Source organism: Parambassis ranga, chromosome 14, assembly GCF_900634625.1.
Source record: "Parambassis ranga chromosome 14, fParRan2.1, whole genome shotgun sequence".
NCBI lineage: Eukaryota > Metazoa > Chordata > Actinopteri > Ambassidae > Parambassis > Parambassis ranga.
In genome coordinates, this window is record NC_041034.1 from 15,432,012 (window position 1) to 15,488,150 (window position 56,139).

The 56,139-nt window shown below is 39.6% G+C and overlaps 1 protein-coding gene across 1 annotated transcript; it reads left to right on the forward strand.

Annotated features, from left to right (window-relative positions):
- Window positions 1-11,450: 11,450 nt before the first annotated feature.
- On the forward strand, window positions 11,451-42,662 carry gabra3 (gamma-aminobutyric acid type A receptor subunit alpha3). The gene is made up of 10 exons (XM_028422209.1): window positions 11,451-11,464; window positions 12,025-12,146; window positions 15,346-15,413; window positions 25,680-25,900; window positions 30,064-30,146; window positions 31,034-31,177; window positions 33,333-33,485; window positions 36,112-36,317; window positions 41,837-41,875; window positions 42,018-42,662. Exons 1-10 carry the CDS (start codon window positions 11,451-11,453, stop codon window positions 42,336-42,338), a joined length of 1,371 nt encoding a protein of 456 aa, XP_028278010.1. The 3' UTR covers window positions 42,339-42,662.
- Window positions 42,663-56,139: the final 13,477 nt, after the last annotated feature.

Here is a 56,139-nt window from a genome sequence, read left to right on the forward strand (position 1 = left end):
GTTGAGGGTCAAATATTCCCTGTTGTTCTTACAGGTTAACTAACTGCAGGAATCAACTCCCCTGTTAACACAGCAGTGGCTGTTAAATGAACTGCAGCTTTGTAATTGATTTTTTTCAATATTTTCTCAAATGCATTGATCATAAACAAAATTAGCATATTTTAGAGTGGGTCTAATGCAAAATGATACTTTGCTTCATTCCCTATTTATCCACTGTTATGGTGCATACAAATCTATACTGATGTCAGTACTGCAGATGTGTGACTGTGTGTAGGTCATCTGAATGTCTTTAATGTCGCAGTGTGGTTGGCTGTGTTGGCTGCCGTGACTGACACAGGTCACCACGGGTAGGCTTTTACTGCAGAGGCTACTCTAACAGCCCCTATGAAAGATTTAATGTAAACTACCTGATGTTAACCCTGCACGTTTACCCTCATGTTTACACACCTGCATAGATTTACTCCAATACATGATGACACTACACCCGAGTGAGTAATATGCACTATTTCAATGGTCTGAATAGCATTTACATCTATTTATTTGGAAATAGAGTGATTTCTGCTGGAGACAGCCAAAAGAAAGAGAGAGAAATCAAGCTGGAATGAAAGGAGAGGGATCATGTGTTGAGAGAGAGTGAGATAGAAAGCAATGAAAAGATAACACTGCTGATAAGGATGCAGGGAGGAGGAGCTCCAGTGTTTTTTTGTTTTTTTTCAACCTCTTGTTTCACAGAGGACCAAACACTATGACATACACTGCATGGCCAGATGGAGCCGCATATGTCGGTCGTAAAAAGCTGCAAGATGTCGTCGTGTGCCCCACTTACCTGTAGCTTTGAGATCACTAAATCAAGGCAGTTTAAGCAACATAAAAAGAAACATACACCCTTTTTCAGGTGGAAATTGCATGAAGAGTGGTATGTCATCTGTGCTGGTAGGGTTTATGTGCAGCTTAGCTACAATAAACTCAGCACAGTCCTCATCCTATGTATGGGATTCTGTTTGTCGCCCTTCCTCCAACAGTAATAACACTGTACTTGAAAAACTGTAATGAGATCTAGAATTAGAAAAACATGTGAGATCCACTAAGACCATCAGCATTTGAGTGTAAGTTTTTAATCTAGCTTTCCTGGGGCTTTACAGAAAATTATTAACCCTATAGTAGTCATGTTATCCATGGAAAATATATTTTAAAGATTCGGGTTGAGCACTCTTGTAGCACTATGGAGCATGCTTACAGTTATAAATCATATCTTTATTGCTGCTGATGGTGCTTCTGTAATCCCTGGAGATATCAGCGCCGCATGTGACACCATAGGCCATGGCTTTCTTCTAAATACGCCCCAGAAAGTAGGTTGGTGTCACAAACGCTGATATCACACACTTCAGATCATATCTTTATGTTAGATAATTTCTTCCTGCTGCAGGGAGGGTGTTGTCCTTTCCACTATATTTCTTTTATAGAAGTGTGCTTCCATACACAACATACTGTTCATTATCATCATGTCATGATGTGTCTAAATACCCCTTTTTCTACTTTACATAAAACATTCAACTAATTTACTGCAGCAGCACCTTGCTGTGGATCCCCAATGGGTCTGCATTTCCACATCAGAATACACCGAAATAACTGTTGTGACAGTAACACTGAACTACACCGACCTATCTCTCATTATGTTTGAAATACCATGTCTTGAGTTTTTCTATTTGTGTGGGACTTAAGCCCTTCTGCTGGCAGGTCAGCTCTCTGTTTGCAGCCTGAACAGATACCAGAAAGACATTTTCCTGCCCTCGGTCTGACCTTGGTTGTCATGGCAGTGAATTAAAGCTAGTTAAAGATCAAGGACAACAAGAGAGGCAAAAACTGTTAAATTCGAAGATCAAGCAAGTCAGAGGCTTTTACAGCGAGTGGAATTGACACTGTGTGGGATAAGCACAAAGGACGTGCATGTGTGTGTTGAATGAGGAAAGAGGAGCACAGTGAAAGGATGGACAGTTGCCGTTTAACGACTCAAATAGTCACCAAATAATGTACATTTTAAAATAATTTAACATGTCAGTAGAATTATCTTCCATTATAGTATAATGCTTGTGTGATTCCCCCTGGTGGATGACAGAAGTGTCATATACACAGACCTTTTTCTAACTGCACAGAGCAAAATTTATATGCAGAGCTGAGACTGCAAAGTGCTGCAAGCAATTATTGAGCCAGCCTCCACAAACAGTCACAGATAGGATATATTTTTCTCAGCTCCATCAAGCACAGGGTACATAACAGCAGCGTTAGGATATCTGTTGATAGAAGCAGCTGGAAATTAACATTTTCCTATTGATTTTATTTTCCTCCTCTTGTGCCACTGTCTGAACAGATTGTGCCTCAGTCACCAACTTTTAACTTCTAATGGTGATCAATGGGCCAAAGAGTAGCCAAATTGTCCTCCACATCTTACATTATGTGGAAGTGTTGAACAGATGCTGGGGAAGAAGTGCTGGCCATGGCTGTCATTATCGGTGAACAACTATTCAAAACCCTTTTCCCAGGTTGAAATAGTTTTAGCAGTCTTCTGCTTTGAACAAGAAACCTAATGCAAGGCTCTTTCGGCACTGTCAGGAATCTTTAACAGTTTGTTCTCTCAAGTCAGTACACTGGTATAAAGCTCTGAGGAGCTCTGTTCCCAGTGGACACAAACCTAACCTGGCATCTACTGCAAACACACATCACAATGTGTGTCCAGTGGAAGTAGTTTGGGCATTTGCTAAAAACATCCCCCAGGTGCCTGCCTCAGAAACAGTGCCAGGGATGGCAAACTGGGAAAAAAGCCTGAGGGGGGCACCCTAAAACATGCTGGAGGGACTCAGGCCCAGCTGGCAGGGGAGTGCCTGGGGATCTCACAGGAAGAGCTCTGAGGGAAGTTACGGGTGAAAGAAAAATCAATGAGTGGGTGGATGTATGGGTGAGTAGACACGGTAAGGTGTAGCACAGGTGATGCTTTGAAAGTAACGTACCTGTATTAGATCCAGTATAAACCCTTATTACAGAACTTATATGGCACCAGCCCTGTGTTTCAGAGAGTCCAGTCTCTGAGCCTGTAGTCTTACCCTAACAAGTTGTTCAAAGAACTGCTCAAGCTGGGGGCAAGGAGACTTGCCTGGGTTCTAACTGCCAACATGCCAACAGTCTACCCTGCTTCCTCTAACAACAGAGCCCCAACCAGGGGGTCTCCTTGGTCAGACACAGCCCTCAGTCACATAAGTTAACGACAGTTGTCTTCTAATTGAATCTGAGCTCTTACATGCCAAGTAAAGTTTTAAAGGCTAAGCAAAATGTGGAAAAGACTAGAACAATTTAGCGCCATAGATATGAGACACAAGTCAACCTAACTTTTTTTATGACCATGAGCACTGTAGACTACAGAGAAACTGAGTCCTTTCGATGAAGTAATCCTTTTGGAAGGGTGGCTAGCCTGGCTGGGGTGGCACACCCCACTACTCCTGTCAGGGAGAAAGAAGTCCCTTTAGTACTTCCTGTCAAATACTTCCTGCCTGTGATCAGATTCCACATGGTGCAGAGGTCTTTTGCTGCCTGATGTGTGCAATATTTATGGCATTCTCCCCAGTTTGGTCCTCCAAACACAGTCTTTATTTGACCATAGCCAGACCAACCCTCCAGTGACTTCTCCACCCAGCTGCCCACAGTCTCATCATTAAAAGTGCAAAATCATTTGGCAATTTCTGCTTCTATCTTTGTCACTGGCAACCTACATGTTCCTGTGACACATTCTCTGAGGATGGATGTGTCTGGACATGTCCTTTAACAAACACTTCTCTAGTTAATACAATACTGATTCTTGACAAATGCAATACAGTATTTCACAAATCACATGACCTATGTCACAAAACTTGGGAACTGGGATCTTATCCACCTCCTTTGACACCTGTTTTATCATATTTGCCGTCCTGGGATCCCAAACATTATTAGGATTCCTCTTTAAGGTACATTGTGCACAAAAATCCAAAAAACTACAAAAACATAGATCTGTCTGTCTGGATTAGGGGTGCAATGCTAGCATGGCTAAAATTGGCTTCCATAAAGAAATCACAGTTTTTTGCTTTCACATTTGGTTACAGTTGCAGTTTCTAAAACAATATTTAAACCAATGTGGATGAAAGAAATTTTGTCCTCGAGCAAGAACTGCAGATGAGGCGGTTGCCCCTGGAGTCAGGCATAGCAACTGTATGTTAACAGCTATCACCCTAGCCGCATCACCCCCACCCTCCCCCTCCATCTTCTCTCCGGTGCATATTATCAGCTCAAAACAGGCAAGTGGAGAACAGAATAAAGAAGCAAACAAAGAAAAATCAGTCACATTGTAAAGGCTGTGAATTATACACGGCATCCATTAGTAAGAAACAATGTGCTGCATAATGTACTGCTGCATAACATTATCAGTATATTGTTGGTATGATGTGAGTGGGAGGATCTGGTGAGGAAGATTAGTTGTGTTGTAAAGGTTACCTCATGCATAAATTCAAGCTTTACTATTTATTAATCAACAACGTGCTAATTAGACATCCCCTCCCTCATGTCATCTTCCCCTTTTTTAGATGACAGGAATATGAAACTAAGCATTTGATATTTTTATAAATAAAGTAGTACCCCCTAAACTGCAGTCAAGAAAAATCTCCAGCCTTTAATATATATCTTTTCCACAAAGCTCCAAGCAGTCTCACTAATCCCCTTCATTCAAATTCTGTCACCCCTGACTCTCAGCTGAAAGACAGCTCAGTGAGTGCCTCATCGGGGCACTACAGCGGCGGATGGATGGCAGGATTCTTATCAGTCATCCAGTGTCTCAGGTGATGCACACTTAAAACAAAAAATTAAACAAGGCAGCTAGCTTGTAGCTGGGATTTATTCTGATAGACTGTTGGTTTCCCTGAACTATTACAGCAGTTTTTTTAAAGAAAGCTTAAAAATTGATGACCAGAGATATTGCTGTGTGTGCAATCACAGGCTATTTACAATATGTAATATGACCTCCATACTGCCCCTTTTCCAGATTAAAACAACCCAGCTGCTGCAGTGATAGGGAACTGAATTATAGAATTTTAAGAAGTCCATTCTATGTAACAGCTCCATCCTCCATCACAAAAAAGTAACCTTCTGGGAATCTGTGATAGCAAATGTGCAGCATCATGCCTGATGCCTCCTCATGTTCCTCAAGTGTTTGAATCATATTTTAGTTCTTGTAATTTCCTTTAATTTTGTTTAAAATGTGTTACTTACTGTGTAAAAGTACATTAGCATCTACTCAAATGTCCCTCCATCATACAATCCTGCACTAAAACTGTAAATATGTGTGTTAGTTGGTTTAACACAACCTAGACACATAAATTCAGACATTGACTTTTTTACTTACTTCTATTTTACTTCCTTTGGATTTTACCAACCAGAGCAGTTTTGTGGAGGATTCCCCCTCACTCCCTACAGAAAACATGTTAATATGTGGGCAAACATGAAGCACTCCTCTTGATGCGTTAATGAGAAGCCACTTTCCTTTTCTTTCTGCATCGCCTCTTTCAGATGACTGAAAGGGCTGCACTTTTTCAATTTGTTTAGCTGTGTTTAGGTTAAAGTTAATCAGCCCCCTGTGGAAAACTGTGCATTTCCAGTGATGACTCATGCTGCACCAGTGCATGTAACGCAAACGTCCATCAAATTAGGTCTGCAGCAACCTCATGCATGATGTGGGGAGCACTACAATCACCAACTTAATGACACATTTTTCACAACGATCTTAATTGGTCACCTTTTCTTCTGGCCTCTGCTGATGCATCTTTAGCTCTTTACCTGATAATGAAATGAGGGCCCTGCAGTGTATGCCAAGAGGATTACTGTCAGGGTTTGTGAGTGAGAGCAGACACAGATGCAGGATGCAGAGCAGTTCTAAGTTCCAAAGACAGTGTTTTATTTAAAGGGCAGGAGGGCAAAACAATACAAAACTAAAAATCACACTAGCGTGGTCAAAAAGGAGAGTCCAAAGTAACTAACCAAAAATCACACTTAGCGTGGCAAAACTCACAAAAGCAAAAACTAGGATTCTTAGCAAGGATTCAAGGCAGGGTTCAAAAACATGACATAAACAAAGAAACTACCTGGAGCGAAGCATGGCATGGCATGGCATGGCAAGGACGAGACATGAAACGACACAAAGCCCACACAGACGAGACGAACTAGCAAGGACAAAGGGGAAGACACAGACTATATACAAGGGGACCAGGGAAGACAACGAGGCACAGGTGACACACATGAGGGCAGGGCTGGTAATCAACCAGGAGGGAAAACACAGGAAGCAAAACTCAAGACAATACACAGGGAGGACAGGACTACCAAAGTAAAACAGGAAACACAAAACAAGACTAGACAACTAGACAACTAGAAACACAAAACAAGACTAGACAACTAGAAACACAAAACAAGACTAGACAACTAGAAACACAAAACAAGACTAGACAACTAGAAACACAAAACAAGACTAGACAACTAGACAACTAGAAACACAAAACAAGACTAGACAACTAGAAACACAAAACAAGACTAGACAACTAGAAACACGAAACACAAAACAAGACAACTAGAAACACAAAACACAAACCCAAGGAAACAAAACACCAGAACTACAGGAAAACAACAACAACTAAACACAGATTAAACTAAAAACCCAAAACAAGGAAAACAAAACCATAAATAAACACCAGGTCATGACAATTACTCCAAACCACTTAAAAAATGTAACATCCAGAAGTTGCAGGATAAAGTAACTGTTCTCATGAAACAGCCACTGAATGAAACCCCCATTTATACACAACAGCACACTTTAGCTTGCACAATTACTGCTTCTCACTCAGGTTCATTTGCCGTCACTCTGTCACCTCATGAAGCACCTTCATCTCCCACTGCCACCCGCACAGCTCTCATTACTGCTCAGTTCCCTCCAGCTTCTCCGCTCACTCCCCCCCAGCTTCTCCGCTCACTCCACTCCTCCTGGCTGCCAGCAGGCACTGTACGCCTTGAGAGACCACCACTACATCTCTTCCCTGGCCAAGCCTGCAATCCTTCACCTGTCAGACTGGTTCAGTACTAACCTTGGATCGGTGCCAGTCCACTCGCTCAGTATATGCCTGTTCCACTCAGTCAGCCTGCTGGGCCCACACACATTTTCTCCCACCAGTCTGTAACCCCTCATTCTCATTTTCAAGTTGCTAGTCAACATGGTGGAAAATGACCACTTTATGGTGCACAAAATCCACACACAATGATGGTTACAGCAGCTGCATGAAAGCATGGGAGCAGAGGTGTGTATCAAAGGCCTTTGATGGCAGTGCCTCCAAAAAAAAAACTTTTCAAAGACTCCCTTATGTTTTAGCTGAAGAACTGTGAATCTGGTGCCTTTCAGAAATGGTACTGCACAATAATTAATGAGATGACTTATACAGAACCTGGCTAATTAAAAACGTTTTCTCTAAAGTCTTTAAAGTCTTCAGAGGGAACAAACTTCATCAAAAGTTTGTGCATACAGTTGACTTAAACTTAAGTTTATCCCATTAAATGGTGGCATTAGTAAATCCAGATACTTTTGCATCATCTATATTATACACATAAGTAATTTTTGCAATGTTTGGATCCTAAATTACAAATATTTATGTAAAGAATTCATTGGAAAAACTGAATAATAACATTTTTTCGTTTTTAAAACACCAGTTAGTATGAATGTTCAGTTTTAATAAAAAAAAATCTATTTTTGATTGTCAGGCTCAGTGCAGCCTTGCCTCAGGATAACACTGTGCTCCATAAAGTCCGAGGTGCTGTTGGATGTGACAGTCATTTTCTTGTCATGAATTGTCAGTTTTGGCACTTTCAAATGTCAGACTTTGGTTAGGGTATGCAACACTAGCTACTTGCAGCAGATAAACAAAAAAAAAGATGGAAGGGAGGGGGGGGTGTTGGAAAAGTCTGTACAAGTTGACTTCCTTCCTGTGGTGACTTTAACAGCCCTGTGTCACACAGCCAATCATCAGTTAGTACAGCAGAAGGTGTGGTTGTGTTGTTGTGCAGCAAGGTTTCAGTAATGATTACAGTACTGTAAAACACCCCGAATAATGAAGCTACTGATGAAACTTGCAGCTAATTTAACAGAGGCACAGCAGTCAATTGCCTACCTTCATTGTTCACAGTGTGTTTAATGGGAAAAGTAACAACCTTATATAACCTTATCAGAGGGAAAGTGCAGCGCGAGCATATACAGGTGGCTTTTTAGAAGAGAAACAATGGCTGAATTCCAATTAGCTGCTTGAGTTTTCAGGTGTCTTCTGTCACACTGTTTTTAGGAGCACAATATAAAACAGGCCCATTGTTACGGTTATTAAGGTCCTGCACACACTCACACAGCAGTTCACACTCAGGGTGAAGTTGCTGGTGGATTGTTGCTTCTTTTTTCCAATCTATAAATTCACAGTTTATATAATTTGCTCAAAATTTACTGTAACTCTGAAACTAAATGCCTGCTCCTTAAATTCGTATGTGAAAATATAATTTCTTACAAATGTGGGACGAACAAACAAAAAAGAAAACTTTTTCTTATGTGATGATGAAATGGGGCTTTTTAGTCACAGTTTCCCAGGCTGATTTCATGCCGTCCTCATCTCATGATCAAATACTCACAATTCACTTTAAACCATCAAACCTCAACTTCAGAGCAGCTACACAAGAATAATGCAATCCAACAGCCTGGCACTTATTAACAATGAACATTATTTATATGCTAAGCCCATGACCAATATAAATCTTTCATGGATTTAGCTTCACACTGTACTGAAATCACAATGGTATACTTTGGGATGTCTTTGCATAACATTTGCACCAACAGTGCATCCTTTCTCTTCGTGCAACCCTCACTTTCAGATTCAGACATTTAAACAAAGTCTACATTTTACTGAGGCTTTGTTCTCTTTAAACATTTTCCTTTCTGTGTGAAAAGTTCAAGAATTACCATTCCATCTCTTTTTCATTTCTTTCTATGGAGACAATGTAAATAATAAAGTGGGCTGAGGAAATAAAACTAGCAGCTGGCATGATTATAAAAACTGTGTGTTTAAACAAAAATGATGGTAAATTCAGAGAGAGAATGTCCCACTTCTTTATCCTCATCTGTGAATTTAAACAGCTGGCTCCTACTGGAAGAGGCTAGGGTGTGTGTGTGTGATTGCGCTCTCTGTTCAGTAAAACACGCAGATGTTACACACCACACAAGTGCTTTGTTTTTCCTGAAGTGGATGTTTTAGTGTGGAGCAGACGTTGCTAGAATGGCTTCTCAGAGACTAAAGGTTTCTTATTAATTTTTGAATTTCCACCAGTGCTGTCTGAGAGGCCACAGAGGCTTTTTGTTTGATATATGATTCATGTTAAGTAAGATATTACCTAGTGCTGTTAAACCTGTCACAGTCGTTCCTAAAGCCTTTTTGTGTTTGGTGCTTTTTAGCTGTGTCTGAGCTGCTTCAAACACACATGCTTGTCAATTTTTGATAAGGTGTCTGGGAAAAAAATCCTGATACATCCAGTGTATTTCTTTCAAATATTTATGAGTATACTGTTACACTGTCATATATTAACATATTTTGCCAGAGCTTAATTATACAGTTAGGCACCCATTTGACAACCTGAATATATCAAACTGTGCCCTGCGCAATAAGGAGGGAGTCGTGAGCTCAGTGTTAAAAGGCTCACTCTCAGTGGGGTGCACTTTGGAGTTCCTGAGCCTCAGATATGTGAGATCGTGGAGCTAATCGCTCATATTTACTTCTTAATGTTTGAGGTTTAAGTTAGATTTGCTAAGATTTGAGCCCTGGATGTTTGTCAACATCTTTGTCTGAGATCCAACTTAAGAGCAACTGGCAGCTGTGTGTGTGTGTGTGTGTGTGTGTGTGCAATCAGTATACAGTACAGGCGTGCTGTCTGTTGCCAGCATATGTTCATCTAACAGCTCACTCAACTAAAGTTCTATTACACCCGTCAAAATTAAAGTTGTGGTTTCTTACACATCTATCCAAGAATTTGTCCTCACAATACGGTTAGAAAAGGTGTGCACGTTCAAAAAGTACTTGGCAGACGATCGCCTACCACAGGCAAACCAATCAGATTGCATTTTGTTGGCATCTCTGTGCATAGCTGGCATTATTTCCTTACAGGATGGTGAATGGTTTGAAGCTTGGCACATTCACTTACGCAAGCATGAACTGATTGGATTTTAAGATTAAAGTCCAAAGACACTGTAAGGTTGCATCATGTAAGAAAAAGACAACTTTAATTTTCATTATAATGATCTTTTAATAAAAAAAAAATCTGTTTTCAATTGGGATTCAGAAGGGACATAAAAATAAAACAAATTTTTTTATCTTTAATTTTTAGGCTACATAAAAATATATCGTAGGATACTGTACACCACAGGAGCCATTACTGTAAAATGGAAGAAATATGAGGAAGCCCTGATGCCTAATTGATATTTTTTTAATGCCAGCATACTCATGCTTTTAATGCCAGCCCTCATTATAGCCACTCAGCTTGGCTGAACTTACTTACCCAGATGTCCCACAATTATGAAGCATTTTTTATGCAGAGGATGCATTTGTGTCCTTTTGAACTCCCCCACTGATAATAATTACAATTGCATACATTTATGTAGTGACCTTCACCCACTAAGTGCTTTCATGGTTAGAGCTATAGAGCTCAAGTGGACTCTCATATTGAGTTGTTATTATAAGACACATTCAGCTACAGGAAGCCACAGATTTGCTGCTAAGAGTTGGGGATTCCCTTTGAGCAATACTTCGGGATAACTCTTCAGTCGCTAAATTCCTCAAAGCTCCTTTCTCATAACGCACAGCAAGGCTGACTCTGTGGAGTGGTGGTTGATGGGGATTACTTGGATATTATGGGTCAGCTCCTCTGGGATTTTAGTTTAATTAAAGACGTACTCATTAACTCATCAGCGTTCCACCTACAGTATAGTGGCCTTTTCATCTCACATTATTGTTCTCCGGGGAATTATGGGCCATATGATGGATTTTCTAACAAAACGTTGCAAAGCGTTTTCTTTTTGCAAAACAAATCATTAGCATGAGTTGACAATTTCTGTAAAGATGGAGATTCCAGCCTGCAAAGACAGTACTACAAAACAAACACGACCAGACGATATAATTCAAACACTGACTGATTTAAAGTTTCATTCATTTTTTCTTGACTATGAAAAAAGCAATTTACAGTATTTAAAAATACTTTAAAACAAATACTATTCAAATTAGGATGTAATTTGTGGGGGAAAAAATTGTTCAACTTGTGATTGGTCCACTGAGTACTGCAATTGCTGTGTGTCTAGGGCTGGTTCAGAAATAAACATGTTTACAGCCAGGTAAGTGGTAATCTATACAGATATGTCATGCTTCCACGGTAACTCTCTGATATATTTTATATAAATAAATATATATAACTTTTACTAAACTCCATTAAAATAATTTATGCATGAAGAAGAGCTGTGACCGCTTTGAGTGATAGGCAGATGGAGTCTCAGATCAGTATCTTCCCTTCTCACAACAAGAACCTCATTTCCCATATAGGGAGTTATAGGAAGCAATTTCAGGTGCTACCCAGATGGCAACAGCTGGTTATTCACCAGCGTTGAGTCTAAAATGTACAATTTAACTGAAAGAACACAACACATTGTGGCATTAAAAACCTCACCAGCGGCTTGGTATTTTAGGAGCATAAAACCAGAAAGAAGCAGACACACCAGCACATAAGTATGAATGATCACCACAGTGTATGCATTATACAGATAGATTACATACATTATATAAAGCTTTACTAAGAAAATTCGCTTTGCAGTGGCTGATGTCAGGCAGGCTTTCCCACCACAACATTTTAACTATTTCTGTCCTCTGACTACAACTTCCTCTCTGTTTCTTCCTGCAGGGCAGTAGTTGGACACAGAGAGCCGTTGCCTGATGATAGTAAAGACAATATCACCATTTTCACCCGAATCCTTGACAGGCTGTTGGATGGATATGACAACAGGCTACGTCCTGGGCTGGGAGGTATTGCAGCGTTTGATAAATCACAGACACATACACAGAAAAACATTTCAGCTATAGGAGCTGCACATTTGTTTTCTTGAAAACAAGGATGGCATTCATGAGCATGTGTATAAAGCTTTACAAGGAGCCACAGATTTTTATGTCCCTTCAGACTAATTAAAGTAAATGGACTGCACAGGTCTAAGCATTATACTGTATATCATTATTTAATGTGGCCTTTAATGACAAGAGAGTCCTCTACTCAGGACTCAGAAATGCAAAGAATGAAGACACATATGTCCGACTTGGCATAAGTCTTAGTAAGCAGTTGTAGTAAAAGCACCACTGACATGTCAGATTTCTAACACAGGTGCATTCTGGTGTTCTTAAAATGACAAGATGTTACTTTCAGCTGGCACACTGATTTGGCCCACTTATCAACATAGTCAGCAGTTGCAGCAGCAGCAGAAGTGCTTGACACATGAAGGTCAAGGTTATAAAGGTTATAAAGTTATGAAGGTTATAAAGGTACGTTAAAACCTATAACACACTCCCTCTGATCCTCTGTGCAAATCTAGTACATATGCACTCTGCAAACAGGACTAATGCTAAAATGATGTTCTATTATGTTGTAATTATTATTTCCAAGGAATACACATGTGCTGCTAAATCTTTAAATAGTTGCTTTTTAAGTTGTGGCTTAGACCTCATTAATCCATTAAGTCACTAGCTGGTAGCAGACAGATTGAGGCATCATAGCTTGTACAGTTGACAGACTGACACCAGGATCACAATGATGTCAGGTCACTGCTGCACTGGGAAGGAAATGTGCCTTCCCTTGGGTAAAAGCCTTTGTTCAATCATGCCCAAATGGCATATAAGCGCATATGTCAGTGGAAGTTCTACTAATTGAGGCCATTTCCTCCAAATATTCGTCCCCCAAGGACAGCAAACTGCATAACAGCATGCCCACATGCTCAAGCAGGCTTTGCTGTTTCTCAGCCAGCCAGCTGGAACGTCCATTTCTGCTCTACTGCTCACCACTGAAGCCACGAGCCTGCCTACCGGGCTGCCGAACCACAAGGCTGGACGACGTGGACTCTGTGGCATCAACCAGGAAGAGAGACCAGACACAGGTTGTAAATGTCATGTCCAGCCTCTGCACAGAGATTCACATCTCCAAAGGCAAGGAGATGATGAGGCCTGCACCAGTCAGGGCTAACAGGCACGATGGCTTCTGCAGAGTGACTGACCATGCTGCAGTGAATCTAGCATTTGTATTTGTATCATTTTAAAAACTAAAAGAAAGAACACAGATTTTACTATAATTGGTCAAAAGATTACATTGACTCAAAAGATTACATTGGTGTTTACTAACTGGCTGGCCAAAACAATTACTGTGAAAATACAATCAAAACCCTAAACCACACATTGCAGATTACTATAGCAACGAGTCCTATAGTAATCTGATCATGATTCATTTGAAGCTGCCAAACTCACCTTAGCCAAAATAATGTAGATATTGAATCTCTAAGCAGCAGCCTGCAAAGAGACAACACCAACCTTTGTATATCTGACACACTCTGTCAAAGTCAAGAGCGTCCGCCTGCGCAAGATCAAGACTTCCAATCTTCCTCCTGTTGGCCACCCCCATGCCTCACTAGTCCGTCTGTGAAACGGTCACATGGGACCATCTAATACACGCAGCCAGCACAAAACCTATTTCACCATTTCATTTTATTTCAGCAAGCATCTATTTAGCTCTGCCCTATGCTCTGGTGCATTGTTGTAAAGAGAAACAGGGCAACTTATTCTGCTCCCCTACCTAGGTCTGCCATGCAAACTGCTGACTTAGGCGTTGTGATAATCGTGTATTTGTGAGGGCTATTTGTGTTGAAGGAATGATTAATGTGGAAGTGAACCTCCTCTCTCAGGGGGGGCCTTTGCCATAGGATTAGAGTCTTCACCTGTGGGTGGTCGCTTAGATCTGGGACACAGTTAGAGGCTGAGGATCTATTCACTTTTGGAGAAAAGCCTCATCACTCTCTTGGTTGTTGCACCACTGGGAGTAGCTATTTGTCTCGCCAGTGGCCCAAGAGCCTGCTTTACACATTTGCCCCACAGGAGCTGATTCAGCCCGCACTGAAGAGGGCAAATTTTGATCTGTCATGACGTTCATATTATGCCCTACTTAAGGCTACATTAAAATCATACAGGAAGCATTTGGAAACAATGCTTCCACACCACATAAATAATTTCACATTTAAAATTCTTGTCTGACTCCCTAATGATCAATTTGATCATTGTTACAATCATCTATAAATCAATATAACAGAATAAAAGCAAGTATGTAGCTTTTATTAGGATGGTATGGAATTGTAATTAAAGAACCCAGAAAAGCCTTGTAACTCCTTGTCATGTTACATTCATACCACAATATCTGTCTAATGTGATTATCATGTGTATAGAATTGTGTGATGGCAACAACATGTGCTGTTATTTGCATATAAATACACACAGACATGCATGCCTAATGCTGAGCTGCTGCTTTTTATTCCTGAGCCAGTACTCCCCTGGGGACTGTTAAATGTTTTTGGGCAGGCCAACTAAAAAATTTTTTTTGGGTCAAAAAGGATGCCGTCTTTCCAAAGTTACAGACTTGGGCCTGGCCCAAAGCAGATTTTATGCTGTAGTGGACAAAACTGTCTTGAGCCAAACAAATTGTAGTTTTAAAGAGGGAAAGTCTTTCAAAAAGCATCTGTGAAGTTTCTCATAGCAACATTATGTCTCTGAATTGAGGTTGACAAAAAAAAAACCTTCCTGTGCCAAATCCAGTTGAGTTTACGTTCTAGGAAACTTTCTAGTACAATTGGTCCGGCATTATGTTCTTAAACTTGCAGCCAGTGGCATAACAAGCAGGACGTGGATTTGACAAAATGACGCACAAAGGCAGGTACAATCCAGGTATTAAGCTGTCCAGCAGGGCACAAAGTCTTCTCAGCGCATGCATGAATCTGCAGTTTTGTCACAGTTTGAAGTGCTTCTGTATCCTTTAATTACTGTGAAGGTTTTTCCTTTGTGAAGCAGCTTAGTTAAAAAGCCAACAGGCAGACATAACTGTCAGGCAGAGACAAACAATCAGCTTAACAAAGCCGGAGCTTTTTTGTATACGGACTGCACTGTAATGTGCTCTGGTCCTTGTTGTTTTTTTTCTCCTCAGAGAGTGTGACAGAAGTGAGGACAAACATCTATGTGACGAGTTTCGGGCCGGTGTCAGACACAGATATGGTGAGTGACATTCTCTTCTTACTCTGATCAAACAGGTGAATCATCATATCTAAGCCTGCTTGTTATTCTTCTGCAACTGTCTGACAACATTTTTGGATTGGCCAGGTATCTTTGTAGAATTTTAATTTGCTGCAGCATTGTTCCCCTACAAAATCACTCACATTGTTTCAACACTGCTAGACCTAATTTTAACAAACAAAATTATTGTATAATAAGAATCATTAAATGGTAAAATCTTGATAGGACAGTCTATAAAAATTGCAACCATTGCATAGCATAGCATCAAACCAGCAGGAATGTTATCTTTGAGCTGAGATCATATCACCACAATCGAGCCATTTAGCTTCCATTTAACACCGAGATCCTGTTTCTGTCTTTAAACAGCGATATTCTACTAAAATTCCATCTCAAACCCCTGATGACCTCCTTTAAAACAGCAGATGTTGGAGATGCTTGATGCTTTGTCTTGGGACCTTATGCGGCATTTGACATATTTGACCATGCAGCTCTAATTGACTGCCTTGAGCTCTGGGTGTATTCTCTGGCTCAGCACTGAGCTGTCTTGACAGCTTGTATGACGTAGCAAAATTAGCACTTTCTGAAAAAACTTTGAGTGTTACGTTCTTTGGAAGAGCTGCTTTATATGTTAGGGTGACTCCACACTTAGCTGCTCCGAAACAGCTCGTGTTCAATCTGTCCAATTTAAACTTCACATGAGATTATAAGGACTTTATATATTAGGACAAGGAAATCGGGATTTGTAGTCATGTGTTTCTTAGCATAAACATAAAAAATAGTGTGCTACAACAGATGTGATATGATGTCGCAACTATAAGCTGCACCCAGCTGCTCTTGCTAGTCCAGATCAGCTGACATTAGCATTTGTGAACATACGCAAAGCAGGAGATGCATTTGCTGCAAGACTAGGACTATTTTAAAGCCAGGTTTTAATATACAGTGAACTCAAACTCTCTGACCTGGATGGCGTACTTTATTAATTTAAAATGTTCTCACATCATCCAGCTCAAGTTTTCCATGTTCAGCTTTTATTTCCCCCACAAATGCGTCTGTGGTTATTTAGCAGCTCAAGACCCACATATTTCCTTCAGGAGTTGTGGGAGACTGAAATCAGAGCCTAAAGAGAAGAACTGTTGTAAGAAATGAACCAACATGATGGAATGACAGCATGTCTTATTAAATCAAAGTAAACGGTAGCAGAAAATGAATCACTAAGAAAGAAACATTCTCGGGTTGCTTCCACCTCCAAGATACCATCCCTGCTATTGTGGAGCTACAATGAGTAAAACAATGTCTGTTGAACTTGCTTTGTGAGACAGTGGTAGTGCTCTTATTTTATTACAATGGACAGTGCTTTATCTTTTTCAGCACATATCACCTTTGGGGTCTCTCCGAGCTCATTCTAGATCCAATCTTTTATTCTCTTCACATGCCCCACTTGGCAGCAACATGAATCAACGAAAAACAGCATGGGACATAGAAGGCCACTTGTGGTAATGTTTCGGTCAGAGCCACAGTTAGCGAGGTCAGCGCAGGTGGTTTTCAGTCTGCTGTCAAAGGCAAAACACCTGCTGTCTGAACATGCTCACACCTCAAAGAATGCAAAGCAGCGGGAGGTTTTGACTGCTCCCAGATGTGCAAACAAAACATCAACATATTGAATTTTTTAGATTTCCGCACTGCCCTGACAGTTTCAAATCATTACCCGAGCAACGCTCATTTGGCCCCAGGCCATACTGAGTTTCCCTACTGACACAAAGACTGCATAAGGTAGTCTAACTATATGCGTAGCCGAAAGCCGTTTCATCACCTGTGTTTCAGTGTATAGCAGCAGTAAATGACATGTTATATAAATACATTTATACATTATCACCAGAATGATCTTACATTTTTTACAACAAAACTTTATGAAGCTTTAATAAATCTATTTCCTCCAAGTGAATCAGCTAAATACTAACTCCATAAAAGGTACAATTTGTTACAGAGCTATTGTATTGGATTGCATAAATAAAAAATGGGCACAGATCAGCTCCTGGGTCCTTTAAGCAGAGGAGGAAAGGGAAGAGAACACCAGCGATTATGCAGTACAATGAGCAACAGTGGATAGTAGGCCGCACAAAATAAGTAGGTCCCGACACTGGACTTTAATAATGAGCAGTCTGAATTGCTGAAATTGGTGTCCATTTCCAAAAGGGAGGGCACTCTTTGAGAGTGAGTGGGTGGCTCGCTTGTTTTTTTCTTTTGCATTGATAATAAAGAGGATTGTTGCGTTTCATGAGCAAAGAGCTGCAGCAGGTTTATAGACAGAAAAACACAAACATGTAATCTACAGAAGGCCAAGTTATTTCAGTAGTTACTTTTAACAGTCATGGTACTCACAGTCCATGAAGGGAAATCTAGAGTAAGTCAGGGTCAGGCGATTGTGTTTTCTGGGTCATGAATTTTCAGGCTACTGAGTTAAATGAGCGGGACTGAGTCTGAGTATTGAGCAATGCAGTAAACAGTACAGGAAGACAAAAGCAAGGGACTAGTTTTCTAGGTCAGCTAAGAGAGGAGTCTAATCCTGGAGGTATTTCAGAGGTGGAAAGAAGCTTTTTAAGATAGTTCCTTGATGTGTTCAAACGAAGGTTAGGGTTTGAAAAACAAGTTTAACAGATTAATTTGAGGCGGCTATCTAATCATTAAAACAAAGAGGACAACCAGCAGAAGAACATACATTTTTTTCTTTTATTTAAATAACCCACAGACACTCTCCATACTGAGAGAGGGCAAAGAATTCAAAACATTGGTAATTTTAGCATAGTAGGGATTCTTTAGATTTTGTCAGATATTGCACATTATCTTTTTCATTGACACATCTTTGTCAAGTTGTTGTCATGGTTACTGATGTTAATTATGTTTAACTAATGCTGTGTTCAAAAGGTTTAGAGCCCCTCTGATCTGCAACGATAGATTTTCACCAGTAAATCCAGTTAATAGTATTTAAGAGACCTGCTGTCCGTCCTGCTCACCAATAGCATTAGCCTTAAGTACACACACTCTCCACAGAGCAGCAGCAGCTCATTAAAAAGATGATTCACTCACTTGTTCACAAAATTTCTGTTCACTGGCTTCACAGTATTAATGCATTTTAGCAACAAGTACAAGTACAAATTATTTTATTTTAGTAATACCTTAATTTAACTAGGAAGTCCCATTAAGATTTAGAATCTCTTTTCCGAGACCTGGCCAATGTAACAGCCAATCACAGCATTTCAAAATGTACAACACAAACAATCACACACAACTATAACAACTAATTAAAAAACACAGGGGTCCTCCCAAGAAAAACAAGTACATGTTTTCATCACCACATTCTTTATGATTTGAGCTTAATTCAAGATGATGGTAGTGTAATATAAATGTAAAATAATATTACTGACAGAAGTTAGAATTCACCCAGTATAACAGCAGAGTTAAGTGGTTAAATCAAGTTCTGAACGAATTTGAGTCTGAAGAGTTTTAAGTTACCAGCAAACACATTGTGGACAAAATGACCAGTGCTTGTCTTGTAAATAAGGGCATCATAAATGAAGAACATGCCCACGTGGCATTAAATTGGCAGCAGATACTAATTTATCCACGCCAGCTGGTGTATATTTGATTAGCTTACCGAAAAAGCTGCAAAATGAAATGAAGTATTTGTAGAGCAGATGACCTTGACTTTGATATCTATTAAAATCACCATAGTTAATATAAATTTTGATGAATGACCAAAAAGACTAAAGGGCATTACATAACAGAGGATTACAAAGGTCACTAGGTTTTATCCTCTGGGGAAAATAACCATAGCGAGTGTCATAGCAATACAAGACAGATATTTCAATGTGAACTAAAGTGTTCAACTGACCGACATTTGATTACCCAGAGGCATGCTCCTAGCATGGCTAAAAATGTAGAGCTTAAATGATTTGATGACGATGATTTTGAGAAACTGTTACAGCAGAGATGTTCCTAGACAGAGCACACTGTCTGCACAGTATACCCTAGGCATCTCATACTTTATGTTGTGAACATCCAGTGGACCAATTACCCATCTCTGTAACATCAAGTGTCCCAGAAATGTCTGCTTCTCGCTCACCCTGAGGGCCGCTCGTTCAGGCTTCACTTGGACCCCAATATGCCACATATGCCTTTAGTGTCCCGTATCGCAACAGGAGGGAGGCTAACTATGTAATCAGCATGAAACTCAAATATTAGGCCAAATAACAAGGCACGTTGTGCAGAGTCGTGTCTGACTGCAACAAATTTCCCCAGTTTGTCACACCAAGACTCAGAATGTGGGTTATGATCTTGATGCTGATCTCTGGTAAGTAGGTGGGTGTGTTTCTCTACCTCAAGCCTCCTCGTTCTTACTCCCTCTTCTTCTTCCGTTTTGCTCTGTCCTGCTTAGCAAACCTATAGAGTCACATCTCATTCACATGCATGCAGTGTCACAGCACATGTACCTGTTTCATGGTGGGATTTGACAGACCCGCGCTGATGAAAAGGGAGACGATTTAGGTTGTCACATGTGCTGCTCTGAGGAGCGCTCTGACAGAGACGACAGTGATGGCCTGATCTCACCAGGGCTGCACAATGTAATGGAGGTAAACATTCCTGGTATATCTGAGATTTTCAGCACATATCCATATGCTTAAAATTCAGCAAACTCAATCTGCAAATGTCTGAGCAGTTCAAGGTCCTGACAGACCAGATGGATGTCTGTGTTACTAAAATCTGAAGGTGAACTCTTGGATTCTATATCAATCATGTTGTCCTTGTTCAAAGACTTGCAAGCCCAATTAAGCCTCTTTTCAGAGAACACACAGAATTTAAATTTGTCTTCCCTTTCAGGAGAAAAAAAATATCTTCTTAAAATAGGGCTTAATATTTTTTTTTGCTCACCATACAGGTCATTGTGTTCCCCGGTGTCACAATATGATTCATGTGCAGAGGAGGAACAACTTGAAAGCCGAACAGGCAGAGGCTTTTTTACTCTTTGTAAATATATGTGTATTTAAAAAAAATACAGCAGCTGCAGGTAATAAGACTTTAACACTTTAGTGTCAAGAGGTAGGAGAGGTTTGGCTTTTTGTGATTGGGAGCAAATTACTGTATTAGATTTGGTATAAAGATGTTTATTTTCTTACCACAGAGAATATTACCCAAGACGGGTAACAGCAGCCCAATGTCTTGTCTCTGGTAAAAATAAAGGAGGATTTAAAAAAAAAAAAAACTATTGTTCTGCTTTTGTATGATGTTTTCTAACCTCTTAAAATGTTAAGCCTAACCACACAAAGAACCCACAAAGAAATCTGGCTACTTTGGGAATGGTACAATCATCATTCACTTACTGGTCAAATGATTCTGCAGTAGTCATACAGTCAATACAGATGTTTATTGACTCATTTTCAGTCGGCAGTATGTGGACATCCTTCTTTTTCTCTGCTGTGTTAACATTGTTAATTTCTTCGGTGTATAGCAACATCTCCACCTTGACCAAAATTTGGCAAAAGGTCAAAAATATATGAGTCTTGCACTCGGTGTGTGCAGCTCAAAAGAATCATCAGTCTTAAGCTCATTACACTCTTTCATGTTCACTGTTATGCATCTGATTTTGTAGAACAAAATGTTCATGTGTAAAGTGTAGCACAGTGAAGTGCTAAAGCATGTTTATGCCTCAGAGCTGCAGAAGGCTGCGAACTCTGAAGATAATTGGAGCTGGTGTGGGATTCACAGCTCATTGCGAATCTCGCACAGGTTACACTCCCAGCAGGGAAAGGTGAATGGAACACAAGAAGCGAAGTGAGACAGAATAATTGACAACGGGAGAGTAAGAAGGACTTGTAATTAAGACATTAATCAAGTCACTGACTGATCATTATAATGCCCTTTAGTGTGAAACCTAAAAGAGCCAGGTCCAATAGATAGGCAACCTCCAGGAGGTGATCTGTATCATTTCAGCACCAGCAAAGCAGAATGTTATCTCAGGCCCGCTATGTACTGTCAAAAACAAGACCTCATAACATATATCACACGTAACATTTCTGCACAATAAACTGGGGAAACAGCTCTCTGGCAGAATATAATAACTTGTAGGGGCACTAAATCAAACCTGTCGAAGCAGTCAGCTAATGTAGATAAACAAAATACATACATTAGGCTGTTTCCACGTACATGGACAGTGTCTGTGCAGAAATAATCCAACATGTCACAGGCTTCTCGTCAGCTTGTTATTGTCACTGTTCATTTGGGAAAAAAGCCCTTTTAATAATGTATTTGTTATAAAAGGCAACTGGACTCATGGATTTTTTTTTCCTGGAGACATTTCGCCACTCCCCCAAGTTGACATAACATGACCTAGATAAATGAGAGCATCCACAGACATATAGATAAAGTAGAGTTGTGATGAGATATGTCACTGAAATGTAACGAAAAAAAAATCTGCATTTAATGAAGCCGTATCCTCGAATGTAGATCTGCTGAGAAAAACCAAATTAAAACTAAAATATGATGACATTATTAAAATGGGATGTAATAACTAAATGTTTAGAATTTAATGAACTCATTAATTCAAGATTAAAGGCTGCATTAATATTCTATCAGATATTAGACACAACCTTCCTGCCATTATCAGAGCTAGACGGTCGTTTTTTAACATCTAGACTCATTTGGCCCAGTCTAGTGTACATCCTACCTTAACTGCCACCTTGTCAGCTGTTGCTATCATTTTCCTCATTTCCTTTCATTTCCATCATTTTCAGCACTGCCATTAGCCGATTCTCTTCACTGCAATACACACTTGCATATGGGCAGAGGAGACATCTCTGTGTGTATATGTGACAAGCTTGTTCTTTGTCTTGTTATAATCCAAATATTCATCTGTTTGTGTTCACTGCTCTTCCAGCAGCAGTGACAATCCTACACTGTTTTTACTGAAAGTGTTTAGTAATTAACCTCGACGATGATTTCTTTGTTGTTATGAAACGTGCAAATAAACAGATTATCTTAAGTCATTTATTTAAATTTTGAGGCTCTGTACTGGATGTGGCAAAACTAGGCCAAGGATGAGTATGTAAGAATACTTTGAAGACCCCTGGTTGGTGACATTAACGGTCCAATGACAGAAAATTAGATTAGAAGTTGTTGCCTCAAGCCACAACCTGCTGCCAAAGCGTCACTCAATGCAAATGACACAGGACGCCCTTAGGATGATCAGAGAGAGATAGTGGGGAAATAAGTAATCACTGAATCAAAGCAGTGGTAAGCTCAGCAACATAAAACAGCATATATTATCCTGGAAAAGACTTTACGAGTACAAATATCATAAGGCTTTAGAATAAGAGACAGATTAAACACAAAAAAAGAATTGTATGAAGTACCAGAATGACAGAAGAAGAAAGCATACAGAATTATCTTAAAAAACAAAAGCAGTGTGACAGCATGGACACGTATCACTCAACAGTACTGGATCACTAGTGTTTATGGATGATATGACAGAGGAAGCTGGATAAATTCTACTGTCTGCTCACATCCTGCAGCAAAGTTGATTCGACAGCTCTTCAGACGGGTGATAAGTCACACCGCGAGCAGGGACTTTTTTATAAGATGAAGACAAGGAATATACTACGATGGCCAAATTTGTCTCATGACAAAACTGAAAGCCCACAAACAACAACTGAAGTCAGCTGCGGTAAATGTCTAGCAAAACTAGCTGAAAGTCTGCACTGCATAAATTACAACTGAATTAATGAATTGTGTCTGTAGGAGACAGATGATTATATGAGCTTGATTAGTTACTGTTCATTTGCCAGGTTCAGGATTAAACAAACAGTTTATGTATTCTGGGCAAATATATGTATTAAAAGTTGCAGCGTTGAATATAAGAGGGTTTCCAATATGCTGTAAGACATGCAGCTTGTGTCCACTTCTAATCCATCTCGGGGCTGTTGTGGTGCATTTTCCTCTCCCCCTCTCCCTACACTGCTTTCTAATAAGGGCAAGATGCCAAGAAATAATGTGTGATTCTGTACAAGTCTATGTGCAACACTGGTGATGTGCATTTAAATTACAGTTGCATTCTCCATTCATGATTCTCAGCACTATGAAAAGACCTCTAAAAACAACCATTTGGTAGAAGCTCTGCCCTGTCTTCTCTTTCAAGGAGAAATCAATCACACATTCCCTGGAGGAACACCAGCTGGCATCTGAACTCATTGTGCCATTTGGCCTTGTGTGGAGATTGTCTATAGTTTCCTGATTCCTGTCTTTCAATCTTCAAATTAATTCTCTGCGTTTCCAAAAAATTTCAGTCCAAAGAAAACAAATGAATGGCTTCTCCCCAGCTGGTCCACTGCACTATTGTCCGTTTATTCATCACTGGATGTTCAACAGTGATAACAGTGAGATTTGGCATCTCATATACAAAAGACTAAAGGGTGTAACATGATTTTAACTGCAGTGATAGAGATTTAAAAGGTCTTTCTGTGCCAAGATTGAGTGCTACTTTAGAGTTTTTAGAGTTAAAGAAGTGTGGGGCACAGGACAATAAAACAGTGTGTGTGTACTGTGCATGCCAGTATGTGTGTGTGTGTGTCCATCAGTCTTTCAATAGAATTTATTGTCCGTATAGTGAATCTCATTCATGAGCAGACACAGTATGATATAATTATTATGAAAGAGATGAATTATTTTTTGAGCTTTTATTAGATGTCGCCTTAGACATTGTTAAACCAAGACTGCAATAAAATTAAACACACGACGCAAATCGGTGCGAAAAAAAGCATAAAGTGGTTGAAGGAAAAGTGTCATATTTTTGCTTTCATCTGTCTGTGAAGCTCTCTGTGGGCTTTATTAAGAGTGCTGCTGTGAGGACAGATGCAGTGTACATGTTTTATAGTACTGGTAGGTTTGCAGGCCACAAGAGGTCAATTACATCAATTAACAGGCGTTCATTTTGCGCTTTTTATAGGAGCCCTGTTGCTGTGTTAAGTGGAAGCTGTGTACTGCTCCTGCTGGGTACAATGACTTCCTGTTGTTAAAGCCACTGAGAAATGGCTTTATCGGGTTTATTTCACTCTGGGTGCAGCCAGTTGCAGTTCACTGGTGAGCACTTCTGCACCCAAGCCCTTTCACCATTAGAGCAAAAAACACAAATAAGATCAAATCAGGGACACACAAACATCCTGCTTTCACTGATTGCAAATAACACATACTGTCACATAATATATAAGCATCTCTCTTCCATCTCTGTTCATACGGTTAATCTCAGTACAGCCACTGTACACAGCTGGTGAGGAAAGGCTGTTGCTAGGACACCAAGTCCTATTGAATGAATAATGTGAAATACATTCATTTTGACTGGCTACTTCCTGCATTAGTTGTATTTTATTTAAGGTTTCGTGTGTTGGCAACAACACAGAAAGAGTTGCAGATAAATAAAACATGAAACGGATGTATTACAAGGTTTCTCAGTGAGGCTTATTTGAATCTAAATACACTGTTGGCTTTCAAGTGTGAACAATAAACACGGCATTGTTAAAGTTGTAATTATAGGACACAAAAATACATAACTTTGCATTCTAAAGAAAATTGTATGGTATAAATATACAGCGTATGTATGCGTGCACATGTTTTTCCATGGTGGGTTCATGTGCTGGCTATTTGTGGTAGACAGATCTTAATGCATGGCACTCGTCATTTGTTTACTATTCATGGAGTAGACAAGACAATCATTTATGGGTCATCTGAGTTTTTGTCCTTTGAAGGACATGGTCTATGAAAGTGTGGGCTTTGTAGTCCAAAGGTCAAACAGAGGATTGTTGAGTGAGACTGCACAGGATTTACTATTTGCATTACCTCACTTAGCAAAGGTGCCTGCCATCTCTGGATAAAAACATAAAAAAAACAATCATTAGCATGTAATGAATCCTGGGAAAGGTTGAGGAGCCAAGGAAAAGATTGCATTTTTCTCTGTGAAAGAGCCCTTGAAACAGAACAACCTGGTCCCACTGCTGTGATGTAATCAGTCTTTATGAAACCTTTGAAAAATGCAGATGCTACTTTGAGACCAGCTACTGACTAGAGAAGCGAACTGGCTCACTTAAATGGAATCTAGTCATCATTAATGTTCTTTATGGTATCTGTGCTTTAACAGGTCAAAAAGACTAGGTCATCTGGTACTATATCAGCTCAAGTGTCTATTTCTTTACACTCTCCTCTCCTCAGGAGTACACCATCGATGTCTTCTTCCGTCAGAGTTGGAGGGACGAGAGGCTGAAGTTTGATGGGCCTATGCAGGTTTTACCCCTCAACAACCTCCTGGCCAGTAAGATCTGGACACCCGATACATTTTTCCACAATGGAAAGAAGTCTGTGGCCCACAACATGACAACACCCAACAAACTGCTACGACTAGTCGACAATGGCACACTTCTCTATACCATGAGGTGAGCTATTTTCCTAATCACTACCTAGTAAACCCAACCCAAGCCTGCCGCTCTGCAAGTGTGTCCAGTGCAGTAATGCGTTGTAGTATATGCTCATCCCCAGGGATATTCACTTGCAACCATAAATGTCAACTTCAAGGTGATGAAAATCAATGGATTAAGAATAAAACTGTGGAGAGCTGATGCACCTGGATCATATCTGGTCCTTTTATGTGCCTGAGAGTCACTGTCTAGCACACATTGTTTCCACTGACTGATCAAAGCTCAGCCATTGTCTATATGCAGTACTTAAAGTAAATACCATCAGTCACCAAGACACATGAGCCTCTGAATACCATCATGTACAGGACTAGAATGAAGGTTCTGGTCAATTTGTTTCATCTAATCTAAACACCGTCAATCAGCCTCACCTGCAGCCTCACAAGGGCTACATCCACTCTGTATCTGACAGGTCTAGCAGGGCCTTAGACAAAGTTTTAGAAATACTGGGGTCCAAAAATTGATCCCCAATACAGGAAATATGCACAAGCTAAAATAATGACATATCATCCTAAATGAATTTAGACCATGTTTAATGAACACAGTTAAAACCATATTTGAAATGTACTCATAGTACTTTTACAAGTCAACAAGTCTACATGTAAGAAAACAATAATAAAGATTCAAAGTTAATATAGTATTCTTTATTTCCCTGTTTGCTGTCTCTGTGTGTGTGTATTTTCTGGCCGTCGCCCCTCATTTATCTCATCTGCCAATGTGTATTAAACGATTATAAAAAAAAAATCATATACACCTTTATATATTTGGGATATATTATATATTATTATATATATATTTGAGATTTTATGTTCATGTTATGTTTTCTTCAACACATTTGTGCTGTACAGTATTCTCTTCTCTCATCTTCCTCACCTTCTCTCTGCCTCACTTGTCTCAGTTTCCCCTGTGTCTCCTCTCTTTCTGAAGCAAAGCTTCAGCTGACAGAACCTTTTTATTTTGTCTGTTAGAGAAGGAAAGACAGTTTTGGTTGTATGCAAACGTCATACTGGCAGACAATGCTTCACTATAGCAGGATAATAACAATACTTTTTAAATGGGTGTTCTCTTATGTAACCATGTATTTTAACCCTTAAAACTAGTTAATTAGCCCATGTTAGCAACAACAGTTAACTACTTAATTCCCTCAAGTGAAACTAATGAGTCAGGGCCAACGGTATCATGATTGAGGGGCATTATAAACACACCGCACATAACACCTTCACTACTTTATCCCTTTCCAGACTCAGAAATGCATCTAATCTAGGCATAAAGGGATTTTTCCCAGCCCACAGCATTCAGCTCTCTGTGCAACACGTCGCGTTCTTCCTCTTCTCGTCTCAGTTCCCATCCTTCACCATCTCTGATTGGTTTAGACCACAATATGGGCCTAATGTGTGTTTATTGTTGAACCACAGGAAGACTTTAAGTCACAGAGAATTTTTTTTCCATCGAACGGCTGGTCACACCGGTGCAATCGCAGGTTTTTTTTGGTGGCACCATTGATAAATTAGGTCGCACTCTAGAGCCCTGTGACACATAAGGTCAGTATTGATTTCCCAGGGGAAAAACAAAAAATTTCATTTTACGGTCCCACATGAGTAGATGTCTTGGTGGCAATATTGCCAAGGCTGACAAAGACATCTGAGTGCTAATGCAGCACTACAAGTACATACATAAGTATGGCAAAAAAGATGAATGATTTATATGATAAATTAAAAGAACAAAGATTTTAGTGGTGACCCAATTTCTTCTTGTTTCTTTTAGTTTTCCAAATATACAGATGTTAGTTTTGTGTCCCTAACTTTTGTTAGAGGTACATCACCCAAAGAGAGAAGTGATAACTTCTGTTCCCACACTGCACAGGTATTAGGCTTTAGCATGCATATCCATCGTACAGAAAGTTCAGCGTGAAGTCTGTCACCATAGCACCCTGTGTTGATTGGCACTCCTCACTAAACAACTGCGTAAATCCATTTAATCAGCATGTCTACAGCATCTGAACTGACAAATGCCGTGAAGGGCTCTGCTCTGCAGGATTGCACCATTATTTTTGAACTGAGAGAGCTGGTATTGTCTGACAGCACTGCAGCAGTCTTATTTTTATGACAGCATTTATCACTCACTCTCAGTTCACCTCGATTTAACTCAAGCTCCTTGTGGTTTATACAGCAAACTGATATATAACCTTATAACCCAAATGATTTCCCCCTGAGAATATCAATTTATGCATTTCAAATGATTCCAGTGTTGTACTGGAACTTTTTGGTTAACACTTGGCTAACAACTTATTCTAAAATTCAGACTGCACAGTCATATTTAAGAATATCAGTTCTGTCTGATGAGAGCATTTATAATCAGTTCACTGGATCAGGGATTCACATATTCACATATTGCTGTGTGACTGTAAGTGGAACAATGCTGGGTTGCAAAACATAGGCTTAATACATTTTAATGGATTTTGATTTGGTTGGTGGTTTGGTTAATTTTGATTCATACTGAACATGCTAACTATAGCTGATCTTGCATTTAGTAGTGGTGTGGCTTTAGGAACTGATATGCTGACTTTTCTTTTGTTCAAACAATGTTTGACAGCATGAGTTACCTGCATTCATGTTCCCCAAAAAAGAAATAGTTATAATTTACTGATCTTTTCAATTCATTTTTTTCTCTTGCACCACGTCAACTTTAAATTTTTACAAGACTTTAGTTTATGACAAAACACTTTCACCTTACATTTTGCTCCAACTCCTGTATTTGTGATACAGGGCTGAAAAGCAAAGCCATGTTTTTTTAATTATTATATGTGATAACTACATTCAAGAAGAGAAAGTATACTGTCTAGTGGAGATAACTGCTAGCATAAAGTAATGAACCATGAATGACAAAGCTGTTTCACCCACAGTGAAAGGAAAAACAAAACAACAAAGCACCCAGCAAACATCACCACTTGTTCATATCATCCAAGCCTGATATGCTTGTTCTCATAGTTGTAGACTCTTAAACCTAATTTTCATTTCACAAATACAGCTTGATCAAAGTAATTTTGTTTTTGTTATCTGGAATTTTTGTCTTCCTTATTGTCGGAATATCCACACAGCTTAGCAGTGAGATGGATGTCATCAATTAGTTGCTTCTTTAAGTGCATGATGTGCAGTGGTGCAATGTTCACATTTGATTTATGTTATTTTGTAGCAATTTGCGAGTTATTGAGCCACTTATCAGTAATGAGGCAGCACCAGAAAGCCGCCAAGAGGGTGAGACAAACAAAATGAGCAGGCATGTTGTAAATGCAACACAAGTGCTAATGAGAAACAATAAGATCTTAGAAGCAGGAAATGATGTTACTGTGGCTGCAATAAACTGTATTTATGGAAATACTGCAAGGTGGGACTCGTTACATCTCTTGTTTTTCTTGTCCTCTAAAGGTTAACACATCATATGTAAAATCCATACATCAGCTTATATAAGCAAGAAAGTGACATGTCAGCTCCATTCGGTTTAGCTGACAGGTTTTAAAAATGCAAATTACACATAGCCTAATTACATTTACAGTTATTCCGTTCCAATCTTGTTTGTTTGAGTAACCTAGTTTTCAATTGATGCATGGACAATAAATGTTGTAATTGAGTTACAGTAACCCAGTTTGTGGGTCATTTATGAGAAACTCGGTCCACTACAGTATGGTTATCCGTTTTGCTTGAATTCAGCAAATGTAATCCCCCATGTGGATTAAACATGTATGACTGATATAATATGCACCATTGCTCTGTTTACTTAGTGCATTTTGTGGCACGGCCATCTGACCAAATGAAATAAACTGCAGTTTTCTCTGGGTATTTTTTTTTCCTCTTTATCAGTCAGCTGAGTTCTCATTATCACTGACAGGGTGGAGAAGGGAGAGGGAAGAGAGGGTGCAAAGTCAGTTCTCCCTCTGATTTTTATTCCATCGTACATATGGTAGTGTGGCTATAAGATGAACTCCATTAAAGGTGTTCTGTGTCATGTGTCTTCTGTGTGTATTGTAAATTCATGGTTAGAAAATATGACCTTCACAACATGACTGTGAAAACCAGACATTTTTTTTGGAGATATATGTTGTGATGTCTCTCCCTCTGCCTGCTCAGGTTGACCATTCATGCCGAGTGCCCCATGCACCTGGAGGATTTTCCGATGGACGCGCATGCCTGTCCTCTGAAGTTTGGAAGCTGTAAGTCTGCCCAGATGGGCACAACAAACTGGAGTGTAATTGCACTGCACAACAAAAAGTGGTGATTGTTCTCTGCAGGTGCTATAGGCACCTTTTCTGACCTGGAAAACTTCAGAGGACTCAAACTGTACTCACAACTATGATGCTAGGGGATAACTGTCAACATAGCAAAACCACTGGCTTGAAGTGAAGGTTCCCCTGATAAAAATCCCTTTAACATTTAGAAGGTACGTTTGTGCCATTTATTGAACAACAAACAGTGCTCAGCATGAGGACCAAAGATTAAACATGATTAAAAGGAAGTACTTAACTCTCACCATGGAATGCAGCTGGGAATACCACTAGTTTTTTACTAATCGTGCAAATGAACAAGGTACTGATTTACAGCTTTGATTTGATTAGGGCACTAATGGAATACTTAACAAAGCCCGATTATATGACCATTATTTTATAAAAATATGTCCCCACATTTTCTGGGTTGTAAATAATCCAAGGGATCAAAGGATCACCTAAATTATTAGGATTCATTTTGCGGGACCTGGCACAAATTACATCGCAGTCCGATCCACAGACATTTCCATCTTGCAACCAACCAGCCCTGCCCCTACCAGAGCATCGATAACTGGTAGTAATCAATCATTACTAGATTGAACAATGAAACTTACTTGCCATTTAGATACCTAGTCTTAAGGTCAACTGTAGCCAAAGTAAATATTGATCATCTGTTCTACTCTGGTCACATACAAATAGATGCACAATGTTGACTTTTAGCTGATTATTTGGGCCCACTAACTATAATGAAAGCAAGATATCCCCCATTATAAAATATAAAAATGTTTAACATTAATTTCTACCTTTTTCCCCCTCACCATGGTACCGTTGTTTAGATGCCTACACCAATAATGAGGTCATCTACCTGTGGACCCAGGGAGACGAGAGGTCTGTTGCCGTGGCAGAGGATGGCTCCAGACTGAACCAGTATGACTTACTGGGGCACGTGATTGGCAAGGAAACCATCAGCTCCAGCACAGGTACACTACACGCCATTCTCAGTCCAGACAGCAGCATGCAATATACTTCAAATTAAATCAGATTTGGTGTGCTGGAAAAGGCAAAAGGTTAGTGCCTTAGGCAAACAGTACACTGCACTAAGCTGGCAGCCTGCAGCATACACAGGTTGGTCAGCCAAGCAAAATTTCAGTGCAGTCTGATGTACCAAATTTCATTTTGATGGAAGATACCCTGAGCAATGATAGAAAATGGGTGAGTCATGGGATAAAACTCCTACTTTATGAAGAGGATGATTTGTTTTTCTGCATATACTTCATAATAATAAATTAAATTGCCTTTTGTGTTTTCAAATAAGTAACAGTTTGCACTTTTTCCAGTCATTTTGGATTCAGCCTGCACTGTGAGGTCCATCAAGAAAAATGATGACTTATCAGTTTTCAGGGAAACTATTTCACATATTTACAAAGATAATATGAAGAGGTATGCCAGAGGTTAAAGTCATACTTCCTTTCCTTTCCTTGCTAAAGCCCAGAGTCAGCATTAATAACTACAAAAATTAAAGAATATATATTTAACCCCATGCTTCAACAAATCAATTTGTTTTTCCCTCCACTGGAAGAGAGAATGCTTATTATGGCAGTTTAACATAAAGAGATGCAATAAGGTAGGAGCTGATTGACATCTGCTCTTAACAATGAGATTACTTTCAGTAACCATCTGGTACTACATGACAGGGTTTAGTCATTAGTAACTATCATGTACAAGACATTTTGAAATACAGTATGATCATCCAGCAGGCATATAACATCCAAATAACACTTCTTACATCAATCATGAGCTTTATGAAGTGATGTGCTTCTAAACACATACGGTAACAGAAAAATAAAAGGTAGGCAGCTGTTAAAAGAACCAAGACACACTAGCTTTCCAATTTAGAGAGGTTTAACCTCCATTGAAACCATTTGCTTGTGCTGCTCCTAAGTGGTAAGCTACAGTCACAGATCTGTCAGATTTCAGTTGTGGCAGACAAAAAATAGGCATTGAGCAAATTTGTTGGATGGTACACAGTCCTTTTTTCCCATGGAAAGCCAACAGTGTGATACAGTTGAAATCTACAGAGGATGCTTTCTTTGAGCCTGTCTTTAATGTTGCATTGAACCAAAAGAACCTCAGAGATATTCTTCAACTGAAGTCTGACCAAAATTTGAGTCAATGTTATTGTTTTCATAAATCTGCTACAGCAGCTGAGAGATGTCAAAAAAATCTAATTTATTCAAACTTTAAACCTGTTGGACTAAAGTGGGCTGAGGGAATAGGAGGATTTGAGCCAGTTCAGCTCTGGTCAAAATCTGCTCAGAAAAAGCACCTCAGGGAATGGAAGGCTGTTTTCTCATATCTTTGCAACACAGATTGCAGAAATGGCAATGAGAGCTGGCGCTTATGGGAGCTGTGAATTTGTGCATTTGCTGCCATCGGTGACAAATATCAAAGGGTTAGAATGACACAGGCACAGGTTCTTCACATCTACAGCAGTGGGGACTGTGGGAAAATGTAAATGTGTATTTAATGGAGTGTGCCACTAAAAATCTATAGTTTGGAAATCAATGGCTCAGCTTTGGCTTGAAAATCAGCTCTGATGCTGCTGCTGCATGACAACAGCTGTAGTCAGGCCTCCACAAAGAGACCTCTGTACATACAGGAGGTGACTATTTAAAGAAAGAGAAAGATGTTTTAATTCATTCATTCAGGACGTGTGTCATGAGTTGCATACCTTAAGTGAATAATTCCAAGCAACAATATTCAGAGATTGGTTGATATTTTTAACGTGTAGCAGGGAGAATTCTTCCATCCACACTAAGCATTTAACTCAACTCTTACTTTCCTGAATGGACATGAGTTGAGGCAATTTGGAGGTGGAGGTTAGGCGTGTTGCTTTTTATAAAAAAAACACACACAGTAACCTCTGGGATACTTCTACACACATACAATAGTTTAGTGTTTGGTATGAACTGCTCATCTAAGAGGCTGGATACAACCCTCATGAGCTCATTTGTTGATGCTAGTGTACATGTTAACTTTAATAAAATCATCTTGCTCCCAATTGGGCATAACTGTATTAATAATGATTACCCTGTCTGTCTCTCTCCATCTCTTTCCATGTTTCTTTTCCCTCAGGAGAATACGTAGTGATGACAACATATTTCCATTTGAAAAGGAAAATTGGCTATTTTGTGATTCAAACCTACCTTCCGTGCATCATGACTGTCATACTGTCTCAGGTCTCCTTCTGGCTAAACAGAGAGTCGGTTCCAGCGCGCACTGTATTTGGTGAGTGCCATCTTGTGTTTTTAATCGAACTCATACATCATTCATTGAACAGCTTGGACAATTTAGGGTGGGGTGCTTTACAAGGGAAGGGTTTATACGAGTTTTTCATGAAATAATCAAATTCTGCATATACTGTAACAATGCAGAAGCCCAAGATTGGAGGAGTTATGAGTTATCAAGTGCTTGAATTTGATGAGATGCATTAGCCAGACATAAGTAAAGCTTAGGTTCATCACTTTATCTGGAGCTGCCAAACCATTTAAAACTGTGAAAACATAGAGCTTCCGACTCCCCAAAATGCTCCAGTCCAGTAATAAAGCCTGCCATCAAGGTAATGTGGATTTGGACTCCCTAAGATGAAGGCACTCAGATGATGTCATCACTTTGACCCCAGGGCACCCCTTTGGTCCCCACCCACCCCCCCAAATGCTTTTATCACATTATTAATCTGATCCTGCTTCTGTAAATGCAAACACTAGTCACAGTGAGTACTTTTAAGGTGGGTGACCTGATAGCCGAGTGGCTGGGGAACACTGTAATGGCATATAGCAAATGGTCCAGGTCTCTTTCTCCCTCTCACCTGTCATGATCAAGTCAAAAAGCCCCAAATAAATCTTTAAACTGTCAAGTATAAAAAGGAACACGTTGGTCAATGAAGATGTTTAACTGATTTGTTAACCACACAACAGCCAGTCTGTTTCAAATTCTAGTGAGCACTAGCCAAATTTAGATAAAACAGTCTTAACAACTCATATTCTCCCTCCAAAGTTTATCTTAATATGTCAGACTGCATATTGTGCAGTGGTGGAACAAAATGAATTCAATAAGTTAGAAAAAAAAAATAGGAGGCAGGAACCCAATTTCTTACTTATTCCTATAAAACGGTGCCAGTGTTAATAAACACCACAAGAAAGCAATCAAGTCAAAGCTCATAAGTCAGTAGCCCTTTGATTTAATATGAAATATAGGCATTTGCCTAGTTGCAGATGTGACACTTGACTTGATGTTTTCTTAACTGTGCCATAATTAACAATAATAGGTTAAATTTTCTATTGAATGCAAAGAATTCTGCTTAGTATCTGCTTAGATCACCCTGTACTTAAAGACAAAATATAATTTTCCTTCATTCATTGTTATTGTACTGCATGATCTCTAAAAGTGCCCTTTAATCTGGGGTTTGATTAGGAATATGAAGCACATATGTACATTTACAAGTAGCATACATTGTACATTAGGTGTTGAGAGCATGCACAGCAAAGTAAATGAAGACCGTCCCCAGCTACCATACCTCCTTCACTTCTCCACAAACACACACCCCCAAGTATGTTTCCTTTGAACTCTCTTCTGGAGATCATTTCAGTCACAGAAGAAATTCCATTTTTAGAAAACAACTCCCATTAGGACAGAGTAGTAGTAATCAGAGTTGTTTTCTCAGTGGAATATTTGAATTGTTTACTGTGAAGTGCTTAGTTTCATGCAGTGGTATTTTGCGTTCTCACCATTGCACTGATCAGCTGTGGTAATGGCCCTTCTGTTGAGCCCTTTATGTGTTATTACAGCTATCAGCAACTAAATTGGTTTATCATTTTTGTTCCCTGGTAGTTGTATTTTGTAGGCATGACTAAACGGGTTTACATTTCCTCTGACAATTAATCATTGTGCTAATACAGACAACTTTCTGCACATAATTATAAAGAAACATGGTACCCAGTTTAAATGGTGGAACATAGCTCGGTTATGCAAATCAATCATTTTTTTTCCTTAAAGTGAATAATTACAGTTCAGTCTTTCTGTCACAGTTCTAATTCCTCACCCATGTTCCATTGGAATGAGTTGATTAACTGATTCTCCAACACAGTATTCCTTTTTAGAGCCTCCTGTGCATTCATCTTTTTCACAAGAAATAGTCTGGAACAGATGAAGTAATTGTTTTTCTGTGGTTGGATGAGCGGTCATTGTCCGAGCCACATTTCATTCCCGACCACGCTGACTGTAAATGCTGGGGTGTGAAACGATCTGTGAATGTTTCAAAGTTCATGTGGCTGGGGATTTCCACATTAATTAATTTCAGAAGGTGGAGGTTTGCTGTTCACTCACACATGGGATATAATTTACTGGAATTAAATGTATGCTGGGCCACAGCATGTCTGTTTGTGTGTAAGTTAAGGGAACGTTTCTATTTTCTACAACTTGGCAGAGAAATGACATAGTTTAAGAGTACTAATAAATGATGAATTATTTTAACAACTGCAGTTTCCCCAAAGTTGAACCAACAAGACTGCCCCACTGTGAAATGTTTACAAGCTTCAACTTTGATTCTGTAGATTATGCAAAGCTCTGCAATGCAAAGGACTTGATCGCGCTTTTTAGTGTACAAGTATGAATCCAAACATAATTTAGAATATTGATTCAAAACCAGACAATCTCTCTAATGTTTTAGTTTTATAGCGACAGCAGACAGTTCAGTTTAAAGCCTTTTCTTAAATCTCAAGGGAGAAGCTGATAACTAAAGATGCAAACTTTGGCTTAAGTTGTTGGAAAAAAAATTAACCTTTAACTATTTCCTTAAAAAAAAAAAAAAAAAAAAAAAGGAACCAGTTGACTAATCTCTTTATTCTGTCCTCAGGTGTCACCACTGTCCTAACCATGACCACCCTGAGCATCAGTGCTAGAAACTCCCTGCCTAAGGTGGCCTATGCCACTGCCATGGACTGGTTCATGGCTGTGTGCTATGCCTTTGTCTTCTCTGCCTTGATTGAGTTTGCCACAGTCAACTACTTCACCAAGCGCAGCTGGGCGTGGGATGGGAAAAAAGAGGGCATGGAAATAAGGGTGAGTGGCTCTATATTTTACAGATTAAATTTCATTTAAAAAACAAAAAACACTTTCGTCTTAGTGCACAACATTAACAATTGCACTTTGGGATTGTCACACAGAAATCCCTATGGCACTTTTGTTTTTTTTTCCTTATAACATTTAAATCATTTTTATTTGATAACTTGGTTAAAAAAATCTCCAAGTTTCTTAGAGGGTCATCATTTTACCAAAGAAAGGGATGAGGACTTTGGAAACACTGATAGAAAGTTCCCTCTTAGAGCCGGGAGTACTCTATAAAGACTATAAAGAGACCTTTTATTTATTCATCAGCAGCCAAATGGAACAGGGACAGTGGGGCGGAACAGGGAGAGCAGAAACAGAGGTAAACTTCCTCAGACATTGGCCCTGATTTACAATGGCAGCATATGTTCAACTCTCGTCTAAAAAAACAGTGCGAACTTGTTTTACAAAGAAAAGCACAGCACACTATAGACACTGTTTTTAAAAGTGAGGATGCAGTATGTAAAAATCAGTACCTGAGGCCGACGTCCAACTGTTGACAGCATATAGAGGATTGATTTATAAAAAATATGGGCTGCCTGTGTATTTTTGAAGACACGGTGCAGAGTTTCCAGAATATGGCCACTGAATGTCGTTGCAGGAGCTCAGACAAGTTGCTGAAGCTGAGTAAAGTTTGCAATAAATCTTATGATAACCACAGATCTTTAATTTGAATAATTTCTGATGTTTTATAACGGATGATCACATCAAATGAAAAAAGATTAGCGGCATGAGATGGCATCAGAGCAGGCACAGAGAGGCAAAGAGGAAAATGTAACCATTTGATCCTGTGCTGAATGTCTGAAACACTCCAGCTTCTCTTGAAATAATTTAGTGGTAGCATCCGCTTCAGAAGGCTCATTAGTCCAGTAATGAATGGAACAAATTAGAAGTGTGGCTGTTCACCATATACATCACATTAATGACAGAATCAGGTTTTGATAGTCTAGTGGGGTTTGATTGAAGGTTCAGAGAAATCGGCTATGAAATGAAAATAAAATGTTTCCATCCTGCTGGCAGTCAATAATCAATGGTTTGCCTATGCGTTTTTGAGATGTTATGAGATCATCGCATGTTTCTGAAAGGATTTTGAAGAAGTAACAGAAAAACTGATTTTGTGTACAATTTGCAGAACCACATGTGGGGTTTAATATGCCACTGATTACTGACAGCAAGAGAGCTGTGTCTTGCATTTGAATGTCAGATCTTAGAACATAAAGTGCAGAAAACATACTATCCATATTTTTTCTAGTACTTTACACTTTACTTTCTGTACATATAAAGGTCATTTGGGTAATTTTGAGACATATGCCTACGTAGGCTTCCTGCCTCCTTCAACTTCCACCAGCTCCATGAAGTCCCTTTTACGTGGCCATGTCAGACTCTGCTAGTAGACATGCTCAAAGTTAAAATGCTCCATGCATCTCAATGCTTCAGCCTGCTCTGAATGTCATTACTTTCTCTTACACTTAAACTTACTTACAAATGAAACCTGCAGAGCCAGGCAGCCAATCAGAAGAGAGTAGGCTCAGGGGCTCAGAAGCAGGGCAGGAGCTAAAATATATAGATCAAAAAAAAAATAATATAGATCCAAAAGGAGTGCAGTGATCTGCTTACAAATAAATCTATGGTAAAAACGATGGCCTTCTGAGAAGCTTGTGAAAAACAGAAGACATAAATGCAAAGTGTTGTGAAACTGCCCCCGTGGTTTTGTGACTGCTGATAAACTTTGCTATACCACAATATATATAAAAGCACTTCTGTCAGACACAGATGAAATGTAAAGAGAAACTTATTTCTTCTCTGACAGACAGCGCCATAAATCTATTTTCTGCTACTAATGTACAAACTGTTTGACACAATCAGTACAGCCTCTCCAGTTTTTTTATAGCTTGACATTTGGTCCTCTGAGTGATTGGCAGAAATGCTTATTGCTGCCACGGAACTTTTCAGTCGGTGAGGATAATTTGGAGCGTTACATTGCTGCAGAGTGGAGGGATCTTTTTTCTTTTCCTTTTCTTCCCTTTTGATGGCTCATCTTAATGGCAACAGCCTGGCCTGCATTCTCAGGGGCTGTGCTGAGCATGCAGTTGTCATGATAGATAAAAAAGAATGGGGTCATAGAGGGGGAGATGTGGCACTCCCATCACACTCCCTGCTGGAATGAGCTACTGGAAAGCAAAGCGATCAGACAGCACATACTTCATATTATAGAAAGAAAATGGAGCATATAGGGGTAACTTATATAAGGAAAAATGTCTGAGGAGAGGTTTTAAGCTTTTGAAAATGCAGTCACCAGTCATGAGGGTAGGGTTGCAGCCACCACTCCTACTGGAACCAAACGATGACTTCATCACCCTCGGGCTCCTTCTTTTTCTGGCCTCAAATGGATGACTGTAGACAAATCTATGTGCTCTAATTTACTTTGCTGGTTATGGAGCTTCTATGCCATTTTCTTCCGTTTTTGTCACCTAACATTCTGTTTGACAAGCGATCTATGTAATTAGCTCTTCTCTCGCTGGCTCAAGGTGTGTTTATTACAGAAATTAGCCAGTCGGGTGTTTGGTTGGAATGAAAGCCTGCGTATTTTTGGCACTCTGTGACACTTGATTGGACACTACTGTGTTAGATATTATGTGCTGCTTTCTTCAGCAGAGGCAGGAGCCCTGACTGTTTGTACAGTGTATTTCTCTGCTGGAGCCAAGTAGTGATCAGAGTTTCACATGTACCCACACCTGCAGCAGAAATGACTACATCTACAGAGAGTTTAGTGGAATAATTTGGAAAGCACAGGCTGTCATCATGTTCTGTGTCACTATGACAATGCTACTCCACTGAACAACAAAGAATGTGTAACTGTCAGACTGAGGAAAGTAAACTTTCTTCTGGAAGTTTGATGTACTCAGGTGGAAAGTTGAGCTGCCATTTCTGGAGGCATCTTGTTATTAGTTTTGTTTGATGAGTTTTTCCACACCTGTGTTTTTTGGAATAGAGGTGTTGTTACGCTTGATTATTTGCCTCTTGGGAAGCTTCATCTCGCTGCTACAATGGGGACTAACCTCTGTAATGCTGCAAGATGACGTGGTTATACCGGACCAATCATACTAAACCATAATTTAATTGCAAATAAGTGCGCCACAACTGGATGCATAGGTTAATCAGTTCAACTTCTAAGCATGCTACCTTGTTAAAGAAGAAACACACAATAATGGGCCAAGGAGAAACAAAGGATTTACAGGAACAAGTGAAAGGGAAGCAAGTGTTTGCCAGAAGCAGTTTCTTTAAAATTTGTAATTTTTAATAGAGCCGACCGACAGGTAATCCATAACGCCACAATCAAAAGTTCCAAAAAAACGTGGCAGTGCCACTACAGAAACACAACACTTAAACAAAAAGAGAGACATTGTGGCTTTAAATACACTGCCTGCACGCTCACACCCACATGCTTACATACTTGAGGCTATTAAATATGCCAACCCTTCATCTCCAATCTTACAGAGAGGCAGACTGTCACAAGGTCCAGTTATACGCACACATGCACAAACAACAGGACACAGCGAGACACAATTACCCCTAGGATACTTAATAACCCTCAAAAAGAAATTCTGATGCAACAATTTGCAGAAGTTACAAAGACAAGGTCAGTAGATGCATTGTATTTGGGGTGTTTTTGCCTCCAGCCAGCCAAATGACTTTGAACAGTGCACAAAAATCTTTGGCCAGAAGTAAATTATTTGCTGCATTATAATTGGTTCATCCAAACATGTATACAGCCCTATGACACATGCAGCCTCGCAAATAATCACACCTAAATTATTGCAGAGAACAAAGCAGCTAAAAAGCAACAGAACATTGCTTCAGTCTGAGTCTGTGTGTCAGGTTACTGTGCAAAGAACAAATCTAATGGCAAATACTTAGGGGTTTAGGAGACTATGATTGAGGTCATATAACATGGTAGTTATTTACCTTTTCTGCTGACATAAGCTATCATTGTGATAGAAGAGGCTTGTGGTGCGTTAGATGTGGAAAGATCAGTATCATGGTAAAGTATCTGGTTATCTGGGGGCATTAGTGTGACGACTCCATTCTCTCTGCTCAAATTGACTTGAGCTAGTACCCCCTCTGTGCAGCGGTTCATTTCCTCTGTTTAATGCAATCAACTGTCTGCCAGCTTTGTTGGCTCTACACAAGCACTGCTGTTGTTGCAGAAGACCTTGAAGGATCAGACTTATCTGTTCCATTTGGGGAGAAAACACTTACACATATTTTCTCATCAATCCTGCTCCATCACTTTGGACCACTGGGCTGGGGCTTAACAACAAGTAAACAACATCTCTGTGATCGACTGCCAATTTTCCAGTGCTTGTTGCATCTGACTATAAGAAGTGGTATCCAGGTGAATTTCATGCACATAGTCACACTGACAAAAATATGTACATGTCTTGTGAAATGCAAAACTATTTCTGCCTCCGTGTGTGAGTGTATGTGAATATTGAGGAGAAAGACCAAACAAAACATTTGGTGATGAGCTGTGTGCTGAAAGAGATCTACCGTGAAGCATTTCAGAAGAGGGGGCATTAGTTATGCTAATTAAAAAAGATGGAGTGAAGGGAAAAAGGAAGGAAAATTAAATGAAGCTGAAAAAGTAGAGCAGAAATTAAAGCTGGGCTCAAAGCTAAAGTGAAAACAGGGAGCACTGAAAGTGAAACTCTGTTACATGACACACTCTGCTTTTAGTTTTGCAGCAGATCTTAAAATGGCCACAGTAAAGTTGAACGGTGTGAAGGAAATTACCAGAGCACAGACTCACACACACTGCATGCCACACAGGAAACTAAAACTCTGCCCAGTAATCAATCTTAGTGCCCTACTTGTTCTCCCGCATCTTACCGTGAGCTGTACTGCACAAGCCTGACAGGACTCTCTAGTGATGCAAGTTTAGTTATCCGAGTTCCAATTTAGCAAGTAAAATTCTGTCTCCCTGTGTGATTTCAATATGAAAGACAGTCTAATGATTTTTCTCCAGTTGCGGGAAGACGGCAGTCTCTTCAGCCAGCTTTATCACACGCAGCCTTTGTCGTGTTTGTTTTATGCCAGGCTGTATGCCTGAAGAGGCTTGGCTTCTCTCATTGATACAGTTTGTCAGACGTGTTTTCAGGCACTATTATTTTGCTTTGTTTCTAATCCTGCTCTGTGCTGCTACTGCTACTGTTAGCAGTATCAGACGCCAGTCCAGCCTGGTTCTGCAACAATGCAAAATATAACTGTTCCTATTTTCACAACCTGAGATAATTTTGTCATGAATTTTTTATCATGACCTTTCCTTTTTGCAATCCAGATTTGTATGATGCAGATTTGACAATAGTGTAAAATGTTCAAAAGTACTTCCAGCTAGAAACTGATGATTAGAGTTTGTGAGATGGGTAATTTTAATATAATTGGTAAACTTTTTTCTTTTCTACTTTTCTTTTCAGGAACCGTTTCAGGCTAACATGGCCAGGATTAAAGATATGGTTAGGCTTTTGTTTTGTTCTTGTGTGTGTCGTGTCTCGTGGTGTTGCTTCTATTTCCTCTTTATGAGTTCAAATGGAAGTATTGTTGAGTCTGGTGCTTCACTCCTGACAACCTTTACTTTACTGCCTTCTTCCTTTTCAGAGAAGAGAATCTGAGACTTTGACCAAAAAGGCAAACAACACCTTCAACATTGTTGGAACCACCTATGCCATCAACGTGGCTAAAGACCAAGGCTTAACGACCATTTCCAAGAGTGCCACTGCACCATCAGCCAAACATTCCTATCTGCATAAAATGGTTGACCCCTACGAAGAAGCCAAGAAATCCTACAACCGTGTCAGCAAAGTGGACAAAATCTCACGCATTATTTTCCCAGTCCTGTTCTTCATCTTCAACTTAGGTTACTGGGCTACATACGTCAACAGGAAGCCCGCAATCATGAAGGCAAACAACCTAAACTGAATTTGACCAAATGCTAAGCTTGATCTGGGTTCAAGGGTAGACAGGTTTGCAGGAGGCCAAGTCCATTACATCTTATTGTGTGTGTATGTGTGTGCGCGCATGTTCTGTGCGTCTGTTTTTTCTTAAGCATTTGATATTTTGCACGTCTGTGTGTAGATGGAAGGCCAAATTTGAACATACAGTAGATTCACATATAGTGGTGGACCTTGGAGGAAGCACATCGTCACATCAGTTCTGTGTTTGTGTAGCATTTCTGTTCTCCTCTCCACTCTTAGCTCTGGCCCTGTTCCCTGTTGTGAATAACCAAGCGTTCCTTTGTTGTATCTTGATTGCTTGCCGTTTCGTAGAGTAGTCAAATTGTGTTTCCACTATGTTTTGACATGTTTCCGCTTTGCTTATAATAAGTTAGAGCGAGCATGCATTTGAAGTTTTCATTGTAGTTCATTACCAGTGATAAGGTTTTGACACATCCATCGAGTTGACAACATGCATGCACACATGCACACAGATACACAGTGATGCATCAGAAAATGGCAGCAGAGCCATTCATTGGTCGCTTTACTGTGCTCTGTTAGCTGGGGGCAGGCTGTATAGTTCCATAGGAACATCATTAATAATCGTCAGTGTCTGGCCTTCAGCTCCCGCTGAATCTCAACACTCTCGATGCAGTATCATCTGGAATTGCTTTCGCGTCTCATGGGGCTGCCTGTACATTTTCTAGTCCAGTTGCTCTTATTGTTTTAACTAGAGTATGTTCAATGACATAAAAGCTATGTGCCTTGGTAAATACACATCATAAAGAAAATGGCTTTGACATGCTTACACTTAGAACACACATATGCACAAAGGTCTGTGTGTATATGACATGTAAACATTTAGGCTTCAGGCTCCAGACACAGTGGCTGTGCCCCACCCATGGCCACCAAGTAGAAAAATTACCCATTAGTATGGAAGGGTAACAGACCTTTCTGTGTGAAGCAAAGAGATTAAAAGAATCCAATGTAGTAAAGAATTATCATGTGCATTTATTTCATAACATGCCACCTCATTACCTCAGACCGAAGAAGATCGGAATTCTGAATTACAGTTAATAGTGTTGTATGATTTCCTTTGAAATGCAAGTGATACTAAATGTTTTGCACATCAAATCATTCCAGACACTGTTATTTTTATCTAGTGCATTGTGGGCAAGCATCCTGATTTGTTTTAGCACATCAGTCACTGTAGCCGTTACATTTTTTTCTGCATTCTTGCCTTGCCATAAGCAAGATTTTGATCATTGTGTAGTTCTGCAGTTTGCCCTTTTATACATTGTTGTGTACAGTACATTGGTGTTCATTTTATTGTCTGCATATGCTGTGTTGTTTTCGTGTTTTGTAGTAGACAACTGTCATGTCACAGTCGTACAATGTTTCTAAACGAGGCTTAGAGATACTGTCATCTGTGGAGACAATGATACTGCAAAATTCTACAAGTTCAATACAAAAGACAGCTTGATTTATCAACAATATATAAATAAAATGATCAAGCCGATTCTCCCCCCCAACCCCCACCCCCACCCCACACACACACACCAGATTTTGTCTCCAGCTGAGGCAAGTGTCCCTAATTTTTGTGTAAATTTTTTTGTGTGACTTCTGTATTTATGTGTTGAATTTTGTATGTTTATACTGGTTATTGTTTTGTTACCGTCTTGTCAGACGCACTCACTTTTTCATCATCTTCTTCACCTTTTAATGGCCACTGTACCCAAGAACAAACAAGCAGTTCTTTATAATGTATCTTGTGATGCTTGTACTTTACAGCTGGCACAGAGGTCTGAAAGTGTTTTACCCTCTTTTTGCAATACACAGATTTTCAGTTGACTTAGAGCTGGCACTAGATTCATCTTAAATGACTGTAAAAAAAAAGAAAAAAAAGCCATTTCATATACCGGTATATATAGAGAGATACATGATTGCAGTGACTTCATTCAGTTCTGACCTTGCAAGACTGTTTCCTTCATGTTGCTTTACTACAATTTTAACAGTTTTGCTTCATTGCTCTTCATCCTCTAAAACCAGTTAATACTTGCTATAGGTAACAGGTACTCATCTCCAATTCATTCCATGATGATTACATGTGGTGACTGGTAGGAAGGTATGTAGGAGGACAGACTGACTCATTTTACCCTATCAAAAAAAGTTCATCCCATGTTTATGTGGACATAAAGAGAGACTCTAGTGCTTCTATTTGTATCAACATCTCCTGGTTTTTATACGCAAATACACGCATAAACCATAGCATAAAACCAGAGAGCTGATTGTTAGGGATACCTCCACAACACAGGTAACATGAATCAAACATTTTATGAACCGATCCTTTTTTTAAACTTTAATCATTTTGTCTTAAACTGATTCATCATACACATCTGTGGAGCCTGCTGGCTGCTTCTAATTCAGGATCTGATGACACACACCTCTAATGTTTATGTATGATTCCTCTGAGTAATGTGGTAGAGGTACTGTAGGTAAATAGTTCTAAGCTGAGTATTTGAAGCACCTGTCTCAAAAGCAGCCACCCTGAGTCATCTCAGTAATAAATAGCACCACTATGCCTAAAGGCTCTAGTCATAACAGTAACTGTATGGTGAGGTAACCAAAAGATGAATTCACATGGTGATTAAATGTGTGTTAGAACTGTTCAGTAGGGGAAATAAATCCAATTCATGTCAAAAAAGGGGATTGTAAGTCACTCATGAAATCAATATGTATGCTTATTTACAAAGTTATGCATAATAAATTGTCAACTTAGCCAAAATAGGACAGCGAATGTTCTTCTCACAAGCTATAGTAATCCTATGTTTTATGAAAAAAAAAATATGTATTTCAAGGCATTGTGAATTTTGTCAGTTTCTTATGATGTAAAATGGTCATCAGGATCTTTCATTTTGGAATCCATTGCTGATGTGACACTAGAATATGTAAAGATTGCTTCATTTATGTATCATTCAGTATGGTTTAATCTGTCTGAACTGGACTAATTTTATGTGTGTCTTACTTGTCTCACTTCTTTCTTTCTTTTAATTCCCATACTTGTATGTCTGTGGGTAACAAAAAAGGGAAAACACTTTCAGAGCATTAACATCCACTGCACTTAAACTGTTCAGTCTGGTGGCCCTAGTAATCATAACATCCAATAGTGTAAAGCTAATAGACAATTGACCAGTTTGAAAGTAGTAATTGTAGTAAAATTATTTGGAAGAGTATGCATGTAAATCTTGCATATTAGAAAGAAGTGATTCTAATATAGTAATTATGATTTTTTTTAAACATCTGTTTTTGATTAACAAGACTATTGTATTGTTGCCATTTAGGCTGTATTATGATCGTGTTATTCATATGGGAAAATGTTCCCTCACAGGGCCAGAGTTAACTTCAGCTGAAACATGTCATCCTATACAATACAGTATATTAAGACTATATTACTATATGAATATATTTATGCTATTCAGTACAGCATTAAATATTATATAAGTTTTATACAACATAAAATGTTCTACAGCATTAATGCACATATCTTGATGCGTAGAAAGCCGTAGACAAATAGATAAATTATTGAACAAAATGGAAACAATTCTAATTGCTCAGAATAGTGTTAATAAGTTGTGAATTTGTAGATATTGTGAAATCAATTCCAATAGTTTATGTGAATATTGATATGTCACGTCATTTATTTTTACATCTGATAAGTACTGCTGTCTACATTGAGCTCTGTAACACTACGTGTTATGGTATTATAAAGACGTACAGTAGAGATAATATTCATCGAGCTATTTACAGGATCTGTACCTTGTGTGCACTTTCAAACCTAACTGTGAATTAGCAACTGTCTGCAAGCAGAGTTGTACACACTGTGTTCTCTCTCCAGCAATTCCACTGCATGTCCCTACGCATTGAGAGATCAAAGACTTCCTCCACAAAGACAGCTCCGGGAACTTTGTGGACTTTGTGTTTTTGTTGGGAAGTTGCTCTCTGTAAGCTCAGTGACTGGACTCTGTATGTTGCCCTCTCTCGTTCATGTGCTTACTGTATGAGATGTAGCAAATGGAAATGGGGATTAAAAGGACGACGTATTTTGTCTTGGAGTTATGAGGCCCTTCTTGGTCGCATTCAATCCTCAAAGGTGCACATTTTCAGCCCAGTACACTCATCAGATGTTTCTCAAGTATTTTTGTCTCTTTCAATCTTTGTTGCTGCTGTGCATGCAAGTTCCTTTGTTTGTGCTGTTTACACTTTTAGTTATTAGTGCAAAAGCAGAGCAGAGGACATCCTACAGGGAACAGACATGCTGTACACATTCAAATCACAACACACATGAAATCTCTTGTGATATTTGACATAAAAATATGCAACTCAGCTGAGGCACACAATGTACAAGGCTCAACATGCAGATTTTATTAGAAGCTAGCTTACACTGTATAGCTAATATTGTGCCTCATTGGCACAGTTAACATTTTCACTCCTGCCAGCTGATAATTACTGATCAAATGTGACTGAATCCTTTGCTACAGGATCATATTTCCAAGTTTTCCTAAAAGTCACTTGTAGAAACACTGTACACTGCAGGTAGTCAGAGTAAAATATTTTAAGGCTGGCATGGTGAACTTTGGGCAGGGAGCAATATAATACACTGAACAAATGAATGAGGTTACATTGGGGAAAAAAGTAAATCTCCAGAGCCCTTATAAGAAAGCTGCCAAAAATTCCAACAACAACACGCTATGTTCTTTGTAGCATCAATAATATCATCATAAAATCAAACCTAGGTTTCCCAAACTGTTATGAGTCAGATAAATAGATCATGCAGGACCTTGATCAAAGCAGAGGGGGTTTAGATGTGAACATTACTGAGTGTTTTGACCACACATTGCTGAGCTGTTGTCCACATACTTTGAAGGTTGTCGTCTCCGTCTGGCTGCAGTCCAGTCCTGGTGCCCTGTAGATGCACAGGAACGCTCTAATGCTTTAAACTAAAACACCTCATTTTCCTCAGCATCCTGGAAATATGAGCTCCACATGTGGACATATAAGGTTGTTTTCTTGGTTGTGGTCACTATGACAAATGAAATTATCCATTATGCCGTTAGTGGTAACTGTTTTCACCAGCCTTTAGTGCTGTGATTTTGTGAGCCGACATGCTCTCCTACCTGATTTCTAACACAGAAAAAGAGCACAACTGAAAGACTGAAGTGATGGACACATTTCTAGTCGAGGTGAAGGCTTCTACCAGCAAATTAACTCTATAGACAGGAGAAAATGTGAATCGAATCACAATGACGTACCAATGAATGTTTAATTTCAGAAAAATTCCCACTTAAGAGCACACAAATTATTCATGCAAGAGAAAACAATAATGCAATCATTTAACGGTGTAATTCATCCAAACTGATGACCTGGTTAATTACAGTAAGACAATAGATGCTATACATGCATGCACAGGCTAATGTCTCTCTCTGACATAAAGTCAGTATTGTGAGGAAAAGAACTCAGTGATGAAAAAGGGACGCTGTGGTAAACGAGGAAGCTTATCTTATCTCCAGTGACATATAAATAAGGAAGATGTGGGCCCACTCCGTTAGGGAAACCTAGTTTTAAGGCTTTGTTTTAACTTTTGTTAACAACTATGTGTCCAACTTTCTTTTACCAGGGTTCATTTGTGGGGCAGCTGTCTCCAGCCTTTTGGTCCAGGAACTGCCGTTACTTACAGTGAATTAAGTTAAAGTGCTTTCATGCATTCGATAGTGTAACTGAGTGTTTGGGAAAATACACAACCAGATTTCAGTTAATGAAAAACATTACAAGGAACACTCAAGCTCCTAGTGATAGTCTGCTTCATCAAAAGACACTCAGGGGAGTCTTCAATCTTACAGACATGCAGCACAGCACACAGGGTGATAACATTACAATGAAGCGAGCTGAGGGTCACTTACGCTGCGGTTCAAAAGGTGCAGAAGCACATCTAAACATTTTAACCAGCCAACTCAGATGGAACAGATGACTGCAGAATACACAACCTTGTAAGCCGAGGGCCTCGTCACCGCCTGCAAACTCAACACAGCAAGATAGACAACCATAATGAACACCACCATTTGGATGTCAGATTAGACAACCAAATGTAAGACTATCTACAATCCACCAACGCAAGGATGACACCAGCCACTATGTGAGCACTGACAACAAAGCACCTCCAGCTGTTCCCTGCAGGGACTGAACTATCTAATAATAGAGATGCAAAATTTCAATCCAGCAATATAACAGCAGCAAGAGGCAAACACATGTCAACGGCTGCATGGAACAGATGATCAACACTGCAAAATCCTTTACAACATTAACTATATTGTCATCCAGGAGGTGACCTCAGTTGGATGTTGAGAAAAAGTGCATCCAAGTGCAACAATCTACACATGGGTAAGACAGAAAAACAAATAATGTGACATTAAGGGTCCCGAGCACAGGATACACTACCATCTAGTGATGATGTTTCAGAGTACATCCAACTACACAGCTTTCCATCGAGGCATAAAAGACAGGGTTGGAAATAAGCACCTGGCACTTGCAAACTGGGGGCAGGTGTGTATGGTGGGTGGATGAATTTACTCTACCTATACAAGCCACAAAGGTGGAGAAGTAAAAGTAGCTGATTTAAAATAAATACGCTGATAAAAGTAGCATGATTTGTGACATTACGGATTGAACAGAGAGTCTGCTTGTTTGGACTTGCCTGGACACCTTAACAAGAAGACACAGGGTTACCTGGTGGACCGTGGACAGACATATAATGACACAACTGTGACTTTTTAGCACTAGAAGCCCAAAGACGGCATGTTTCAGCAAAACACACAAAAGAAATGAAAAAAGAAACAAAAGAAGCCCTGCCAAGGAGTCCAGGTAAGACAACCAATACTACAGCACACTCATTATACCTGTAGGCTTGTTTTAACATTCAGTTTCTCAGCCTTAACACCGTTTATTTTGGTGCTTCATGAGTTTGTTATATGGTTTGTGGATAAACACCATGTGAATGTGACGGCCTAGCTTTTAGTTTTTCCACAGAAACAACAATAAAATCATGGAAACAAAACAACACTCCTGTTTATACACTCAGAGCCAAAACGCTTACACCGCTGCCTCTATGTTTATCCAAACAACAAGAATAAGTAAACAAACCCAAATCAGTTTTGTAAACACTCACGAAGTTATGCTAGCAAGAGAAGTTCTTTCCTGCTAGCTGTTTGTGTTGTGACGCAGGCAGGTGACCGTCATGAAGAAGGACCGCCATGGTGGAAACTCCACACACAGTCGACTTACTCCATTTTGAAACTGCAGGTAAGCTAGTTAATATATATCTCCATATGTGAAGCGAGGGGAGCTGAGTGTCGGGTCACCAACAATGCGCACATTTTAAATGCAGCGCCTTTTTTTTATAAAGGAGGTGCGTTGAATATGTCCGCCAGCAAAGAGAGTGCGTCACAGGTGTTACTAATCACGGAGGCTGTAATCAGTCTGTATTGTTCACACCTGCGCGTCCTGCTATTCACACCTGCTGCTCTCAGTCTGCGCTGTTTGCACTTGACTTTTTATATCTGTACAGTTCACACTTAAACGTGTTCATTTCTGGTCCACTGCCTTTATCTGATATTATGGAAGTCTACAGTGGCCATGGTTGCAGTCCCGTTTAATCTAATTATCCTTACATAAGATGCTAATTGTTTTGTTATCACAGGATAATGGTGTAGTTTTCTAGTGATTGTGGGTTAATCATCTTCATCTCGGCTGATAATAACACTTCTTTAAATTCAATTAATTTCAATTTATTTTTAAATATAAAAATATTATACAATATTATACTTTTCTGAATATTTACTCCAGCTCTTGTTGAGTTACATAACAGCTAATCTTTCATCTGTTTTATAGATAAATTATAATATGATCAATTCTTTTCTTTTTATGATGCATTTAATCCCTGTGTCTGCAGCAAATCTCTTCTGTTTGAACATGAATTACTCATGAAAGTGTCACCTCTGTTAGAAAGAAGAAGTCGAGGGAGAGCGGTGGCTTTAGGAAGCTTAATAAAGGAATGTGGAGGTGTGAATAAGACACCGCGCGGTCATACAGCGTGGCTGTGAACTGACATTTAATGATTCAATCATCTTTGTCATTTGACTTCTAAAAGCTTGACCTTTTTTCTCATGGACGTCTCTGACAGCCGTGTGTGTTATCATGGCTAATGGTGGAGATGTCATGAGCAAGTGTCTAACCAGCAGATTCTCTTCAGCTGTACAGAGACTGTAGGAGGCACAGTTTCACCCTGTGATTCATTGTTCGGATTGTTCCATCTTAGCGTTATCCTTTCAGCATACACCATCACTCACACTGCTTCAACACTCCGATGAGCTGTATAAAACATACAGTGACCAAAGCATTTGACCTAGTGATGTCCCTTTGTTTACTGTAACTCTGTTTCCATTACTTTGACGACACCCTGCAAATCAGTGCACGCTTTATTTACAGGTCCTCGGCTCAGCTCGGCAGTTTTTCCTGAAGGAGATGCGGCTGGCCCACCCCAGTGCCTGCAGCCTTTCAGTGATTAGTTCAGGTATTGTAACCCTGCAGGAAGGTGCTCTGCCTGGAGGGGTTTGTCAGAGCCGGCTTTAGTAGCATTGTTTTTAATTAGTATGCTTGTTTTATGTACAAGTGAAAGTGATACTTGAATTGGTTCCATTCATGTTTAGTTGCAGCTACTCTCCATACAGTAGTGAATATAAAAAAAACCTTCATGAAATAAAGTATAATTGAGCAAATATTTATGAATCTAAACATTATAATATAATACTAATGGATAACAGTGAGGCCACTATTACTATTACTTTGCTTTTATGCAGGTAAAGAGATGGAACATCCTGTCATTTCCTCTCTGAGAAAGAGCAAACAAGTCACATTTGTCAAGCAAATACCTTAAACAATTCAGTTTCTAAACTGCTGAGTGTGAACTCAAACTCCATTCTCATATCTCAAGTTGAGACTGTAAGCAATAACTAGCACACAGAACAGGCACTTTATAAGAACACCCACCAGCCTGCAGCCCGAAAGATTAGTCTTTAAAGTGAGGATACAGGTTTTTTTTCATAAATAAAATAAAGGGGAAAAAAATCCATCTTGTGCACTGTGCACGTGTGGACTCATTAAAAACTCTGTCAGGAGCATGCAAAACCGCAGGAGCAGGATATAACCTAAGCCAATCAGAGTCCTGAATAACGGTGCCCTGTGGGTCTGTGTCATGGGAGTGAGGGGTTATGACCTCCACAGGACATCATGAAGCCTCTGTGGAGGAGTACCTATACATCGATGTGTAAACAAGGTTAGAGCCAACACTAATTAGGCCACGTCTATACTGCTGTCCAATATCATCTGAGATCAATATGGGACATCCTGGTAGCTCAGAGACACTCCTTGGAGTATAATATCCATAAATAAAGTGAAATTACCATTATATGCCAGTGCCATGTTTCATTTCACTGTACGCTGTGCATAAAATGAAACTGTCAAAACAAGCTTTATAGGAAGGAGGCGATTGTTCTTATACAGCAGATTTCCATGAGAAGCCCCTCTCTCAGATGACTGCATTTGATGGTTTGTCATTTTATCTGCCTGGGAAAAGATCGCCTCATAATCTCTGATGACTTCTCAAGCATACAAGAGCGGACTGACTGGTCTAAACGTTATCATGAGGCCTCAATCAGCTGCTGCTGCTGGCACAAAGTCCCCCCCTGCCCCCAGACTGGGGAGGACTAACAAAAAAGGTCAGGAAGTAAACAGTAAAAATGTACTTAAAGATTAGTCTACTAGCATTTCTAAGATTCAAACACACATTAATTAATTGTTATGTTACAGCTGGAATATAGTAAGTGTTAATCTGAATGCACTGGGTTTCATTATAACACATTCTGCTGTGCTGTGTAGCTGAATATGGAGTGTTTGCTGTGCCTCCAAGAGTTTAATTTGAAATTCCACCCATGATTTTCAGCTCGGGTTATGGCGTCGCTTAGCGAGTTAAAATTGACTATGTTGGCATGTTTCTGTCGCTGTTAGCACACTTGACAGTTGTGGTACATTAGATTAGCTGTGGAGTGGAAAACTCAGATGCCCCGCAGTCAGTGTACGGTATCCTGATGGAGGAAACAACTCAACAGCTGCACTTGTCCTTGGGAAGATAACCCGAGCAGCTGAAACAGAGAGGCAGAGGGGACGTTCTGTAATGGTGATGAGAGAAAATTAAATGCAGCATGTTGTAGGTAATAAGAAAATGGACTGCTCTGGAATTGTGTGGCTTCTTTAGAATGGCTGCGGGATTAGATTGCAATAAAATGAATTACATTAACATATAACTTAATAACTGAATATGGTGCTCCTCTTTGGGGACACGTATTGTTCTTTTCTGGTCACTGTTTGTGCTTTCTCAGCTCTGTGTCTGATGGTAAAGATAATGATGTGGTTCAGTGAGCTATGTGCAAAAATTTAGTTTTGAGAGTGCCAACCTCTTCACTTTGGGTTTTTATTGTCTGTGTGCCTAAAGTCAGCCCACATCACATCTCCTGAGATGATACCCACACAGCACACTTACCCATTCAACTCCTCCCTCCTCAAAGCCCACCCCCCCCCCCCCCCCCCCCCCATCTCTCCCTCCCCCCCTTTACCTCCCCCAGGAGATGCATGGATGAGCAAGCTTATTCTCCTCATGGGGTGTTCCCCATGCATGACTGATGTTTAGATTAATATCCTTGACTGAGTCCTGCTCTGCGGTGAGGAGAGGAGTAGGCCTATCAGAGCACAGCCGCCCCCTCAGGAGTCCATTGATTTTCGCACTATTCTGACAAACATAAACCCGGACCCACAAAATACTTTATTTGTTGTCCATGTAGATGCCATCATCTCAGGCTCAGCTGTCCACATCCTTTTTTTTTCCTCCATCCTTGTGTGCTTGCAAAAAACCGAGCCTACTGCCAGGTATTTATGTCAACTAGATCCTCTTGGAAATTAGTTATTTAAATGTATGCAACATATGAATGACAACAATAGGTACGAATGCAAATGTGACAGCTTCAAATGTATTATTCCGTTTTCTAATTTGGAGCCTAAATATAGCTTCTCCTGCAGCGCACACACAGTGGAACGATGGATTAGACACCTACTAAATATAAGGTGCATAACTTAACAAGGAAAAATAAAAAGCGCAATGAAAGAAAATCTAACCAAATAAAATGAGAATTTATGTTGTGCTATAATGAATTGCATTGATTTTTACACAATGTGAATTCCCAGTGTGGTTTGGCTCCAAGCATCATTTGTATTAGAAGTGTGAAAATGATACTATGTGACAATAAAATCTTTTTTTTATTAGCTCACACTGAACAGCCAAAGAGCCAGTGCTATAAAAGAAAATCTGCATTTAAGAAGGGTGGGATTTGCAGTGAAGTGGAGCTTTTTCAAATATCCTCCTCAAGAGCCTTTAGTGGAATGAATGCTTGAGATCCACAAAGGGAGGAAAAACAGTAACATCGCCCCCTGGTGACACAAACAACACTGACAGAATGAATATTCCTTTTTATAGAAGGGTTAAAAATCTATTGCAGCAAAATGGAAGATCACATTTTTAAATAAGTGATATATGTAGTATGTTATCCTATGTCCAGACTCAAGCCTATACAGTTCACAGAACAGGAACATATTACAAACAGCTCTGACAAGTGTGATGCAGGATTTGGTGCATGTCTTTTTGTGTGTGTTGTTGTCAGACATAATCCATATTATATTTGAACACGAGGTTGATTCAGTTGTGACAACACTTGGCTTGTCATTTTTTGCAGTATGGAGAGCTGCAAAGTGGAACCAGCTTTGAATCCTAATGCCTCTAGGTTGACTCAGAGCTTAACACTGACATGCAGTTCTGTAGGAGCTTCAACACAGACACAGATAATTTGGCTGTATTTTGGATATAAAAAAAGTCAACGACTCAATACAGTTATTATAATTAACACTGACAATTGACATTTGTATAAAAGTTTTCATAAGGGAGTGTCACTTTTTCAGCATATCGACCCAGGAGAGCAGCTCCCTCTGTATTACTCAGTCACATGCTGTGAGGAGGCCGGCAGATCTTTAGCTCATTCTCAGCTCCTCATAAGTGAATCCTGGACATTATAGTTGTAAACTGAGTCTCCTTGTGGGACAGACTGGACAGTAAGGTGTAACCATTTCAAAAATAATGAAAATGAGGTTCACTTTATTTTTCTGGAACAGCAGGATGAGAAAGTATTAGAGACAGAGGCTGTTGTGTTCCATAAAATGTGAGCAGATTCACTTCAATAATAAAGCAGGTAACCTTTTTACAGTCTTCCATTATTGATTAGATTAATGTCATACAGCTCTAATGTCTGTTTTCACACTCAGGATCACTTGCACCACCCAGTACCGACAAACCACTAAAACTGTTTTGGCCACAACACTTCAGAGTCATTTGCATTCAGCATCCAGGATCTGCTGTCAAAACGGGTTTGATTTACATTTATCACTACACTAATGGAATTATGTCATCTTGTGGTGTTTCCAAAAACCGAGCCCAGCCCAACCAAAGCAGGCACTCTTGAGAAAAACATTAGCTGCCTCCCACATCTTCTTCACTTCTATTTTTCCCCCTTTTCCTCATGTGTCCATGTCCACACTTTTATCCAATCCACTCCATCCACCCATGCATGTTTGGGAAAAACGTATTCGCCAAGTGCATTTCACACCAATTAATGTGGAGAGCGGCTACGTCACTACCGCCTGCCGCGATGGAAACATAATGCCAAACAAGGTTGGAGGGAAACCAGCCTACAAATTAGTTCTCTATAGACTTTGATTTTTGGCAACCATATAATTTGTAATACACTTCAATCATGCTTAACGGCCCCTTTCACTTAATGAAATGATTTCAAAGAAAAAATATGTTGCTTATTACAGGGGAACTCCACAGGCAAATAAAATAAGGACTAATCATTTTTTGTAAAATGACTGTGTATTAGCCTATATGTTTCCATTTTATTGAAAGAAAGGTGTTACAAATTAAAAGGCTACCTGCCTTTTTCAGAACTTGAACATCTTAAAACAATGGGCTCACACAGCACTGGTGTCTGTGTCTATTGTCCATGTTGCCATTGTCAGAGATAGTTACGCATCTGCTTTGGTTGGAGCTGGGTAAAAATAGTTCATGCACATTTGTTTTTTAGCTGACAGACTGCATCATGTTCAAACTGACAGAACTTCTTGTTTTTGTTTGTCTTTTGGTGGTTAACAAGATCTGACCCAAGCCTTTTGTGTAACCAGAGTCATAAACTTCATATTGAATTAACACATGACAGTTAAATAAATACAGGGTGAAATAAAATCATTCTGCAGCTGCTAATAGGCTATAAGAACTCAATCTTGTGTCTTTTTATGCACTGCGTGGCAGTGAATAACTGTCTTTTTCATAGATGTCTCCCTGTGGAGACAGAAAACTAATCAGCATTTTAATTATTATTGTAATTTACTTTCACATTACTCCCGTATATGGTGAAATAAAAGCTATTTTCATGTCAAGAAACTCTGACATAATACTGATAGAGGATTAGGTCCCACTTCACTGGCAATTTGCTATACTGTATTTCTCCAATGCAGAGATGGAAACGTCCGGAATTTTCATGAACGCACCACTCACACGCATCACGTGTACCAACCGGTTG

Coding starts and splice junctions, on each gene's coding strand:
- gabra3 (XM_028422209.1), top strand. Junction 15,414..25,679: donor CGGTGTCAGACACAGATATG/GTGAGTGACATT, acceptor TCCTCTCCTCAG/GAGTACACCATCGATGTCTT. Junction 41,876..42,017: donor TGGCCAGGATTAAAGATATG/GTTAGGCTTTTG, acceptor CTTCCTTTTCAG/AGAAGAGAATCTGAGACTTT.